Below are 71174 nucleotides of genomic sequence, written 5' to 3'. Positions count from 1 at the left end.
GAATGGCCATGGGGCGGTTATGGGGGTCAATTCTTCCGTCGGCTATCTAATGAAATTGCTGAACCTTTGACATTTGTCGCAAGCTTTTAAATAAACCTGAGCGTCATTTTGCATTGTCGGCCAGTAGTAGCTAGCTCAAATCAACTTTTGTACTAATGACCGCGACCCTGAGTGGTTGCCGCATATTCCCTCGTGTACTTCTCTCATAACGTAATTTGCTTCTTCAGGGCCTAAACATCTTAAGTACGGTCGAGAGAAGCCCCTCTTATACAGGATGTCCTTTATCAAAATGAACCGTGCTGACTGGACCTTCAGTTTCCTTGCGGCATCCTTCCTATCAGGTAGCGTACCATCTTTTAGGTATGAGATCAGGGGGGTGGTCCAATTGTTTTCGGAACCAATTTCCAGTATATTGAGAACGTCTATTAGCGGTGAAGGCTGTATAAAAGAGAGCACCTTGTCGATAGTTACCATAGACTCTGCAGACGCGGTTTGGCAAGACGGTCGGCCTACTTGTTTTCTCCCCTTGGGATTTGGACTATCTTGGCTTACAGCCCATCCATCCTTATCTTTGCTTGCTCCCAATACTTCTTCATTTTTTCGCCCTTGCACTCGTACTCGCCATTCACTTGGCTTGTAACGACCTGGGAGTCGCAATGAATAACTACGTTCGCGGCCTTTACAGCTTTGACAAGGTCTAAACCTGCTATCAGGGCTTCGTACTCAGCTTCATTATTAGTTGTAGGAAAATCGAGACGAATCATACATTCAATCTCGTCGCCTTCTGGAGATTTAAGCACGACCCTCGCTCCACTAGCCTTCTTGTTGGACGACCTGTCTGTAAAAACGTTCAATTGTGGATTTTCTGCCTCCTCGCCTTTCGCGCTGGTGAGTTCTGCAATGAAGTCGGCAACCGTTTGTCCCTTGATGGCGGTGCGGGGGCGATATTGTATGTCAAATTCGCTCAACTCTATTGACCACAATGCCATTCGTCCGGCGGCTCCAGGGCTGCCCATTGCTCGCTGTAAAGGTTTGTCAGTTAGGACGACTATCGTATGGGCTTGGAAGTATGGCTTGAGTTTTCGGGCCGCTGTGACCAGAGCGAAGAAGAGTTTTTCCATGGGGGGATATCTCTCTTCTGCACCATGCAGTGCCTTGCTCGCATAGTACACGGGCCTTTGGACCCTATCGTCTTCTCTAACTAAGGCTGCACTGACGGCAGTCCGGGAGACGGCCAAGTAAAGGAATAACTCTTCTCCTAGTTGCGATGGACTTAGTAACGGCGGCGAAGAGAGGTAGACCTTCAAGTCCTCGAACGCTTGTTGACATTCGGCCGTCCATTCAAAGGATTTTTTTAGTGTGCGGAAGAATGGTAGACATCCATCTGTTGCCCTTGACACGAATCTATTAAGTGCGGCGACCCTGCCATTAAGGCTTTGTACTTCCTTCATATTTTTAGGAGGTGTCATCCCCATTATGGCTCGAATCTTGTCCGGGTTGGCCTCGATGCCTCTTTGGGATACCATGTACCCTAAGAACTTTCCCGCCGTCACTCCAAAGGCACACTTGTGTAGATTGAGCTTCATGTTGTAGGAGCGAAAAGTGTCAAAGGTTTCTTTGAGATCCTTCAGATGATCTTCTTCTCTTCGACTTTTGACTAGCATGTCGTCAACATATACTTGGACGTTTCTTCCAATCTGTCGTGCAAATATCTTGTTCATGAGCCTCTGATAGGTTGCGCTAGCGTTTTTCAAGCCAAAAGGCATGACTTTGTAGCAAAAAAGGCCTTGGCTTGTTACGAACGAAGTCTTCTCTTGATCAGCTTTGTCCATTCGGATTTGGTTATATCCGAAAAATGCATCCATGAAGCTCAGTAGCTGATGTTGGGCCGTAGAGTCCACCAGGATGTCGACCTGTGGGAGGGGGTAGCTATCCTTAGGGCATGCTTTGTTTAGGTCCATGAAGTCGACACACATCCTCCATTTTCCGTTGTTCTTTTTGACCATTACGACGTTTGCCAACCAATTAGGGTAGTAAAATTCCCTGATAAATCTCGCCTCTTGTAGTTTGCGTACTTCTTCTGCTACTGCTTGATCTCTTTCTTGAGCGAAGATTCTTTTCTTTTGTCGGACGGGCGGGAAAGATGGCGACACGTTCAACCTGTGTACCATGACTGACGGGTCGATTCCTGGCATGTCTTCGTGGCTCCATGCGAACACGTCCTGGTTTTCTTTTAAGAAAGTCGCGAGCTCTTGACGTACCGTCGGGTCTGCCAGGGTGCCGATTTTGGTCGTCCGCTCCGGGTGAGATTCGTCAAGAGGTACGTCTTTAAGCCTCTCGACGGGCTCTGTCACCACCTGACGTTCCTCTATGTTCATGGCCTGAATGTGGTTGTCCATCTCTATCATGGCTACGTAACATTCGCGTGCGAATACTTGATCTCCTCTTAATTCTCCAATTCCATAATCAGTTGGGAATTTTATCATCAAATGGTATGTCGATGTTACGGCTTTCTATGAGTTGAGGGTTGGACGTCCTATGATGGCATTGTAGGTTGACGAGCAATCGACTACAAGGAATGTCATATTCTTGGTAATACGCTGTGGATAGTCTCCAACGGTTACTGCCAAAGTGACAACGCCAAGTGGAAATACCCTCGCTCCTCCAAAGCCAACGAGCGGGGCATTAGTCAGATGCAGTCGTTCCCTTTCAATTCTCATTTGTTGGAAAGCGGGGTAGTAGAGGATGTCTGCTGAACTACCGTTGTCGACGAGGACTCGGTGTATGTTATAGTCTCCTGCCTGTATGGTGACGACCAGCGCGTCGTTATGGGGATGGTGAAGATGCCGGGCTTCTTCTTCTGAGAATCCAATGGGGGGATTGTCAATCCGTGTCATTTTGGGCGCGGAACTTGTCATCTGGATGTTCTGAACCGTTTTGAGGTATGTCTTTCGGGCTTTCTTGGACGACCCGACGGTCATGGTGCCCCCTACAATCATCCTTATATCTCCTATGGGTTGCCTGGGGCGATCATTGTCTCGTCGAAGGGCTTGATTTTGTGGCGGGTCTGCCCTCTCCTTGCTGACGAACCTCTGTAGCCTTTCTCGTCTAATAAGAGCTTCTATTTGCTATTTCAAATCGTAGCAATCAGCGGTGTCATGGCCATGATCTTGATGAAACCAGTAGTATTTGTCCCTTGGTCTCCTGTTGGGATCTCCCTTCAGTTTGCCAGGAAAGGCCAAAGTTTCTTCATCTTTAATTTGCATTAGTACCTCGTCGTTAGAAGCGTTTAGGGGAGTGAAGTTCGTGAATCTTCCCATAGGCGATTTGGGTCGTCGATCTTCTCGTCGTTCTTTGGTTCTTGCCATTTTTCGCCCTTTGTCCGGTTGAGCATCTTCCTGTCTTTCCCTCTTTCTGGGCTTGTCCTCTCGTGCTAGCAAGGCATCCTCTGCGTTCATATACTTCGTCGCCCTATAAAACACATCAGACATAGTCTTTGGGTCATTCTTGCATAGAGAGAACAAGAACTTACCCTTTCGAAGCCCGTTTGTGAATGCTGCCACAAGTATCTTGTCATCTGCCTCGTTTATCGAGAGGGCTTCCTTGTTAAAGCGGGCTATGTATGATCTTAATGTCTCGTTTTCTCGTTGCTTAATATTCAATATACAAGCAGTAGACTTCTTATGCCGGTGACTCCCGATAAAGTGTGATACGAACTGTGCTCCTAATTCCTTAAAAGTGCTGATGGAATTAGGCGTCAGCCTACTGTACCAGTCCCTCGCAGGCCCTTTCAGAGTGGTGAGAAAAGCCCTGCACATGATTTCATCCGGTACGCCCTGAAGATGCATTAGGGTTCTGAAAGATTCCAAGTGATCCAATGGGTCCTTGGATCCATTGTAATTCTCCACGTGAGGCATGCGAAACTTTGGAGGAAGGGGGCATGAATTCATGAGCGCTGTGAAAGGCGAATCCGTTCTATGGACTAGGTCGTCTAGGTCGCTGGATACTCGTCCTCTAAGGGCGTTCATCATCGCATCCATACGTTCCCTCATCTCCTGCATCTCAGCTGCTATGTGAGTCGGCAGGGTGTCCGAGATGGATGGCCGGTTGGTCTCTTGCCGCTCCGGTCTAGTCGGAGCGTTGCTACCCTCAGACCCTTCCGCATTCCTTCCTTTCGGACTAGCACCCTCCTGGTCTTCCTCTAGTGCACTTGGGTGTGCATTCCTTTGTCGCAATTGTTCTTCTAAATCATGATTCTGCTTGGTGAGGCGCTCAACCGCCGCTGCAAGCGTTTGGACTTGCCTCTCTAGAGCTGTGGCGTGCGGTTCGTCGTCTTGATTGTTGTTCGTTGCCATCGATCGAGTGAGTACCATGCAACTTTTTGTCTCAGGAATAGAGCAATGGCTAAATAATCTCTTTCCCACAGACGGCGCCAACTGATGACGAACGAAAATCCACCAGTTGTCACGTGGTCCTCACCTTACTCGAAACAACACCTGCACAACAACAGACAAGACCAACAAAGGGCACTGGTGTGGTGTGGGCCAAAAACCCTCCGAAAGTCAAGTTAGAGTTTGTTTACAACCCTAGAATGCCAGAGTCGAGTTAATTATGCGTACCTTGCTTTATGAGGGTTTTGGGGTATATATAGTAGCGTAGGGCCGAAATTCACGCCTTGGTCAAGAAGTCCTTTCCTTCTAGGAGAGTAACTCGTGGAATTTCGTATCTCTTAGAGTTCTTTTCCTTATATGAATCTTCTTGACTAAGGCCAAATGTGTAGCGCAAGAACTTTCCTTATATGCACGTACATGGTGGACAAAACAAGCTATGGATGAAGGTTGGGTTATTCCCTTCAGCTTTTACTTATTAAGGTCGTCAGCCTATGTATGTATTTGGTGAGGTCGTCAACCTACGTAGGCCACCAGAAAGGTCGTCAGCCTATGTATGCCACCAGCAAGGTCGTCAGCATAGGACCGTTAGCTTTGACTCCATCTTTTCTTCCTTCAGCCCAACGCCGTCAGACATGAGGTGTAGTCATGGACGCCAAAAGGAGACGTTTTATTGACAAGGGCTGACGGGCTTGATACTCCCGTCAGCCTTCTTAAGGTATTAGTAACTTGTAAAATCACCCTCATCACTGCCAATGAACACTCTCTCCTCCATTTCCTTCCCAAAGGTGGTCTCCTGCAGCAGATTGTTAAGCAACTGCCTCCAGCATACAAACCCATTTCATTAGCCTAAATCGATAAGGATCCCAAAACCGAATTCACTAATTAATCTAAAACAATTGGTAACTTACACACATCCAATGAGTCTTGAACTCGTTGGCCAAATTCATCAATTCTTTGACAAAGTCTAGTTATAAAGTGTGAAAAGAAACGAGTACCAAATGCATAACTGAAAGTATCTACATGGAGCTGTAATAAATCCATCTTAGACCCATTGGTAAAGCGTACATGGCCATTTCCTCATAGATGAAATAAGTTATAGATTGAAAGCAAAAGAAGTACAAAAAGCAAAGCTCTCGCAAGTTATTTCTCAATGATAATGGACTAACTTACTTTCCAGGAAAGAGCAAAGATAAAAAGATTGAAGCATCAAGGACCTAACTTGACTTAAAATTGTTAGCCAAAGATATGTGAGAAAATTTTATTATGAATATAAATTATAAGGAAAACTAAAGAATCCTACCCTCTCTTAATATCAACAAGGATAATACGTAATTATATATTCAGCAGAGATATATACACTCCTAATTACTGATTACTGAACTACTGAAAGAAAAAAAAAATACACTTCTAATTCTGAGGAAAATATATATATATTGCAAGCCTTATCATTTGAAGTCCTTCAGTCTTTTCTTCAGCATGTCCATTGACTTCATTTGAGCACTTTGCTTCACATTTTTGCTTGAAAGGCTTTCAAAGATCCCATAAGGAGAATCCTTGAATTTCTTGCAGATAGTGGCCAGCCACCTTCTGATAATCCAGTATGTTGATAGTTTTTATCCCTTATCACTGGATTCCTGAAGTTCTCCGGCTGACTTCTTAATCAATTGCCATGCTTCTATTAAACAGCCTCTAAAACTACCTTCCTTGTATATTTCACTCAAGCCAGTGCTATGGAATCTCTCATCTGCAAAAGAGTCCAGCATCTTTAGATCATTGTTGATACCAATAACAGCATTAGCATTGAACCTATTGAGTCTTGACACTATCACTAATAAAAGCTGCCATTATTGAGTTAGATATATGATCAAGAGCTCCACTCCCAACCTTGTACAGAGCATCCAAGGGTTTAATTTGCTGTGATATGGATATAACTCATATAAGAGTGTCAATATAAATGATAATTGCATTACTACACTCATCCCATTCTAAGATATATCTCCTCTGAAGTCCAATTGATATTTTCTGTTAGCATCAGGAACTCATCTAACTTGGTGCTCATAAGATTCATCAGAGAAAGATAGGCTTCATCCCTGGAAGTTTTTAGAACCACCTTGGCAGTTAAACTAGCTTCAGGCCTTTCAACTGATCAGACTGGGATCCCACATAGTTGGGCTGCATGTTTGAGATAAAAATCACAAGCTCTTCCTAGTACAGATTTAAGGGTTTGTTTGAATACCGCTTATTTTACTGAAAATGAAAAATTATTGCTGAAAGTACTGTTGTAGGTAAAGGTAAAGATAAAATTTAGTTGAAATATCAAAAAGTGCAGTAAGGTCCATGAATAGTAGTAAAAATAATCTGAATAGTGAAATAATCTTAATTTTTAAAGCCCTATCTAAAAGCACGCGAAGGGTCTGTTTAGGATCCGCTTATATTGTTGAAACTGAAAACTTTTTGCTGAAAGGACTATAAATAAAGGTAAAAAGTTAGCTGAAATAGTACAGTGAGAGACATAAATAGTATCAAAAAGTTCAACGAGACCCATAAATAGTAGCAAAAATAAGCTGAATAGTAAAATAAATTGGCTTTTTAATTTTTTTGCATTGTATTAAGGGTGAGCTTGGTTGGGCTTTTTAAAAAAGTGCATAATGAAAAAGTTGAGTTTTGAAAAAGTGCATAATGAAAAAGTGATTTTTCAAAAAGCTGAGTGTTTGGTAAAAGCTGTTAAAAAATGCTTTTTGAAAAAGCTGAGTGTTTGGCTAAAACTATAAAAGTTGCAGTTTGAGGGACAAATTACCAAAAAGGACAATGTATATATAAGGGAGTTTATTTCATACTTATAATTCAACTACTTCATATACTTACTAAATAATAATAATAATAATAAATTTATATTATTGGTATTATTTTAATAATGTTTGGGCAATTATTCTTTTTTAGTGGCATAATTATTTGTTATTACCATTAATGACTTCTTATTAATATTAATTAAATCTAAACAATTTTCATCATCATGAAGCACAAAATGAAAATGTAAAAAGATGATAAAATATACACCAATAATCCAAGTTTAAATTGTGCTATATAAAAATGTAAAAAGATATAAAATACATACCAATAATCCAAATATAAATTGTACTACATGATATTATACCAAAAAAAAAAATACAACTACTAATTATTACCCCCCCCAAATAGAATTTGCAATGGAATCACGAAGAACCACCATTGCAGGATCTCGTTAAAGTTCCCGAGTTTTGCTCATAACTGCTACATGCTTCACTATTACGTTCTCTTCTAGAAATTGAATCTTCATTGGCATTTATGAACTCCTTATCATCCCTATCATTTAGTCTAACAAAATTATGAAGAGCCATAGTAGCGAGATACAATAAGTATTTGGATATGGAATGGAAAAGATGGCATGTTTCTAATAATTCTCCATTTATTCTTCCACACACCAAAAGTGCGCTCAATCACACATCGAAGAGATGAGTGAGCATGATTAAATTTTTCATGTCTAGTTCTAGGGCCTCCACCTCTCCTTCGAAAGTCCTGAAGATGGTATGATATCCCTTTGTATGGTGCCAAATAGCCTTGCATCATTGGGTATCCAGAATCAACTACATAATATTTCCCTAAACAAAGAAATTCAATTGTATTAAACACACACACAATATGTCATTATAATGAACAATTGATTAACCAATTACAAACCTGGTGGTGGGTGCGGAAAGTTGTTACTTTGTGTACGAATAGTATCAAGAAAAATGTGAGTGTCGTGTGCTGCACCTTCCCATCCAGGCAAAACAAATGTGAATAACATATCAAAGTCACATGCAGCCATCACATTTTGGGTTGGATATCCCTTTCTTCCAAAGTATGGAATGGACTTCTCAGTAGGTACAATCGCTATCACATGTGTGCCATCAATCGCACCGATGCAATCCTAATAAAAACATTAATAGTTTTCAGTTCCACATGCATTGTATTATCTTATAGACAATAACACTTATTCAAATATACAATAGTACACATACTTTGAAATGTGGCCAATAAATTGGATGGTCTTGTATTTTGGTTGGAACTTCACTAAAAGTTGGATCCGAAGGCTTTACATATGCTTCTGTAAAGCGAGCACCTAACAGAGTGATCATCTTCTCAAAATGTCTACTTATGGTTTCACCCGAATGCTGAAATAATTCTTGAACCATTCGGTTACATGTTCCATGACCAAGTATCAGTAAACAAATTGCCACTAACTCTTCTAACCTTATATTCCTTGAATGTTGAAGTCCAAAGTCACGTTGTAAAACTTGACACAAATTATGAAACACCTCCTTTCTCATTCTAAACATATTGTAACACAAAGTCTCATTACCTTCCATACAACGTCTCAGCCAATCCCACCCCGTTTGTTCAGAATCATGACAAGGAGTCTTACTAATGTACTTATTGAAATATGTCACAACTGCTTCACAGGTAACTGTCACAAGCTGGTAAAACTCCTCGTTAGAATTGTTATTACTATCATCACTGTCAGAATCACTATCACTGTCATCATCACTGTCACTACTTTCATCATCATCATCATCACCATCATTGTTATCACCATCATTGTTATCACCATCATTATTATTGTCAACATTGTTATAATCACTACCATCATGATCATCACAATAATTTCTATAATCCCCATCCATTAATAGTTCCATAAAATGGCCACTCTCATGGATACCATTATAATCATCCATATTGGTTTCAGCTACACAACAAAATAACAAATATTCAATCAAGACAATTCACAACATACCAAGACAATTCACAACATCAAGTACATAACACTGTAATGAAAATTTCAAATATGTTTGCATTACACATATATTAGTCCAAAGCTAATACTAAATATCACATAACCTAGTTTAAAGTTAATACAACATAGCAAATACAACATAGTTAATACCACATCAGGTTAGTCACTTCTGCTACCTATAAATTATTGCTTGTAGCCACTTCAGCTGTGACTCTGGGTCCTTAAAAGTTAGGAACATCTCCCTACGTGACTTTTTTAGAAAGAGAATGGAAGCTTCAACCACAAACGCAAAATCCACTCCAGGAAGTGCTTTCACAATCGCCATTACATTATCAATTGAACTTGGTGACTCTCGAGAAGTACCTTCAGACCTATTCTGACATACAGTTATTAACTCACTAATACGATTGTCCAACATTGCAGCTCCTCCTATCTTCTTCTTTTTCTTCTGTGAGGGTATTGATTCACTAGCTCGCTTTTGTCCTGAACTACGTGATTGACTAGTATTTCCTTGCTGCAAACTACCAATGTCTAAACTCATGTCACATTGGTTATCCTTAAATTCGGAGCTACCATCTGAATCACCAGCACCCTCTTTTGGCATTGTTGGAGGTAATGTACCTGAAGAAGGGGTCCATGCAGCTACCCCGATTCCGCAACATCCCTAAACATTATCTCAAGTTGTTCTAGATTCTGTGGACCTTTCTCTCGGAATTTTTTAGCTTTGGGTAATTCCTACAAAATGTAATTGTAATTTCACTCATATAAGAATAATATAATAAAAATAAAAATAAAAACTATCTCCAACTAACTACATATTAATAAAATACTCAACTCACCTTCAACTTCAGGTCCCACCAACAATCAGGAGCGGCAATCGTTCCCTTCACTGCATCCCAACCTAAACCTGTGTCAAGATTCCTCAATTTTTCCCACACTCTCCGATCACCTTTTAATACATCCCACCTACTTTTTAATTGGTCCTTATCATAGTTTTGACCAGTCTCCTCACAAAATTTGGTCACCAAATTGAACCAACCTTCGGGTCTAAAGGCAGCACATTTTGTTCTATTCCCGGCTTGAATTTGTTCCACACAAAGGTTACAAAAAGTAGTTGTCCACGATGGATTAATATCCCAATCTGCTCTAGCCTTTTTTACCTCGGGGTTGGAAGTGGTATTTTTTCCCATCTATAAAGTTAACCAACCATAAGAAATGCAAAAAATAGAAGATTGTAAAAAATGCAAAAAACACACAATCAATAACATAAAAAATAAGTTTACACATAAATGAGTGAAAATAATTAAATATGTGTCAATTTCCTCAAGTAACTAGTTCATATTTTTTATTATGCAGTGCATTCCTAGAGTATATATGAAGTATATTATGCATGACCCATCAGCAGCAGCTGATGAAAAGTTGATGTATGGTGTCTATAAACTTCAACTACATGCTCAACGGTAGTCCAGTGGTTAAACACAAAAAAGGTCCAGCAATATACGAATTAGACTAGTTCTGATCATGTCTTCCTTCTTTTTTTTTGGGTTTAATACACAGTCATGTCATGTAATTTCATATTCCAATAGTAAATCCATACTAGAGACAAACTCAATAATAAAAAATACATCATATCCATCTATAGGAAAATATTAATGCATAAATATTGGTCTTAGCTAAAGATAGTAACTTCATTTCCCTCAAGTTATTTGGTCTTTTTTTTCTTCTATTTGTTAAGGTGTGCAAACTATTGGACAAAATGCATTGTGTTTAGCATTTAACAGACACATGCAGAGTTTCATAAACATTAAAAAAAAAAAAATCAATAAATCATAATATGGTTTCAAACAAAGTTAGATCAAATACACCCAATCAACAAACAAATTTCAAAACCCAATCAACTAAAGAACCAAATGGGTCATCATTAAATCTCCAAACCCTCAAAAACTCAAAAAGGTACAAATAAAGTTAGATCAAATACACCCTGTTTCAGATCTTAAAAAAAAAAAAAAAAATTCGGATCACTGTTGGTACCTGGTGGATTTTGGTAGCAGATCAGTCTTGGTTGGTGCCTTTTTGATCAAATGCGTACCTTCAAGATTCCTGTCTCAGATCAGAAAAAAAAAAATTAAAACAAAAAAATTACACTTCAGAGAAAACGAAGAAAGCAGAAGAGGAAGAAGAAGAAGAGGACGAAGAAGAAGAGGAAGAAGAAAGCAGAAGAGGAGGAAGAAGAAGAAGTCACAGATGACTTACCACAGGGAGATCGGTAGCAGCACGGAGAATCAAGAGCAGAGAAGAGATGAGAGGAATTATTACACAGCAATTTCAGCGAAGCAGGAAATGAAATGAGAGGGTGATTCGGTAATTTTAGGTCTCAGCTCAACGGATAGCTGAAAACGTTGATGCGCGTTTTCGTTATGGACCTTCAGACCACCATTTCTGATTTCAGCGTTTTTGCCTTTGCCTTAAAACGCAACTTTTATCTAAAATTTGCGTTTAGGCTTCACCAAACGCCCAGCCACTGCCAGCTTTATGTAAAAGCTACGTTTTGGGTCCTAAAAGCCCAACTAAACGGACACTAAGTATTGCTTCATTTAAAACATCAAATAGAATTGCACTTTTGGGCCATACTTATTGGGCTGGCCCAAACGAGAATAGAGAAGAAAACTGGGTCATTGTGTGCAACTTGCAATGCCAAAAAATTAAAACCAACATCAACATCAACAGCAAGTCGTTTTTGGCCCTTGGGATAGAGCGGCAAGTCGTTCCTCAACGACGGGTCGTTGACCAACCGTCGACTTGGAATGCGTTTGGATAGGAGGGCTGCGTCCACGTTGGCCAATTTTTTTTTTTTTTTTTTTTCCACGCGCATGTGTCACTGTTCATTGGCCATGAACAGTGATTTTAGGCCAATGAACAGTACTTTTTGGGATGAACAGTAATTTTTACACATTAAAAAATTATTTTTGTACAGTATTTTCAGTTTTCAGTTTTCAGTAATAAGTTCTATCCAAACAGACTCTTGATCGTTTTTGAGTGGGCGTTTGGGGCTGTGAAAACAATATCCTAGTATTATCTAATCCACTCCACTGTAACAAAAAAACACAGCTCCTCATATATACATTGTATTAGTATACGCCACCCAGAAACCCAAAAACAAAAACAAAAAAAATGCTAACCCACAACGTTGTAGCTCCTTCCTCTCTGTAAGTTACCATCACCAACGCTCCAACAAATTTTAATTTTTTTTGGGGTCCATCTAAAAAGAAAAATGAAAAATCTTTTGCAAATTTTGTATACTTGGGTAGTGAGCTTCACTTGGCTTTTATTTAAAAACTAATGCTTTGTAGGCTTCTTGTTATGTATGGATTTAAGGTTTCTGTGAAAATAACGAACTTCCATTTTATAAATTATGTCTCAGATGCCCAATTGTTTCATTTGATTTTCAAGGGCAGCAAGTTTATGATAAGTTATTGTTTGCTCACAACCTTAACTATGGGCTTGACCGAGGAGGTACATATATCTACATGGGTGTTTTTGGTTTGTTCTTTTAGTAAAATATTTGACTGATTGTAAACTTACAAATACAATTTCTGCTTGTGTGTGTGTGTGTGGGTGTGTGTGTTTGCAGGGATCAGGAAGCATAAGAGTCTAAGACTCAGGGCTGGCTTTTGGGAGTCCATTAAATCTGGGTAATTTTAAAATATTTTTCTGTTATTTGATCGACAAATTCGTGCATGTTTGGATGATTTTATTTTCATGAGTTTATTTAGTTTATAACTGTAGCTTGGAAAATGTAGTACTTTAAAAAGCTTTTTATTCTCTTCTGAGGTGAAAATTATTTCGTGCATACGAAACACATCCACACGATTAGTATACAATTAAGAAACAGATATACCATTCTCTTCTGGGTAATTTTAAGCATACTGCTATCACTTTATTGCTGGATGGGTGTTTGTCATGTTGTATTATATACAAGCAGTATTTTAGGGAACTCACTTTGTGTTTCAGTGGTCAATTAGTTGGCTGAATTGCCTGGTTTTTGTATGCACAAATGTTTTTGTATGTTCTAAGAAGGGAAGATGTTTTGAATTGCTCATTAGAGGGTTTTCCATGAAAAAATTTGGTGTCTTGATTGTGGATTGTTGCTGAATTTTTCTGTTTATATTGGTTATTGTGCTTGTATGAACTGTGGTGGTGTTTGTATGAATTGACTATATTTTCCCAAGATGAACAGGCAGTAGAATTGTGCTCTTGTAGATGGTCTTAAGTCCTAGACTTGCTTAGAAAATGTCAGAAGGTGAATAAATCACAATTTCCCATACGTTGGTAGCCAATTACCATGTTGACTTCTTAGCTCGGAATAAAGGTTTCATTATTAAGAGCTGCAACTTTCGCCATCATATGATATGCATTTGCTACTATCAGTTGGGGTGTAAAAGAGTAAGATAATATCTCTTATGCACCGGTGTATATTACATGATTATAAGATTATTAACCTTTAAGCTTTATTGGTACAAAACCAATATTCTGTCATTATCTAATATAGACCTCATTCTTTAGTGTATATATTCACCCCTCTCCGGTAAACCATGAACCAATGGTGCAATTCTACCAAGAAGTTTCATCTGCTTCTTGCTTTAACTTTATTTAAAAGGTCCTTAACTTTCTTCTTATTGCAGGCTTCTAAAGGATGACACCACCCAAGTCATAGAAACATCCCCTGAATCCCAGGAAGAGGAACCTCTCCCTGAAGAGTTTGTTCTCATTGAGAAGACTCAACCAGATGGAGCAATTGAACAAATAATATTCTCTTCAGGTGGAGATGTTGATGTGTATGATCTTCAAGCCCTATGTGATAAGGTAATTATATTTTTTTGGTAACTTTTTTGCACATGCATTCAGTATTTCTTTGTTGGTATCTCTTTTGTACATGCATACAGAATTACTGAAGTTATATGCTGGTTGGATTTGAAGTTCATGTGTACTGCATTATTTGTACATGGATCATGTATGCGTTGATGGGGTACAAGTGATTTTGTTACACTTTTCATAGATCAAGTCCTTGTATCAAGAAGCATTTTGTAAATTGACTGAGACTTGGTTTTATTCATTTATTTTGTTTTGTTTTAAATGTATATTGGCTGATTGATCTTCTACTGAAGGTTAATCTGTTAGCTGTATTTTATAATATATGTTGGCTAGACACCAACCATGATTGCTTTGAATTATAAAACCTTTTTGACGCTGATTATGCCTATTGAGGTTCCTTTATCCCATAATTGATTTATATTGATCGAAAGAAATACACACATACACATGTGAAATGCAAAAGCACTCTCCTCTTTGAAGAATAGGTAGTCATTAGTTATGTAAAATCTTCGGGTGATGATCAAATCCATAAATCGCATAATATCATGCTGTTAATAGGTGGGATGGCCTCGGAGGCCACTGTCAAAACTAGCTGCTGCTTTGAAAAATAGCTACATGGTAGGCACCCTGCACTCTATTAGGAAATCACCTGAACCAGGTAACTATTAAGTTTGATGTTGTTGCACTATCCTCCAATTCCATATGATTGGTCACGATAAGCTCTATTCATGCTGATTACTACATCTAAAACTATTTGTTGAACATCTTAGTGTACTTGGAGAAGTTATTTGACAGAAGGGGGTGACCAAAAGAAGCTAATTGGGATGGCTCGTGCTACATCAGATCATGCTTTCAATGCTACAATATGGGATGTCCTTGTTGATCCTTCATATCAGGTACATTTTGTGTTACATGAGCATGGATGGGCAACCATATCATTACTGAGGATTTTAATCATTATTGCTCATCAAAAAGAGAAGACTAACAATACAAGTTTATTGAAGCGTGTGTATCAATCTGAAATTGCAGTCATGCTAAACAAATACAACAGCACAATTTTGAAGTTTTATACAGTCAGCTTCTGTTTCTGGATATCTAGTTGAATGCATTTACATTTATTTATGACATAGGATAATGGGCTGGCTGAATGGGGTCAAAAGTGGACCTAACAAATAACTATAGTATTAATTTTGTAAAAAATGTGTCTTCTTTTGATAAAGCTGCAACTTTGGGCTCAAGGAAATACTGCCATTCAACTTAAAAACAAGTGTTGGTGTTTGACTTCCCACCACACTATTGTTGCAGGTGTTTCAATTCGGGTCTGGTTTTAGATGTCAGATCTTTTGCTTTTGATTCACTGGTAAAAATTGGCCAAAATGGCCATATATCACTGTTTGAGAAAATATGTATGGATCTACCACTGTTTGCGAAATATTTAGCAATCTACCACTTTTTTTTAAACTCGATTTTGTGAAAATTGAGTTTTCCATGGTACTCAAGTTCCATGAACTCGAGTACCATGAAAAACTCGATTTTCACAAAATTGACAAAATATTTTCAAAAAAAGTGGTATTTGGCCATTTTGGCCGGTATAAATTAAAGGCATTCTTGAAATTGGCATCCCTGTGTTCATGGACCTAATTACATCTTTGTGTAACAACAAGACTTAATAGATGATTTTCATTATATGAAAATGCAGTATCTTACTTATGATGTTTTGATCATTCAGGGACAAGGCCTTGGTAAGACCCTTGTTGAAAATATTATAAGGGCTCTTCTGCAAAGGGACATTGGAAATATAACACTCTTCGCAGATAGTCAAGGTATTAATAGCGAATGATTGATTTTATGTTCATTATGGTAGAAAGCCCATTTATCAGCCCATTGTTTTAAGCCTTCTCTACTAGATAGTTCTTTTCTTTGTATGTGGGATTCAAAGCCTCACTTCTCTTCAATTGTCATTGCAGTTGTAGAGTTCTATCGGAATTTAGGTTTTGAACCTGACCCAGAAGGTATTAAAGGTATGTTTTGGTACCCAAAGTTCTAATTCTCACCGTAACATAGTCAAGCTTGTTTTTCCTTTGACATTGATTTATGTGGCGGGTTTGGATGGAAATTGGGACAAGTCTGATAATTTCCCCATCTGTAGCTTGTAGATATGACATTAATGCTTAATGGTTTTATGTGAGTTATCTCCCCTCTGGACTAAGGGAATAACAAACACTGAAATTTTCCATATATTTTAATGCTGGGAGGCTTACTCATATCTGTGAAGGATCTCTTCATGGTAAAAAACGAAGTTTTATGTTGGTTGGCAACTTACTGCAATCTCCTCTTTCATCCAAGTTTAGGACTCTTAAGCATTGATACGGGTGGAGTTAATGTAGTGAAAATAGGCAGGGGAGATCAAAAATCACAAGGGTAGACAATAATGGAGGATATATTGAATAGGAAGGTGGAAAGAATGATTTAAGATAGAATAGAAAGATGAAGAAGAATATGAGTTTGAGTCTGATTTGATGAGGTTCCATAACCAATCCCAATTTAATAGGTATGAAGGACATAATTGAATTAAGTTGAATTGAATTGCACTCAATCCTCCATATTATTGAAAAGATTTAAGACCCAATTTGTTTTATTGTGTTAGAAGACTTGATACGCGACTGCTTAAAAGAGGTTTCCTTCTACCAGGAAGATCACTCTGATCCTTTATCCTAAAGTTTTCCGAAGAATTGGTTTTTTTCTACCAAGCACATAAGGGATAGCACGGATATGTTTAGGCAGTGGATGCTCATCATCAATTAAATATATTAAGTTGAGAGGGGAAATTGCGTATTACAATCATGAAAGCAAAGCATGCTGACACGATACTCTTACTGTCTGGATTGCCCAGCAAAATCAGCATATAAAAAATGTACCATAAATAAGGGAAGACTAGCACTGCATTTTTAAAAAATGGTGATTGCCATATATACTCTTTAACAATAATTTGAAAGCTACCACCCTATATAATTACCCCATTGTGTCAGGATTGTGAGGGTAAAGTCACATAGATGATTCAATGAGCTCATTTGCACTTGATTATAACGTGTTTGAACGAACAAAGAAATGCAAATATGCAAACTTGATTTGCACTGAGCTATGTTTTTCTGGGAGTCCAAAGCAATTCTTATAAGGGAGGGACAATAAGCACCGCTTTCTAAGTTCTTTGTGCAATTGAAAATAATCAATGTTGGTGCTGAATTTGTAACAACTGTGTTTCAACTTTCAACAGCCATAAAAACTAAAAAGACACGAGTTACTGCCACTTTTTATTTTTTTGTTAGAGAAGGATCGTACTCGTACTCCCATAATAAGTACTCCCCCTTGAGTCTAGTAGAAAATACGAGTCAGGGCTCAGGATTTCAAGATCGAAGTGACCAAAGCAATGGTGATGACGTAATTGTAAACAACTAGAGATTACGTGTTAAATTTGATTAGAGAGAAATATATATAAATTATTTGGCATCATCCATATATTTTCTCTATATTCAAAATTTGGAGTTATTTTATTTTATTTAGAAACAAACACATACACTTAGAGGATCCGTTTGAATACAATTGAAAATACTATAGCAAAATAATTTTTAAATATGTAAATAGTACCGTGAGACTTATTTTTAATGAAAAAATTGAGGTTTGTGAGTTCCGTGAACAGTGCACGAGATCCATTGATGTGCTGAAAAGTGGCTGAAAAGTCAAATATTACAGCTACTATTTATGAACAGTGAAATTTGTCTCCTGAAATACGGGCCAAAAAAAGAAGAATAGGAAAACGCAAAACTCAAAACGCCAGACTCAAATAATTTCTATCCAAACGCTTACTTAAGGGAGAGAGAATGGGGTTTTTAATCAAATTTGGAGTTAAAACTAAGTTTGGATAGCATTATAGAAAAGGAAACCATCAAAATTTGTTAAAAAATCTATCACTGGATATTTTCTTCCATTCTCTTCATGCAAACCAAACATAGGGTAAGTGATACTCTCTAGGCTTTATATTTGGATTTTCTTATTTATTTATTGTTGGCAGAATATGCTTTAAACTTGGATTGGTTTTGAGTCCAAAAAAAAAAAAACTTGGATTGGTTTGACAAAGTGGTGAGAATCAATTCCACCTATGTATGTAGCTTTCGCTCTTAAGGATTTTGAGTTTACGAAGTGGTATCCAAAAAAAGAGGATTTTGAGTGTTTGATAGGATCAGGATGACCAAAATTTGCACCCAAACAGGGCAGGGCATCCGCATTATTATTCTGATACCAAAAACAGAATATTCAAAAAATTGTCGTGTATATAGAAATGATTGAATTTGAATACCATCTTTGGATAGCATTGGAAGTCGGAACACCATATAAATTATACACCATAAATTAAAATTAGCATAATTATAATTAAAAAAAATTAAAGGGTCATATTAAGGGAAATAAGTGTGATTTACCCAACCAAAACTGAACACCTCGATTTTTTAATAATAATCCGGTTCTACTACCTGATCGGGAAAAGAAAAAGAAAAAAGAAAAATCAGATAATTTCCTAATCAAAACCTGCAACGGTACGCACATAATAATATAAAGTGCCAGCTCTATGATTAGTAGTGTACTCCTGCATATTCTCTTTTCAAGTCTTTTTCTTTTTCTTTTAGAGTCCAGCCAACCTTTTTATTTAGGGGAGTTTCTCCGGTCAAACTTTTTTTTCTTTCGTCAATTTCTTTTTATTTTAAAAAAATATTTTTAAATCGTGAAATATTCACGTTTGAGGGCAATTATACTCTAACCCCTAAACTCTACCATCTTTTGCACTTACATCCCTAAAGTATACTCTATTTTACACTTACTCCCATAAACTATACCCTCTTAAACTATACAACTTTTACATTTATTTATTTAAATTATGAGAATACACACTTACTTCCCTAAACAATTACTCATAAGATTGGGTGCAAAGTGTTACACAAGTAATAGTTTAGGGGGGCAAGTGTTACACAGGTAATAGTTTAAGAGGATAAGTGTGCATTTGGTAGTCTAGGGAGGGTAAAATGTAATTTCCCCACATGTTTGATCATAGCGGAGTTATTCAATGTAAATACTAATTTTTATCTTGGCAATTTTCTCCCATCCATTTAAACTAATTGTACGTGCAAGATAGATTTAAACTTATATGGGAGAGTATAACTGTACATCTCGATGAGAAAGCTCATGAGTGACAATAATACAAGCTTTGACATCATAATGTTTTGAGAAAAAGAAAGTGATTGCAAGAATATAAAGTGGACAAAGGATGTACGTGCAGGGGCGGCCCAATGTTATTTGGGGTCTTAAGGCAAAAAATTTCCGCAGGGCTTTTAATATGTAAATATTAATTAAACTAATTTATTTAAAATTAATCAAATATAGGTTAATTTGATAAATTAAATACATAATTTGATGAATAGTACCAACTAAACTAATGTTAATTTCATATAGAGAATTGAATATTATAGCTGAACCATAGATATTAATAAAAAGAAATAAAAACATATTACGATTAAAAGAAATACTTTATTTTAGATATACAACAATACATAGTTAAGTAAAGTTAAAATATAATTTTTAATTTTTTATCTTATTTTTAAGAGAGGGAGATAAAAATGATTTGGTGTGTAGTTTTGTAGGACATCAATTTACAAAAATTAGAATCTCAAACTATTAGGGGAGATTAATATATAAGTGATGATTTAATACATTTGCAACAGTTTTTTGCAACATTTTAGAATTTCAATTGAGTTAGGGTTCTATTGGTCTCGTATATTGAAAGCCTTAATTGAAATGAAAAGGAAAAATGCACTTAAAGTGCTATAAAATGTTCACAATATGATGTGACATTGACTCTTATTGATGAAATTCATCAATCTAACTAATGAATGTTTAAATCACTTTTTTGTGATTAGTAACATGGCAATTTGTAAGTCAATAGTAAAATTTGTAGTATCTTTAACATCACTAATAAAAAAAAAGCACAACCTTTAAAAAATATATACTATAATTTTATAAAAATTTGGGCATTTAAACATTAGAAGTGGGGTCTTTTCCCCTAAGATAATTTTTTTTTGGGTGGGGCCTTAGGCCTAGGCCTAACTTGCCTAGGCCTTGGGTTGGCCCTGTGTATGTGGAAAACCCAAAAAAAGGGATGAAAAACCACGATTTGAGCAAGAGAGAATCACTCATGCTCTGTTCAACTTTATAGTGTATGGGAAAAGAGGTATCTCTTTTACAATAAGGATGTTCTTCCTCAAAAGATTTACTTGGGTTCTTACCCTAATAGTCCAATTGCATGTTCCTCATATAGTCTGAGGAATATGGCTGAGTACAAAAACATGCGTCAAGTCATCATGTTCTTATTTTGGACCTTACTACAGCTAAGGTACTGTTTCGTGACTAAAGGAGAGAAAGAACACTAACATCAGCATTGTGGCATGAGGGTAGGTGACTTTGCCACTATATGGGGAACAACTCTTGAGCAATGAGAGGGACATCAGGGGGTGCTGAAGATGACACACGTGTCCCTCAAGTGGTCCAACATGCACTTAGCCAATGAGGGGCGTTTCCATAGTTGCTGACCTTAGGAGGTCACTATCTCCCTTTTTGTGAGTGTATATCAGAAGCATATCTTACTTCATTCCCAAGATAATCACGTTCTTAGCACGAGCTAAGGATAATATCTTGTAGCCAACAATTCCTCTCCCTTGCTCACAGCCACTCCACGTGTAATGTCTAGATCTAGCCACATTGACACTCTCCTATATTTTGACTGGTGTACTGTACACCAATACAATAAGATTTCTTTTTATATGCATAAGAACAACAACCAAAAATCAAGAATTACAATTTTCCCTCATGAATGACTCTCCTCTTAAATTTCTAACTATTGCTCGGGTTTTCTCTCTACTCTATTCTTCGTGACCTCTTCTGAAGGAAAGGGGTTGGTATTTATAGTTGATATTTTTGCCTTCATCCTAAGGGAAAAGAGGAGCGATGATGATGGACATCCAGTCTTTCTTTTCCTTATTTGTAAATTAGGCTAAAAGATGATTGTGTATAGACTCTCATTAGCTTCCGTGTCGTGAACAATTGAGTTAATCTACATTTAATGCTCTCATTAATGCTTGTGAACATTTGAGTCACTTAACTCTTAATGCCAATCAATTTCAATTGTCAGTATGTGGCTATCATTAATGCTGATACAACAATTCTAATGAACGCCTCTCCATCTTGACTCGAGGATATTAGAATTATGCTTGTACCACAACTTGTCCACGTTGCAAGTTGTGAGTGGTAGAGGATGATGGTGGGTCCTTGTGGAAACACTCCTCTACCACTCATAACTCGCCACGTGGGCGAGTTGTGACACTTTATAGCTCAGGATATTATCATTTGTATTAGCTTTCCTTCTTCTCTCCTCCCTTCATTTCTAGGACACATGCTCATGTTTCTCGAGACATCTCTCCATAGTCCTAATATTTTTCCTTGGATTCCCATTTCTCCATTAAAACTAAGCTTCCTCGGTTGACATATTACCTCGGTTCAAGATATTTTACTTAGTTTGAATAGTTTCCATACAAGGAAGGGCAAGACTTGGGTATTGACAACATGAAAATCGTTACCTTTCTATGTTAAGGTTTACAACTTTTTTCGTAGCTACTTATAAGATTTATTGTAAATTTCTTTTATAAAAAGTTGGGAAATAAATTTTGTTGTAATTAGTGTATAATAAAATCGGTGTTAGAAATAGAAACAAGTGAAAACGATGCTACTTCAATCCTTAACAGATTATTTCACCGAGAGCATTTTAACTCAATTAACTCATTTTAAAATATCCAATAGTGTCATTCAAAGATTCAAACTTCAAATTCCCCTCCCTATTTTAGCTTTTGAATTATCAATTAAAAAATAATTGAAAAGAAAATTACTCTAATTCGGTGGGTGCCGCGTGAGCAAAGTAGACTTTATGAGTCACTGGTTTTGGACTTTTCAATTTTGGTAGTTTTTGTTCGGGGTCAAGGGTGAAAAGAAAACAGCGTGCGGGCGCAAGATAATAATCTATCTTTATTCAACAAATAAAAAAAGAGATAATAATCCATCTTTAAAAGACTCCAATAAACTAAAAATTCGTATGTTTCTCTTTCGCAATTACATTTACATTTACGTTAAACCATGTACAGTAAAGTTGGATGGAGTATTTTACTATACTTGTATATCTATCTTCTAAATTAAAACATTGTTAGCAGGATTGGTTTTGTTTAAAGGTTTATTCCTTAGGAACCTACCTTCACCGATTCTTTAAAATCGCCGGGTTTTTGACACACCCTGTGACTCACTAACTCGGCGGTTTTATTCTATTCCTTTCCTTTCTTTTGGAACCTAACGCGCTTTCCCTCTTTTTGTTTGTATGGGTAAGTTCCATTATTTTCTTTTTCTTTGATTATCTCTCAATTTTCATGATCGGATTCTCTCTGATTCTCTCATGTGTTGACTAGTATCTGCAATTTCGATTTTTTTTTTCTTTGAGGAAACGAAAAATGGTAGAATTATCTCTCTCTTTGGACTTGAATTTTGATTTCTTTGATGGGGGCATTGATCAAGATTATCAAGTTTAGCCTTTTCATTTCTATGTTCTAGTTGTTAATTTTGTTGGGTTTAAAGTGGAATGTTGGAGAGGCTGTTGATTGTGGAATTGGGTATTCTTTGATTTAGAAAAAAGTTATCATCTTTAGATGAGATTTTGTGATTAATTCCATTGAATTCCTTCAAAAATTTTCTCTTGTTTGTGCTTTAAGTTATTGGAAATTCTTATAATGTTTATGTTTTGGTAATATAATTAGTATCAAGCATTATACCCTTTTTCTGAAAATCTGATCTTGTATTGCAGCTAAAGCTGGTATCCAACAAGGACTGGTGCCTGCACCTAAATTGGCTTCTGGGTGCTTTCTGAATTAGGGGTTCTGGAAGCTGCTAATACGAGGAAACATTGTTTACTGTATGATTTGCAGCCGGGGAGAGTAGAGAGACCAGTGTTTCTGATTACTTCATTGGAAGGATATATTTTGAGTTGCTTGAGATTTTGGATGATTATTTTGTTGCATCTTTACTACTGAAAATGCAGTTGAGATTTAAGGGACCCCTGTTATTCCTGCTGCTCTCCTCTATATTGTTCTTTGTTTTTGCTACGGCAGAGGTTCAACATGACATTTCTGGAAAGCTGAGAACCGCTCCACATAAGGATGTAGGAAATAATGTTATAGATGGCACTGTTACAGAGAGTTCTTTCAGTTTTCAGCATACTGATAAGGTGTTGGGAGAGACTAAGAGTGGAAGCAGCAAAGTTTCATGGTCAACAGTTGCGTTTTTTACTCTGGCAATGGCTGCTGCTACTGGTTTAGGTGCAGTCCCATTCTTCTTTGTGGAGCTTGATCCACAGTGGGCTGGAATATGCAATGGAATGGCTGCTGGTGTGATGTTGGCTGCGAGTTTTGATCTCATAGAGGAAGGGCAGCAGGGGCATGATGGTGGAAATTGGGTTGTGATTGGGCTTTTAGCTGGTGGAATATTCATTTGGCTCTGTAAAAAGGTGATGACTTTGGTCTTCCATTTTTCACATCAGTTTCTGGTTTCCCCTTTCATTGGGAATTTAGAATTTTCTGCTTCTCATCATTCTATTTTTGATAATTCAATAGTTACAATGGGGGAGGGGGGATTTAAATCAACACCTGGAAGTGCTAGTTGATCTACGAGGCTCTTGGCCTCATCTTTCTTATTATGAATACTTGTAAACATGCTTGATTGCTTTTCTGAATATTGGCAAGGTAGCCAATGGACTCTAGCTCAAATGAAAATATTTCTCCCTTACTAATGGGATGAAAGGTAAGGTTGTGGATTCAAGACCCATGGGGTGACTCTGTAACTTACTAAAAAAAGGAGGAGGATAACGCAGTGTAAATAACTACAATATCAGTTTGGTAGGTGTCAATATGGCATGTGAAGAAACTTGAACAGAGATAGACCTAAGTTGTGCCAATATATGCGAAATACATATTACATAAGGTAAGGTGTATAAGATCTAACTATTTCTTACTCACCTTTTGGGTTTCAGCTTCTTGAACAATATGGGGAAGTAAGCATGTTGGACATAAAAGGTGCAGATGCAGCTAAAGTCATTCTTGTTATTGGCATAATGACACTTCATTCATTCGGGGAGGGCTCTGGTGTTGGTGTTTCATTTGCTGGCTCAAAGGGGTTCTCTCAAGGTCTTTTAGTGACTTTGGCTATTGCTGTGCACAATATCCCCGAGGGATTAGCTGTGAGTATGGTGCTTGCATCAAGGGGTGTTTCTCCACAGAAAGCCATGTTATGGAGTGTAATTACTTCATTACCTCAGGTAATATGTTATGCTTTCTAATCCGTTGTACTTTTGAGTATATTTATCTCTCACATTGTGAAAGGCAAAAAGGCATTCTAAGATCAATTTGGTCTCTCCACATTAAGAAAATAAATTAGAGTTAAATGGAAGGTCTGGGAAGATCAACTTTATCTCAGTTTGTAAATTTTCTCTTCCATTCTAGCTTTATACAGTGACTTTTGCCCTTTATGTTTTGTTAAATGATCTTAGTATGGTTTTTTTATTATTTATAAATAATTAAATTTTACTAATCCTGAAGGGAAAAAGAGATAACAACAGTACACAGGAGATGTACTAGCAGTGTATTGGAATTATAAAAATTACAGGAATCTAAAAAATTCTAACAATCCATACGCCCTTACTTGAACAGGATCTGTTCTATAGGATCGTACCACTGTATCCTTGATCACAAAGGAGACAGGACCCAAGCCTGGGGGATGAATCATGGCTGTGCGATCAGAGCGTGATTAATGGTCTTTGGTGCTTCTGATTGAGGCACCACTCTGTAGATGATTGTTCTCAACTTGGGCTTGAACAGTTGGGATGGTCGCATGGCTGTCTGATGGGCTTCTTTACAAAAATTTTTTACTTCTCAAAAAAAAAAAAAAAATTCTAACAATCTAGAGAAGGAATGACCACTTATAGTTGCCATTCACTCATATAAAGTGCGCAACCAACTTCACCACTAGCATAGGTTGTTCAGTGTCTTCAAAGGTCCGTCCATTTCCTTCCCTCCAAATGATCCAAATTACACAAAGAGGGATTGCATTCCAAATGTCACCATTAAGATGTCTAGCAAGCTGCCTCTTTTAACAAGCCAGTAAATCCACCACCCTCTTAGGCATAACCCAATGTACCCCAAATAAAGAAAGAGCTAGTGTCGAAAGTTCTCTGGACACTTGCTTTGAACCTCCATGTTTCTTGTGGAGGGATGCAAATGGAAACTCTGTGAGTCCAACCCAATCCCCATAGGTGATTTGTTGGCTTCTTTGTGTCAGGTCACTCGTCTTTTGTATCAAAAGATCTGTGTCTGCTTGGGTACTGGATTGATAGGTAGGACCCATATTGAACCTGAGGAGCAATTCACTTATAAATTTATAATATTATTGTGTGAGTGGAGACCTCACCGTGCATGAAGAGTCAGGGGAAACAGAACAGATTTGAAGATCTGCTAAGAAATTTGTGCAAACTGAATTATATCCTATGTTGGCCAGTTGTGCTGCCTTTTACTCTCAATTCCTTAATAAAAGGGAACAAGATTTGTTGCCCCTGTATGAAGCCATGAATCATTGTGATGAACTGTATGCCTAAGCCCATAAACCTTTTTTTTAAATTTTTTTTTTTTAAAAAAAGAACCTTTAAAATATACTATGTAGAATGATGACCTATTCTTGTATTAAACATAGAATTTCAAAATCCAAACAACCCATTCAAACATGGGTAGGGCTTTGCAAGAAAATATGTTCTTCAGATAAGTTAAAAAAAATTTAGGAACCTTTAATGGGTTTGTTTTACTTCCAGTTGATGCTATACTAAACGAAGCTAGTCCAAGTTGCACTTTCAAGTGCATATACTCATCCAGAGGTTAAAGCAAAAGGAAATTAAAGTTTTGCACGCTAATATGATCTTCATTTTAGTTTAAAAAAAAAAAGAAGGAACCCTTAATGGGTTTGTTTTACTTTCGGTTGATGCCATACTAAATGAACCTAGTCCAAGTTGCACTTTCAAGTGCATGTACTCATCCAGAGGTGAAAGCAAAAGGAAATTAAAGTTTATTTTAAGTGGTGAAAAAGAGTAGAATCTGAACATTCTAAATTTCTCTATATGAATTAGGATATCTTTAACTCAATGGCTTTTAGCATATTTTGTATTGCAGCCTCTCGTAGCAGTGCCTTCATTTATATGTGCTGATGCGTTTAACAAGTTTTTGCCTTTCTGTACGGGATTTGCTGCTGGATGTATGATCTGGATGGTAGTTGCAGAGGTACTCCCTGATGCATTTAAGGTATGTGCCTCCTTGAACTCATATGTATTTGGTTGGATCCATGGCTCATTTTCTGAAGTAGGCTTTCTGAATGTTTTGGTATAGTTTTTATGTTAGCCAATCCATTCTTGTAAGCTAAGCAAGAAAACATATTTTTAATTCTCCTGTGCTTGTGTATCACTTGAAGGTTGGTTACGAAACTTAGTTGAGTGTCTCAAGTCTTCATAGTTTACAGTTGATTTAGCTTAATCTTCCCCCCTTCCCCAACCCCCCCCCCCCCCCCCCCCCCAACCCCAACACACACACGCACCAAAAAAAAGAAAAAAAAAAGAAAAAGAAAAAGAAAAAGGAAAGAGAAACCTTAGGAAGAGAGAGAAGGTCAAAGAGTGTCTTAATTTTATTGGAACTATTTTCTTATTTATTTATTGCATTTTGTTGGCTTGAAGTTTCTCATTTCCAGAAAGATAATGCTAGTAGCTTGTTTTTTTTTTTTTGGTTACAGGAAGCCTCTTCCTCCCAGGTTGCATCAGCAGCTACACTTTCTGTGGCATTTATGGAAGCTCTTAGCACTTTTTTTCAGAGTTTCAGCCATGGCTACAAGTGAGTTCATTCTAGAATTTTTGGTTGTTGAAAAGAACTAAAGACCATAATTTACATAATTATAAGTTTATGGTTCATGGGAACTTACACCATCTCTAGACTCCAACCAGGTCACAGTTCATTTCTCTGTAAAAAAACTGATCGACAATTTATCATATACAACATCATAGTAAGCATAGAACTACTACAAGCTAGTACATGCACAAGAAAATAATTAATAAAAACAAGTCTCTCTCCTATATATTATTTCATTCAGTTGTTTAAAGATGATTTGCAATTTCTTTATCTGAGCCTAATTTTTGGGGCTTAGTCTTCCTTACTGTTTGTAAATTATTTCTTCTAGTTCAGTTTTTTGACCATGAGCCCTCACCAAAAGTTCAGTTGGCTGCATGTTAGTTTTGATTCACAGATAGATCACTTTGATATGACATTGTTCAAGCTTTGCAGTGAACATCTTTTAATTGCATTTTATCCCTCTAAAAGTGGATTCTTGTGGCTCAGGTGAAGTTGTACAATGTTTTAATATGACTGAAACTAATTCTTGGTTGACACAATGGAAATGTTCCATTGATAATGCCATATAAGAATGATTGGTACCTCCCACCCACATAAAGTGCTTGGGGTAGAGGGAGGGGAGGGTTCATGTACTAGCATTAGGATTTCTAACCCCAAAAAAAAAGAAGATAATGCCATATAAGAAGGAAAACATCCTTTAAACCAACTTTGGTTGCATTTCCTATTTTTTTCTTCTTGACTAATTTAAATTTCTCTGCATTTCAGCTCAGAGGATGCTTCTGGCTTCTTTGTATCCTTACTTTTTGGTCTTGGGCCATTGCTCGGTGGAGTTGTTCTTGTTGCATTTGCCCTTGCTTTCCATCTTCAGCATGCTTTTCTAATGGGCACAGCTTCTGGCATTGCCTTTGTCCTTGGTGCATGGCGACCATCACAGCTACTTTTCTCATCAAAAATGGGATTTATGCCTCTTGTATTACTGCTTGCAATGGGAGCTGCATTTGTCCATGTTACAAGTTCCAGTGTCTTGAAGCTTGCAAGTCGCAGAAGAACGTCGGTGAATAACTTGCCTACGGTATCCGGTTTCCCTTTGAGTGTTCACACCCTTCAGTCATTCGTGTCATGTGGAGCAGTTGCCTTTCATGCTTTAGCTGAGGGGCTTGCACTAGGAGTGGCTGCACCAAAAGCTCCTGGACTTGGTCGGCACATGGTCCTTCCTGTCTCTCTACATGGATTCCCTCGGGGTGCAGCTGTGGCTAGCTGCATATTTGGGGCTACTGACAGCTGGCATGGGTCCCTTGCAGCTGCTGCCCTAATTGGAATTACAGGTCCAATATCTGCAATTGCAGCTATTCTTGCAGGAATTGACTACACAGGTCTAGACCATGTGATGGTGTTTGCTTGTGGGGGATTACTCCCAAGCTTTGGAAGAATAATCAAGAGAGCAGTAAGGTTGGAGACACGGAAAGGAAGTTGCGGGCTTGTAGTGGGAGTGGTGTTTGCTGCTACGTGTTTAACATTCACTAAGCTGGTTTGCTTGCACACACCTTACTGCAATTCTGCGCCAGAGGCTGTCAGATGAACTGATAATGCTGCAGCTCATGCTGATGTGTAATTATTAGGTGCACTTGCATACATTGATGTGGTTAGCACAATCATCTTCCAACGTATATGTGGTTAGTCATCTTCCAACATGTGAGCTTGGCACCTGTGCTAGGCAAAGGATACCAATAAAAAATTGTAGAAGAGATTCTGTGCAAAGGGATGTTATAGAAGACATGTTCCTCAGAAGTATGCCAGGAGATGAGAGGTTTCCTATAGTGCTCATAGATAATGACATTGTTTTATTCCTCTTATAGAAAGAACAAATAAAGATTTGAATTTTTCCTTTGATGTCATTTTACTTGGGCATAGTTCTGGTTCAAACACATTTCACTTTTAGGGTGGGAAAAATGGAATTCGATGAAAAACGTTTTCCCCATATCAGCTGCCAATCTTATTGAGCAGGTTATGAGATGAAAATGATGTTGGTGGAAAATTAAGAACCCCATTGTTGTTACCAAATCGGAATGTAAGGCTATAAAAAATTAAAATTTGCTGATTTATTGGACTTTATTTTCTCATGACGACTTTCTATGATTGTCAAACAGCTTTCTAAGGCGGTGGCTGTCTAGTTGCATGCCAGCCCTTAGCAGAGTGGTTTGTTTCTATTTGTTTTCCGTATAATTCAGATGGAATTTAGACTATTACAAATCAGGTCTAGGCTTTCCCCTGGTACAGGGGAAAGAAAACACACCCAACAGCTACTATGAAACCAGGTCTAGCCTGATACAATCTTAAGTAAACACTATAGCATATGGGCTATACAACAAGTTGATACAACCCCATTGAAAAACACTACTACCAGAGACTCAACACCAATTCTGAAGAAAAGAAAATCCACCTAGCCTGTGACTTTCAAAACAATTCCAATCTGACCTCAAAATGCCTCAGTTGACACAGAAATTTGTTAAGGAGGGGTCCATCAATTTTCCTACTAACAATAATTTTGCCAATAAAATCTCTGCACGTCTTTGATTACCTGCTTCTCTCAGTCCTGTGCTAAAATATTAGGAATGACTCCTCAAAAAGTTTTGTAGTGATGTAAAATGGACTAGTTTCTGTTTTTTAAGATAAAAATGGACTAATTTTAACGGTTAGGGAGATGGATAAATTATAAAAGTGTCAAAGCATAAATAAAATAAATAATAATAACAAAACTGTTTTATAGGAGTGTCAAAGTCCTTTTGAAGGCTACATAGGGCAACCAAAATTTAAATAAAAAAATAAAGTTAAAAAAGAAGAAGAAGAAGAATTCTTTTAAGACATTTTGATTGAAAGCTCTCTCGTCTCTCAAGACCCTGTTTTTTTGACAGCAGCAGGTACGTGTTCTTGCTCTTTCTGTATCTGTCTCAACTTTTTTAAACTGGAGAACAAAACAGACCAAAAATTAAGAGAACAATATCCTCTGATGAAATAATTGCTGTGGGAGTGGTGTTTGATGCTATGCGTTTAGCATTTACAAAGTTGGTATGCTTGCACTCACCTCACTGCAATTCTACACCAGAGGCTGTCAGATGAGTTCATATTGCTGCAGCTCATGTTGATGGCAAATCATTAGGTGCACTTAGCATATATTGATGTGGTTGTGGCACAGTCATCTTCCAACGTCTGAGCTTGTCAGTTGTCACTTGTGCTAGGCCATTTTATAAGAGATTCGTAAAATAAGTATGCAAGGAGATGAGAGGTTTCGTATAGTCCTCGGAGATAAGATCATTAATGTTCTTCCTCTTAAAGACAGAACAAATATGATTTGAATTTTTCCTTTGGTTGCGATTTTACTCTGGCATACTTCTGATTCAAACACATTTCAAACGCAAGGGGGTAAAAAAGACCATTCTGTTGTTACTAATTGACGAATGTATGGCTATGAAAATTGTTGATTTTTCTCATAGTTATTAGAGACTGTCGATTTTCTATAATTGTCAAATTATTGTCTGAGGTGGTGGCTCTGTCTGGTGGCATGCCAACCCTTGAAAGATTCATGTTCGTATCAAAGTTGAAAGCGCCAACTCTTCAGATGTGTTTCTTGCTTGAAGTGCTATGATTGAGTGATAACAAGCAGGACCAAATAATTGAATCAGGATAGTTGCAGAACCTATCACATAGCTCGAGCAACAACAAAAGTGGCAAATAAAACAGTAGCGATATTGCTGGATCGGACACAATGATGAGAGGTTATTCCTCCCAGAACAAAATACTTGTTCTTCATGGAATTAGATGGTACTGTTGGATTCAAACTTGTTTGCAACTATCATCGATCACAACTTAAGAGAGCAATAATTATCTTATTATATATCCAATACATATGCATCATAAATTCGTAGTTTCCACAGCTATTATGTGATATAATGAATGTTTCTGTGCTATTTTTTGAACATCAGAAGACAAGAAATGTACGTTTGGGGGGGGGGGGGGGGAGGAGGAACCAACAAAGAAAAACAAAAAAAGAAGACAAGAAATGTACCTAACTATAATAAAACTGGCAGCCAAGATCTTATAGTTCAACTACCTCTTTATGTTTTCAATGGAAAACTCCAAGGTTCAAATTGCCCTACCCATTATAAGTATCAAAACTATTGAATTATCGAAAATAATTTTTTTTATAAAACTTGCCAATTTAAGATATTAAACTTACAATCCCAAATTAACAAGAAATTTTGAAAACATAAAACATTTCGATTCGATTAGAGCCAGGCAACACATTGAGTTGGGGCTACCAGGTACCATCTCTATGAAAAAACCTAGAACTAAGTAGGAGTTCGATCATTCTCAAAAAAAAAAAGAGTAGGAGTTTGATTTTTATTAGAGCTAAACTATGACCATGATCATAATGAACGGCCACAATTCAACCAAGTTATGGACATACGAAAACAGATGAGAAAATTGCAGAAACATCACTAACAAATAGGGCCAAAAACATGAAGGATGAACCTCCAAACCAAACTAACACTTCACTTGTAAGTCGACTGATTGCTCTGCAAATCCTCACCCCCATCAATCAACTTCTCCTTCTCTGCAACCGAACCAACCTCCACAGCTAATGGTTTAGCTTCCTCCACACTCTGAGACCCCGTCATCCTAGCCAATATCACAAACGACATCCCACCAAGAACATTGTTCAAGCATCTGAGAACCACCACCGAGGACTTAAACGCAAACGGAGGCAACCCCTTAGCCAACAAGAACTCAATCCCATTCAAAGTCTGGTACCTGAAATTACTACTAATCCCCATGTGAAGAGCCCAAGTGAGCGCATTCAACAGTGTTGGAGGAGCCTTATTGGGGGTCTCAAAATTGGGATCCATCTTCTTCCTCAAACTGATTAACCCATTTGAAAGTGCAGTCCCTACAAGCCCAGCAGCAAAACCAACAGCAGCAAAGACAGCTCCTTTGTACACAAAAGTCCCACATCGATTGAGAAGGGAATAAGCACCGGGTTCGAACATATGACTAGTGGGACAGCTAGCAAAGATTGCAGGCAGAGAAGCCGATGAAGCAGACAACGTTGGTGCCAATAGATACATAAGAGTGAAGTTAAGAATGGATCCAACAACAAGAGTTGAGAACACAAAGTCGAGCTCGTTGAGACCAAAATTGGGTCGAGAAGCCATGTCTCCAAGAACACAAGCAGTGACACCCACCAACTCTTCCATTAGAACCTTGAATGCAAATTGTGGATCTGCAGCAACCCTCGATCTCCATCCATTCAAAAACAAACCCAAAAGCCCAAATCCTTCTCCAGAAGACTTAGAAGAATCATTCCCATCTCCTCCTGCTCCTCCACTCCAGCCTCCATTACCGCCGCCGCGTCCGATCCCATCTCCGCCGTCGCTGCCTCCGCCGGCAAAAGGCATTAACTTATTGGGGGTTGATTTTAGAGAGCGCTTTTGATTGTTGTTGAGCGATGATGATGATGATGATGATGATGAAGATGAACATGGAAACGAAATTGAAGCAGGTGGGGCAGTATTGAATCGACTATCGCTAACGTTGTTGTTGCAGCGATATTGTCTAGGATCATTAGAGTAACGAAGCTGAAGCTGAGCCGCCATGCTTCCCATCTTCGAAATGCGGGTGTTAGAAAGAAAAGTACAGATCGTAAACCAGGTCTCGTTCGACTCCTGCTTCAGCCTCGACCTCGAGCAATCGATTTCTGGGAAAGCAGGCTTCAGCGAGATTTGGTGAAGAGGTGGTAGGTTAAAGGTATAGATATAGAAGCGGTGGCACACTTGATATTGAACTCAACAACCCAAGTCCAACTCAAATAAACGACAAATGCCTAAAACTAAAACCCTTTGGAAATACGGTACCAAATGTCATGTCTCACTGTACCAATGTACCGCACGCTTCTGTCGATATTAATATTAATCTTTTGTCTTTGTTGCACTTATCTCCACTAATCACAGCATAATTAATACGACCCAATTTTGATACTAACAAATAAAAAAAAAATGCTAACTTTCTCAAAAAAAAAAAAAAAAAATAGTGGGTTGATGAATTTGGACGGAAATATGGGTCTGGTGGATAAGTGGGCACACCACCAAAACCAAGCACCAAGTGTTCGGTTTGGGAACTTAATCAAGCCAAAATAAATAGTATCAATACCCAAATGCCCCAAACGCACACCTAATATCTATGAGTCGTGGGCCTCCAGGCCTCCCAAACAGCCCGACATTATTAGGGCCTGGGCAACAGTTTTAGGATCGGAACTTAAGAATATTGGGTTGGTTGTTTTGGAAAGGTGTGGAGTGTGTTTTTTTGATAAAGTGGGCTTTTCCTTTTTTTTTTTTTATTTAGTGAGAATACAGTGGGCTCATTAGGAAACAACATTACCACAAAAAGAGCCTGGAATTAAACATCTGAAGAGGAGGTTTAAAAAATAAAAAGGACCAAGGTTGGACCGGGCTCGAGTTAATAACTTTTCCAACTTCTCTGATCCAATTTGGCTCACCCCACACACACACATATAATCTTTATTTTAATTTGATTTATTTTTGTATTTTTAAAATGATTTTTTATGAATTTGTAAATTTTAGGCATATTATGACGGATTTTTTTTCTTAAATAGTTTATGAACACAATTCTTATAGACATAAAATATGTAAGCACAAATACATAACTCATTGATCCAACCCTAGGTTGGGTTGAGAATTTTCCAACCAAACCAAATTTAGGTTGGATTGAAAAATCCTTCAATTTGACGTTGCACACCCTTAGGTGGGTAGAATGAAAAATGGAATCATAGTCAAGATTTCCACAAGCACGAGGATTGGACTTGCACGAATTCACCAATTTGAAGTTTGCAAGAGACAGGAACTTGCTTACTTGACTAAAGACCAACTAGTGAGGTTGATCTCCCAAATGGTAATTAGTGAGTGGTGGCTTCCTTATGCCATTAGCAAGTGATATTGACAACACACCCTATACGTTCAGGATGTTGGGGGGGGGGGGGGGGTGAGGGGGGGGACCTTGTCGATGACTCACATGGTTGTAGGGAAAAAATCCCTTTCACATAGAATTAACCATTAATTATTGATGTATCAAAAAAAAAAAACTATTAATTATTGATGTGGTTTGGTTAGACTTAATGAATGTCTGGATGTAAAAGGAGATGGTACTTTACATGTGCTTCATAGTCTTGTGCGATTTCCCTCTCCATATTGTCATTTTTAGTGAAATTCGTAAATTGTAATGTGTGCAAATTAGATAAAAAATTAAGGAAAATAGCAAAATGCAAATAAGGGTACTTTTTAGGTGATATGAAGAGTGGGAAAGATGGTATTAGTGCCATGAGAGAGCAAAGGTTCCCTACAATTCCATAGATTTTGATCGACCTTGAAATTTTTAGAAACCGATACATCGTTTCACTTGGATTTGTTGTTCCCGTTGTATTTTTTTTAGTCCTATCACTGATCACATGACAATATATTTCATCCATGATTTAATATATGCATATGACTAACGCATGTAATACTTGTTGGTGCCCCCACGCACGATGAAATTCTTGTTTTAGTGCAGGAAGAAAACCCTCGTGATGTCTGATAAATTTTCTATCAATTTTCATGTCAGGCATTGCTAATAAGTAATTTCAGATTCTTTGCTTTTTGGTTGGTAAGGTTATTTTCATATTGGCAAAATGAATCCATCAAGAGCCGACCAAGGCACTGTGCTGTGCAGGTAGACACAACCTGAATTACAAAGAAGTAAGTAGCTAGCTAGGGGAGAGGATAGAACAGGAATTAAATTTGCTTCTTTCGGGAAGATATGGTAATTAGTGGTCAACAAAGATCTAGGACTCCATGAGAAAGATAGGAATATTTTGGGATTCTTAATTTCTATACCCACAAAAAAAGAAAGAAATAAAAAAATAAAAAAGTAGGAGTAATGTAGTATCGTACTTGTTGCTAATAATTGCATCTTTATTGAGTTCCGTGCCACTACCAGTTGTGTCGTGTCAGAGTCAGTTCAACTTCACGCCCCCACACCACCTTCTTCTCTGCCTTTACCTACAGTCTTCTCTTTTTCTCGTCAAGCCTACCCTTTGATTTCGTTACATTAACAACACTACCTGCCTTGCCTGCCCCTTTGTCTTTGTGGCTCCTCATCGAATTTTAGTACAACAAACAATACGAGAATACCGCAGATACTAGTATAGTTTATGGCTTTATGGCATAAATTTTTGTACTTTTATAATATCACAATGATTTTAAAATTATAATATTTATGTCTCAAGAACATTCTTTCGTGTTTTTAAGAAGATTTTACGAATTTAGATTTCCCAATTGCATTATAATTATTGAATGATCAGAAGAAAAAAATAATTATCATATCTATTTATGATAATGAATTATGTTGCTAATAACTTGCACCCCAAATTGGTCTAAATTGTTGAAAATCGAAAAACAACTAAACAAGTGAAAATATCTCCACTTTCATCTTTCATCTTGGATCATTCTTACAATACCATTCTTGTCTAGTTCTCTTTTTAAGAAATTTTGTCTCAAAGTTAGAATTTAAAATTTTTATTTAGAAATTATGGAAATGTATCTAAAACACCAGATATTGCCTTTGAATATAGCAAAATTCTCTACTTCTTTTATATTGAGATCATGGTTCTATAAGATGTTCTAGTTGGATGAGCCTGAACCTTGAACCATCACATCATCTAAAATTTCATTGCATTAAACTATAAGTAATAACTAATTTTAGACCTTTAGAATTATCAACTACCAAATTCTTACAAAAAGAGATGGACTTTCTCCGTTTCAAAGCAAATTTAGAAGATCATGTTCCAATTACTTCCAACAAAAGTCCACCCTTTAGTCTTTATGCTATTCAATTTTATTGATAATGAAGAAGTTATTTATACCATTCAATTTGATGGTGAATAAAATTCAATAAAAAAAAGTAGCCGTTAATATAAACGTTTCCAACTTTCATGGAAGCTGAACTTGAAACGGATGAACACTGAACACAATTTAAATTCGAGATGTTTAACGTAGTGCGCTTGCTTCCGTTCCGTAACGTCCACCTACTAAAAAAAACTCATTTTTCGACTCTGCACAAAAACTCATAATCGATTCCTATCAGAAAAACAGAGAAAAAGTAAAGCTTGTAGTGAAAACAAAAGAATATACTACTGCACAAAATACAATACAATACAATGCAATGAAAGACAAAGCAAAGCAAAGCAAAAGCAAAAGTTGGCTAGTCAGCTAGCTGTAAGGTGAGGAAAGGCATGAGTCAGAAAAAGAAAAAAGATTGGGTTTTGGTTTTGTAAATTACTAATGATGAGGAGGCTACTTAGGGGAATCCGCATTGTTTCACTCATGTTCCCTCCATCTTTCTTCCACGAGACTTGTTCACATCACATGGTGTAGCTTAGGCTATTTGCTTTGCTTTACTTCTGGGGCTCGTTAGTTAAGAAGTGAGCAAAGGGAACACTCTAAACTGAGACTAAAACATGGTCTCCGAGACCTCCTTCTCTTCCTATAATCGTTCTCCCACACCCAAGTTCTGCAACTCCTTCACTACTCGGTTGGTACTCTACTCATTTCTTCAATTGTTTGATTGTTTCCCTTAATTTTTAACTTATTATTTGGTCTGTTTGATCAAGTTTTGATTTTTATTTGTTGAAGGGCTTAAAGCATTCTTAGATCTTTCATGCTACTTTATTTAAATTCTTTGCCTTTCGCACGCCTTTCTATTTGTTGAAATTACAGTTTGTCATTTAACTCAGAATGTTCTTTATTCTAAGCCTTAAGATTCTTACCCAAAAAATAGTTATTTTATTTTATTTTATTTTTAAATTCTCTTTGTCTTGATTGTAGTTTTTATTTGCGTGATTCTTTATAAATTCATAGATATTATAATGATCCTGAGCATCACTGATTCAACAAATCAACTATTACTAAGTAAAAGAGTATGAAATGCCAGAAATTAAAGAATACATGTGACTGGACAAGACTAGTTTGTTGAGGATCCTAAACCGACCCCAATATTTTAGGAATAAGACTTGTTGTCTATAAATTTATATATTCTAATAATGTTAAGTTTGCTAAAGGTTCCATTAGATTGATCATCTCAAGCTCTGTGGTTTTTCGAAGTGACAACAAAGGGTAAGACTAAAGATCTCAAATATATCAGACAGTTGAACTTAAAATTGAGTTCGAGACACATGTTTGAGAGTACAAACTACTGTTCTTGAAAGGACTCTATGCATACTCAGCTAAACTATTCTCATGGTGTTTTTAACTTTTTGTACCGACGTCATTTTTCCATGTCATTGTCTGCCAATCAATTGGGAAAGACAGTGGCTATTTTTGAATCTAAAATGTCAATGTTTTTTAAAATAAAATTTGATTCCTTTGTAAAAGTGGAAATATCTCACAGCGGGATCTGTTTATATGAGATTTTGTATGGTCTTTACCCTTTAAAAACTATTCATTTAACTGAAATGTTAATTCATTTAAAAACTATTCTTAACTGAAAAGAATACATATAGCTGACTAGACTAGTCTATTGAGACCTGTAACCTCCATTGGTCCTGGCATAAAGTTTGGCTGGTCAGATTATACAGTGTTAAATGTTTTTCCAGACATGTCGAATAAATGTTAAGTAACTGTCCATAGAGCTGCTGCTAATCCATTATCAAACTTCACGAATTGTTTCCAGTTTGTTCTAGAGATTTGGGGTGTTTGGTAGAGTAGTTTGAGATGAGATTTTTGTAGTTTGAGATGAGGTTTTTGTGATTTTTTGAAATACGTGTGGGTGAAAAGTGTGTGAAAAAGTGTGTAATATTGTTTAAAATGTAAAAATGTGAGTTTGGGACGGGGTACCAAACAGACCCTTAAATCCCAAAGTTGATAATAAAAAGGAATTGGGATAGTCCCATTATTTTCTTCTGATATTGTCTTACTTTCCCTTAGTAAGTAGTAATGTTCTTGATTATTTTGTATGTGCTTATTGTTCATGTGAAAGTTGCTTACATTAGATGTTCTATTTGCATGCAGTATCTTTTCAGATGTTGCTGGGGACGTTACAATTGTGGTAGATGGAGAGTCATTTCTGCTGCACAAGGTAAATTTAAATCAGTCTGGTTATACTGCTTTGATATCTATTTGGACCATTTGTGAACTAAATCTAATCTATTCATTTCAATAAATACATCTGTGAGCTAAAATCTTTTGTATGTTCTCGAGTTTACAAGGGCTTGAGTTAGCCTCAATGAGTTAATGTGAGACCTAATGTTAAACCTATGCCATTTTACACATCCTATTGGGTAAATTTTGCACCTAAGGTTCTACAATTGCAGACTATGAACATGAGGTTTCACATTTTAAAGAAAAATAATTTGAACTCAAACACTTTTTTTTTTTTTTTTATTTATTTATTTTGTTTTAAGTTTCTTCAGAGCTAATCAAATTGTTCTTTTTGGTCTGTTTCACTGAAGTTTCCCCTGGTGTCACGGAGTGGAAAGATTCGGAAGATGGTTGCTGATGCTAAGGATTCAAATATTTCAAAATTGGAGCTCCTCAACTTACCAGGTGGCCCCCAGACATTTGAACTAGCTATGAAATTCTGTTATGGCATGAACTTTGAAATCACATGTGCAAATGTTGCACGTCTACGCTGTGCTGCAGAATACCTGGAGATGACTGAAAACTACAGGGAAGAAAATCTCATTGAACGAACGGAGATTTACCTGAATGAGGTTGTGGTTCAAAGTCTTGAAAAATCAGTGGAAGTCTTATCCACCTGTGAGATTCTACCTCCAATAGCAGAGGAGGTTGGAATTCCAAGTAGATGTGTGGAGGCTATTGCTATGAATGCTTGCAAGGAACAATTAGTATCAGGTTTGTCTAGGTTGGAATGCGACAGTGAATCTACGGAGCTTAAGAGTGGTTGTCTTGAGTGGTGGGTTGAAGATCTCTCAATGCTCAGGATTGATTTCTATCAGAGAGTTATTTGTGCCATGGGGAGAATGGGTGTTCGACCTGATAGCATTGTCGGATCTTTAGTTCATTATGCTCAAGCATCATTAAAAGGCATTGGAAAGTGTCAAATATGGAATCCAGCAAGAACCAGACCAACTTCTGGCTTGGTAGACAATGACCAGAAGGCAATTGTGGAAACTCTTGTTAGTCTAATGCCAACAGAGAAAAGTTCTTCCATTCCCATGAATTTTCTTTTTGGGATGTTGAGGATGGCTATCATGGTGGATGCTACCATTGCATGCAAGCTTGAGCTTGAAAGGAGGATAGCTCTTAGGTTGGAAGTGGTTTTACTTGATGATCTGCTTATACCATCTGTCCAAACTGGGGATTCATTATTTGATGTTGATACTGTCCATCGGATATTGGTGAATTTCCTGCAGCGAATTGAAGAGGAGGAAAATGAAGATTGTGGCTATGAATCAGAATGCCTTGGTTCTCCAAGCCATGGTTCTATGTTGAAAGTAGGGCAGCTTATTGATGCATATCTTGCAGAAATTGCCCCTGATCCTTATCTGAGTTTACAAAAATTCATTGCTATGATTGAGATACTGCCTGATTATGCTCGTGTCATTGATGATGGGCTTTATAGAGCAATTGATATTTATTTGAAGGTAAATATTGCAATATCAATGGTTTGAAATTATAAGTAACCTTTGGCAGACCATTTCCATTATTGTTGCAACCAAAGATAGATCTTGCAGTTCACAGCCACCCACGCCATACACTATTTAGTTGCTACTATTATCAAACTTACTTTTGTGTCTTCTATTATGCTTGATTTCATTTTTCATTCATTGGAAGTGACGATTGTTTATGTTTCAAACGATGACCTTCTTGCATCTAATATCAGTAGTTTCTAACCATCAACTTATTAGCTAATTTGCTTATGTACAACTTTTTAAAGTCAATCTTTTTAAGGTACAATTGTTCCTTTGCTAAATTTCAACAAATAAGCATACATACTGAACTTTAATTCTCATTATGGACTTGTAAAATGCTATGAAACTGTGTAGAATCAGTTTTCCCCCACTAACAACATTTTATAATTTGTTTTCTCTTTAAGGCTCATTCAACGCTAACTGATAACGAATGCAAGAAGCTCTGCAAGTTCATAGACTGCCAAAAGCTCTCTCAGGAAGCATGCAATCATGCTGCACAGAATGATAGACTCCCAGTACAGATGGCAGTGCGAGTCCTCTATTTTGAGCAGCTTCGTCTGAAGGATGCTTTATCAGGAAGTTCTGGAGACGGATTTCTGTCGCAGAGAATTAGCAGTGGTGTCCCCAGTGCTGCAATGTCCCCTCGAGATAATTACGCTTCTCTTAGGAGAGAAAACCGAGAACTAAAGCTTGAGGTATCCAGAATGCGAGTGAGGCTTAGCGAGTTAGAGAAGGAGCAGATGATTATGAAACAAGGGATGATTGATAAAGCAGGGAATGGAAAAACTTTCTTGACCTCACTCTCTAAAGGGATTGGAAGGATTGGAATCTTTAGCGGTCCAGCAGGAGGAAAGAGGCACAAAAATGGTCGGAAGTCTCGTGGAGCAGAAGGGAAAACTGGTAGGAGTAGGAGGCATTCTGTTTCCTAGCTTTAGTGTTTATATTTGATTTTGTTTTCTAAAGAGAACCAAAGGCTTTGAGTGTATACAAGTTCATATTTCTTTATGATATGGCATTCAGTTTAATAGGATCATGCAGCACTGATAGAGGAACAATGGGACTGTCCTAGTTGGCCACGCTCAAAAGACCAAAGGTGCTTGTGTCCAACAACCTGATATCAGCTGCCAACTCCTCAGAATTTATTTAGAATGCCAACCAAAATTTCCTTAATTGCAATAGTAAACTAACCCATCTCAAGGCTCTATAACAAAAAATTGAACTCAAAATAGGTTTTTGTCTCTCATGACTCATGAGCATGGTTGACTATGGATCCTCAACATACTAATCAGAGTTAGCCACATATTCTTTTTCATCGTTCTATTATATTCAAAATCACACTCTATGTTACCTTCTCAAGGCTTACATGCACACATTACACTTATATGCATCAAATTCCCATATGTATAGTGATATATTATTAGCATTTCTTCAACACTGTAAATTTGCTTGTAAATATTACTACAAGAATTGTTGGGAAACGTATTCTCACATTTGATTTAGAGAGATATCCCTTCACAGTAATGCTATTTTATTGGAAGAGTTTCCATAATGTTAAGCATTTGCAGAATGCTTAAGGGTTTAAAAAGAATTGTTGGGAAAAGTATTTTCACATTTGATTTCGAGAGATATCCCTTCACAGTAATGCTATTTTATTGGAAGAGTTTCCATAATGTTAAGCATTTGCAGAATGCTTAAGGGGTTTAAACTCTTGGTTGTTTTTGTACGCCAACAGGATTATTTTAATTCCTAGAACATCATTCTTGTTATATGCCAACAGCATGTACATGTAAAAGAAAGTAAGAATTTTAAATGAAGATGAAAACTATTACTCTTTTCAATTTAATAGAGAACAAACCACAGTAAAACATTACTTATTTCCAGAGGTTAACAATTGACTCTGCAGGAGACTAGGCACCCACTTGGAAACATGCGTGCCCGTCCTTAGCAAAAACTGGTGCAACGGGAAGGATAAGTATCTGATTCTTATCCTAGAAGGCGCTTTCGGATCTGCAAGTATGAAAAATAAATTAGTTTTTTAGTGTTACTTTTATAAGTTCTATCAATTGAACAAAAAAAGGTTATCAAAACTTTTGTTAGTACCATGATTTCATCATCTCAGTTACAATTCCTTGTCCAAGCTCATACAGTTAGGCATAAACCATATTTGTTATTGAAATTCAAATGCAATTACTCAAGTTATTGCAAATAAACATACACGTTGGAGATTTTAAGTAACACAACATCAAAATTCAGGAAAGATAAAGAGAAGAAATTAAATAAATGCTTTATATATCTTTTTGATACATACTAATGCTCAGAAATTTATCTGATCCAAGTCAGTGACAGCCATTGTATAAGATTCTTAATATTTTAACTAAAAATGTTTTCTCACCATAAATATAGGATATTCTTTTCTTTACTTTATTTTTAATATAAAAAAAATTGATACATACAAAATGGATTTTGAAGAATGAGCTAAAAGTGTTTGGGTTGATATCATGAGATAAGTCATTGGCTGCTAGACTACAATGGCATAAAAAATTACAATAAGTCTAGTGATACAGAAATTTCAACAAATTTTTAAGCTAGCATAATAAAGTCATGTCAATATTGGGTCTATATGAAATGCTCTAATCACAAGTTGCCATCTTAGCAAATTATGAAAAAAAATTGTGAAAATTTTTTGTTTCTAGCATTACTCAAAAAATTAGGCTACTTAGTGGTTAGGACTAAGGACAAAGATTATTCAAGTTGATCTCTAAATAAATACCTCAGGCAGTTTCTGTTTGAAAATAATATCCAATCGTGCATCAAGGGTGTTCTCACAGACTATCTTCCCATCTTGTGAAGCCAAGACCACTCCACCCGAGCTATTCAGCAATTAACCAAAATAAGGGTCAGCAGTTGTATCAGTAATAGCATGGTCTCTAGCAATAAGATTGTCTTTTTGAACAAATAGCAATAAAATTGTCTGCTTGGATATGTTCTGCAGTTAAAGACTAAAACATTACCAAGAGGTTTCATGGGAATCAGCTGTACTTGGAGGTGGTGGGAGGAACACTTTGTCAACAGTAACTTTAGGGGTATTTACTTTGGCTTTGTCAGCATACTCTCGTTTTGCTTCATCCAAAATAGACTCAACAAGCTTACGGTCAACCTCTCTGCATCGCAGCAATACTGTTGGCTCCTGCAGCCTCAGTAAGCTCTAGAAATCACAAGAAGAAGTTCCAGTCAATGCACTGTATATAGGCAAAAAACCATTATTAAGAAATCAATTATTTTCAAAGACGACAGCTAGCTTGTAAACAAGTGAATGTGATATATTACATATAAGAAGAAGAATGATGTTTATCATGTTAATTCCAAATTGAATCTGTAGTTGAAATTCAAACTTAAAAACAAGAGATATGATGCAAATCATGCTCTTGAAATCTAAGTTTATCTTATTACAATAACTAAGTCTAAGATGATACATCTGAGAAAGCCAATTCTGATTTATACATTAGACCAAGAAAACTTAATCATATGAAAGTTAGACCATGCAAGTTAATCATCACCTATGTTTTGCACAAGGCATAAGCTAACAGCTGGAATGCACATAGCTCCAAATTTGAGGCAAACAAGGAGATTTGAAAAGAAACAGATTCAAGGGTCTTTCTGATATATAGGTCATCAGGAATTGAACAAATGCCAGAATTATGTTTCACCAATGCAATTGTGGCCTAAATGAGCAAATTGGAAAGAGATTCAGATAACTCAATGTATAGTGATTACCTGAACAATCAAGTCTTTAAGAAGCTTCTTGTATGTGCTCTTGTCCTGGGAAACACTCAGAATTTCCTTGGTAGCAGATTCTTTCATGGAATTCACCACATCATCTTGTGCTTGAAGAAATTTTATTCGGGATGCATTCAGCTGCATTGAGTATTCACTGCACAGAAATTATTTTTTGTATGAATTTCAAAGGGAAAATACAGAGAAACATAGGAAAGAAAACCATTAAGAATTATAATATATATGGTTTTTATCTGTTAAACTTGGTGTACAATATCTGTTCTTTTCAAAAACTAAAGGATCATTAATCAGAAGATATAACATACACAAGCAAGAGAAGAAGAGTATCATCTGTGTTCAAATGTGCAGTTGCATAATAAGATTATGAGCAGAAGTTTTGTCCAATGCCAAGCACTAAGTATTAAAGCAGTTAATATGCTAAGGCACGAACCTTTCAGATAACAAAAACTAAAATAGAATTGAAAGCCACATCCACAAAACAACAAAACCGATGCTGCATTTTTGATACAGCTTGGGAAGAGATGTATGAAATGAAAACTCACATTTTCTTACGTATCTCAACCTGCTTCGACTTCCGCTCATACTCTTGTCTAATCTTTTTCTTTTCAGCTTCAACCAGTTGTAATTTCTCAATGTTAAATTCCTGAACAGAAGAAGAACATATATCAATAACTGTATTATAAATAGCTTAGAAATACACATTTAAATGAACCCAATATCAATTGTGTATTTCTGCCTCATAACATACCATACCAAAACCAAAGCCAAAGCCGTATATCTGTAGAGTAAATTGAGGTTGTTTGGAGTATAGACAACGCTTAAATAATAAATATTTACAAGTCCATTGTGTCTAACATAGTTACATTAACAGAATGACAGGGCAGGTTTTTACTCCTTATGCATGTGTATTGGAACTGTCGGAAACATAAGGTAAGGGCTCCCTCTAATCTAAAACTATTATAAGGGACACACATACTCTTAGACTGCCATTAAACGATCTGTTGTTTATTAGAAAGAAGCGAATATTCATTCAAATGAATTAGAATCCTCTCAATTTCTTCATTTCATCTCATGATTCAGATTAAATATGAAAAATTTAAAGGTGCGTGTAATGTTAAATGACAGAACACTAATAGATGCAACAGCAAAAATAACAAAAGTCCTTAGTCCCAAATTTTTTGGGTCGGTTGTGAATCCTCAGCAAATTAGTACAAAGTCAGTCATATGTGTAATTTTTTCTTTCAACAAGCAAAACTAATGTATTTGCTAAAAGATATAAGTCACAATGTTTCTAAACGATCATTGTTTAGAACAGACCTCCTCTGCAGAGACAGAGATCTCGTTAGCTTTCTCTTCGGCCTCTTGACGGATGAACCTCACCATCTGCTGAATCTGCTTTGACACATCTGCGTCCTCCATTCTTACTACCTACGAACACTAACTCTATTCCAAGGCTTTTCAGATGACCCCTTTATCAGAGACCTTAAAAAATAGTACAGAAAAAAAATTGAAACAAAACGTGCTCTAACGCATATGACAAGTTCCACGTAAAAATGATAAAAGAACACCACATATACATACATACGGTCCTTTCGGGTGCGAAGTTTCTTCCGAACTTTCCAACTTTGGACGTTTCAAGTTTGAACAAATCCTAATTATAAAAAATAAATAACAAATCCTTATAATTACAAATAATTCCCGTATTTCACGAATCCTAGGACTCGTGTATTAGTAATTTCTCCTCAATTATTCACACCACTAAATTTTTAGCAATAGATAATCATCCTCTAAATATTACATTTATATATTCATATATTTTATGTTTAGAAAAATTTTCACTTAAATTCAATTGTACCGAAGTGGACTAAAGTGTTACGTTAATGTGGTTCAACAACAAAAACATAACAACAATAATGTTGTGCTTACTATTTTAAATTTTACGAGTTTGAGATTTATATATATTTTTAATAAATTTAATTTTTGATTAGGTGCTTTCAACCCAAATGTGTCTTTCACATTCACTGCACAAAAATACAAAACTAGATTGAAGTGGACCAAAATGGATGGAAGTGGTCCAAATGGACCAAGTTGGACTAAATGGACAAAGTGAACCAAATAAAAAGAATAGGAACAAATAGAAACAAGGTGGCCCGAATAGGATTGATAGGGACTGAATAAGAACAAATGGACTGAATGGGACCAAAGTGGAGTGAATTGAACAGAATGGACCGAACAGAACCAAAGTAAACAAAATGGTTTGAATGAGACCAAGGTGGACATAATGGACCGAATAGGACCAATGTGGACCAAAAAGGACCCAATAAAACCAAAGTGGACAGAATGGACCGAATGGAACCAATGTGGACTGAATAAGACTGAAGTAGACTGAATAAGATCGAATGGATCGAATAGAGCTTTAATGGACATAATAGACTAAATAGGACTGAATAGACTCCATAGGACCAAATTGGACTGAAGAGGACATAGTGGACTAGATGGAACCAATGTGGATCGAATAAGACTTTTGAATATTTATCATTTTTATTGCATTTGTAGGGCTCATATTTATAATTTCTAATGTTTATTTTCTTTGTATTTTCTAACTCAAAACTAAAGAGTTTAACCCAAAAATAATAAACTTTCATACTTTTCAGCCCAAATTTTTTTTTTAAAATTTGAGCTAAACATAAAAAGGCGACCTATAAAAAAGAATCAATTTAAGGCTTAATTAGTCTAAAATGGACTAAAGGGGATTGAAATTGATCAAGTGGACCAAATTGGATCGAAGTGGACTTACGCTATGTTTGGAAGTTTGGAGAGAGAGGAGAGTAGAAGGAAGTAGAGGAGATGAGAGTAAAGTAGAGGAGAATGGATGTTTTTAAAATTAAGTAAGGGAGAGGGGAATAATTAGCATTTTCGTACTTTGTAAATTTTGTTAATATGATAAAGGTAAATTTGGTAATTCATTTGGTCAAGCATTTCTATGCTTTACTCTCCCTCCAAATCTCTCCAATTCGGAGAAATTAAAAATGAGAGGTTAGAAATAGTTAGAACGCCTCTAAACCCCTCCAAATCTCTCCCCCTCATCTTTTAAAAAATATTCAAATAACGTAATTTAACTTACTCTCGCTTCCTCTACTCTACTTCCCCTCCATCCAAACAAACTATTAATTAAACATACGAAATTGTTAATATGTATAGTGTTGTGGGCTTTAGGCCCAACTAGATTACTTGTATAGCACACATTCTTGTACTATACTTTTACTTGTCCTGCACTCATATGCCTCCTATATAAAGGCACTCATGAATATTCTTTCACAAAGAAATACAATACAATTATTCAGTATTTCTAACATGGTATCGAAGCCATTACTCTGACCTTTTCTTAGTAGTCTTGTCTTTATTGGTGTTACTCCATTCTCAACATCGCTTTCGCTATCACAGTAGCAGCTGTAGCTTTTCACCCTAGAACCTCCGACGTCTTCTAGTCATTGTCCTTGGGTTCCACCTACAGCTGCCATCGTTGAGGAGTCCCGCACCACACAGACCACTGCATTTACCGCCTTCGCCGTGCATCTTGCTCCGATAAGTGTTTTGCAGGTACCACAGTGATCATCTTGCCATAATCTACTCAATCGTGCAAGTCTCATAGTCATCGGAGCTTGCACGCGCTCTTACACGTCGCCAAAAGAAGATGCGCCTCTGTTCTTGTTGATGTCATCACTGCCACGTCAGCCTTAGTTGACATCATCATCCATTCACTTGCTGACGTCACCTGCCATGTCAGCTGACGTCATCGTTGATGGACCGTTGACCCATGTTGACCAGACTATTGACTTTGACTGAAGGTTGACTTTGATCGTTAACTTTTCTTTAGGGTTGACTTTTTGCAGTTCAGGTGCTCCTTACCTAGTTTTTCGTGTAGATTTCTTTTTTGCATATTTTGCTTCTAAATGAAGAATAAGGACAGGTCTTCTTCTTGTTGCAATAATCGTTGCCGACAATCCAGAAAACGCTTTTGCAATTTTTGCAAGCGTTTTGGCCACAATATTGAGACTTGCTATCATCGCAACAAATCAACTGTTTCAATTTCTATTGCTACTGTTGCCAACATTGAGAGTGTCCAACCAATGACTCCTGTCTCTACACAGTCTAAGTCTTCAAGTCGCACTTTCACCATGTCCATAAATGACCTTAAAAACATCATCGCTAATGTCATTCGTATGGTTGATAATGCATCTTATTTCTCTTATCTCTCAGCTTTATCTGGTATGTCTCCTTCCTCTTGGCTTATGGATTCTACTTGTTACAATCACATGACACCTCACTCGTCCTTATTTTCTAAACTTAAACTTACACCACACCCTCTTAATATTCGCACAGCAAATGGTTCCACAATGTCTAGTCATAGTATAGGTTCCGTTTTGACCTCCAACCTCTTGGTTCCTGGGGTCTTTAATGTTCTTGACCTTTATTACAATTTATTTTCTGTGGGACAATTAGTTGAGTTGGGATATCGCATTATTGTTGATTATTCTAGGTGTATTATGCAGGATCCGAGGATGGGACAAGAGCTTAGGACCGGTCCTAGAGTTGGGCTTATGTTTCCCATGGACAACCTTCGTCTTCCACTTGTTGCTCTTGTTTCTATTGTTGCAGCTGCTGCTGTTTCTTCTATTCCTTCCCTTGCACTTTGGCATGCCCGACTTGGTCACACATCTTCCTCTCGGGTTCAAGAATTGGCTTCTAGAGGTTTGTTAGGTTCAGCGTCTATAGAAAATTTTGATTGTGTTTCATGTCAGTTAGGAAAACAACCAGCCTTGCCTTTCAATACTAGTGAATCAATATCCACTGATACCTTTGACCTTATTCATTCTGATGTTTGGGGACCTTCCTCTGTCTCTAGTATTGGTGGATCTTGATATTTTGTTGTTTTTGTTGATGATTACTCTCACTATAGCTTAATTTTTCATATGAAACATTGTTATGAATTATTACAAGTATATTGTAATTTTGCAAAAATGGTTGAAACTCAGTTTTCCAAACGCATCAAAAAATTTTGATCTGATAATGCTCTTGAATACACTCAATATGCTTTCCAAGCTATTTTGCATTCCTATGGCACTGTTCATCAACTAACTTGTCCAGGTACCTTTCAGCAAAATGGTAGAGTAGAACGAAAATTTTTGCCATATTCTTGACACTGTTCATACTCTTCTTCTCTCTGCCAAAGTTTCTGCTCTTCTTTGGGGCGAAGCTGCACTTTATGTTGTTCATGCTATTAATCGCATTCCCAGTCTTGTTATCCAAAATCAAACTCCATATGAGCGCCTTTTTGGGTCATCTCCAGATTATCATCACCTTCGCTCCTTCGGTTCTGCCTGTTTCATTTTTCTTCAGCTACATGAGCATAACAAACTTGAGCCTCAGTCAAGGCTTTGTTGTTTTCTTGGCTATGGCGAAACTCAAAAGGGGTATCAGTGTTATGATCATGTTTCTCATCGTCTTCGTATCTCCTGCAATGTTGTCTTTTGGGAACATTGTCTCTTTGTCGAGCTCTCTCGCTTCTGTGCCTTCCTATGTTCCTCCTCTGTCTTAGATCTTTTTCTAGAGAAGGCACATATTCCTTCTATAGCTGCTCCTGATTCTCCTGTAGTTACTCCTGATTCTCCTATAGACTTCTCTGTCCAACCACCATATATTATTGATTCATTTCTTAGTTCACCCTTTAATGAATACGTGGAAGATGAATAGGTCGAAGATGAGCTACCTAACCCCAACCCTGAGGTTGGGTCCCTTGCTCTTGCTCCACCTAAAGATCTTGCACAAGACATTCCACCTCGTCACTCAACTTGGGTAAGATCCATTCCTGCACATTTACTTGACTATCATTATTACATTGCCCTTGCTACATTGCACAAGCCTCACACCTATCGTGAGGTTTCCATTGACCTTTTATGGCAGATTGCAATGAAAGAGAAACTTGATGCTTTATTTAAAAAACCATACTTGGGATTTGGTGACACTTTCCCTTGGGAAATCTCTGGTTGGTTGTAAGAGGATCTACAAGATTAAGATTAGCTCGAATGGGTCTATTGAGCGCTATAAAGCTCATCTTGTTACAAAAGGTTTTACACAGGAGTATAGGATTGATTATGAAGAGACCTTTACTCCGGTTGCTCATATCTCATCTGTTCGTGCCCTCTTAGTTATTGCTGCTGCTAGCAAATGTGACCTTTTTCATATGGATGTCAAAAATGCATTCCTTAATGGGGATTTAAGTGAAGAAATTTATATGCAACCTCCTCTTAGTCTCTCTGTTGAATAAAACAAGGTTTGTCACCTTCGACGTGCACTTTATGGCCTTAAACAAGCTCCACGAGCTTGGTTTGCCAAATTCAGCTCTACCATCTCTCGCTTGGGTTACATGGCCAGTCATTATGATTCAGCACTTATTTCTTCATCCCACTGACAAAGGCACTATTTTACTTTTCCTGTATATGGATGATATGATCATAATTGGTGATAACCTCAGTGGCATTCAAGAACTTAAGGATTTTCTTAGTCAGCAGTTTGAGATGAAAGATCTTGGACATCTCAGCTACTTCTTGGGTCTTGAAATCACTCATTTTACAGATGAACTTTATATTACTTAAGCTAAGTATGCCTCTGAACTCTTGTCTCAAGCTGGACTCACTAATAGCAAGACTGTTGACACTCCAGTTGAGCTTAATGTGCATCTGACTCCCTCAGGAGGGAAATCATCGTCCAATCCCTCTCTTTACAGACGCTTAGTTGGCAGCCTAGTTTATCTCACTGTTACTCGTCCAGACATTTCCTATGCTGTTCACCAGGTTAGCCAGTATCTGTCTGCTCCACGATCGACTTACTATGCTGCTGTTCTGCACATTCTTCGATACCTAAAGGACACTCTTTTCCATGGTCTTTTCTACTCTGCTCAATCTCCTCTTATTCTCCCTGCATTTTCTGATGTTGATTGAGCAGGAGATCCCACTGATCGCAGTTCCACCACTGGTTATTGCTTTCTTCTTGGTTCTTCTCTAATTTCTTGGCGAAGCAAGAAACAAACTCATGTTGCCCGCTCTAGTATTGAAGCAGAATATTGTGCCTTTGCTGATACCACATTTGAGCTCCTTTGGCTACGATGGCTTCTCAAAAACTTAGGTGTGTCTACATCCTCTGCTACTCCTCTTTATTGTGATAACCAGAGTACCATTCATATTGCTCACAATGATGTCTTCTAAGAACGGACTAAACACATCGAGATCGATTGCTATTTTATTCGTTATCATCTTGTCCATGGTGCTCTCAAGCTGATCTCAGTCTGCTCTAAAAATCAACTTATAGATATCTTCACCAAGTCACATTTTAAGGAACGCCTTCGTACTTTGGTTGATAGCCTTAAGTTGGTCTCACATCCACCTTGAGTTTGAGGGGGGCTGTTAACGTGTATAGTGTTGTGGGCTTTAGGTCCAACTAGATTACTTATATAACACACATTCTTGTACTACACTTTTACTTAGGTGTGTCTACATCCTCTACTACTCCTCTTTATTGTGATAACCAGAGTACCATTCATATTGCTCACAATGATGTCTTCTAAGAACGGACTAAACACATCGAGATCGATTGCTATTTTATTCGTTATCATCTTGTCCATGGTGCTCTCAAGCTGATCTCAGTCTGCTCTAAAAATCAACTTATAGATATCTTCACCAAGTCACATTCTAAGGAACGCCTTCGTACTTTGGTTGATAACCTTAAGTTGGTCTCACATCCACCTTGAGTTTGAGGGGGGCTGTTAACGTGTATAGTGTTGTGGGCTTTAGGTCCAACTAGATTACTTATATAACACACATTCTTGTACTACACTTTTATTTATACTGTACTCATATGCCTCCTATATAAAGGTACTCATGTATATTCTTTCACTGAGAAATATAATACAATTATTCAGTATTTCTAACAGAAATAATTATTTAGTCTCACGCATCGTCTGAGTTTGTGACTAGTTATTGATAAGAATACCAGTGATTGTAATTGGATATACAATATTCCAAATACAAAGGTTTTACAATTTCAAGGAACAAAATACATAGGATTAGGAAGCTTAAAGGTCCGATTGCCCGTAAATTCTCCTTGAAGATCGCTCCACTGATCTCCAACATTTCCCCATATTCTGTAACCTTCTTCTACAAGCTGCTTCCGAATTTCAGACTTGAAAGTCACTGCCTTTTGCCCTTTATAAGCCGTGGTCCTGTGTGGTAAAGAATCACAAGGATAAAAATGCTTCTTTTTTTTTCTTTAATTCATAACAACAATGAGACGGGTAAGATTTAAACTTGATTCTTCAAATAAAGAAAAGAAAAATAAACCAATAATTGGTCCTATTTTGTAAAAAAAACTGTATTTAATTATTTTATCTATACTACTATTTAAGGGGCTTTCCCTGTTTTGATTCCATATTTTTTAGTTCAAAAATGCCCTTACACTCTTATGTTTAAGTAGAAACAAAACTAAAGGACAATCTAGTAAAAATGCAACTCTAACTCCTACCAAAACATTGCCTAAAAAATATGATCACTCTCCTGTTAATTTTCAAATTACTTTATCCACTTATAAATTAGATTCTCAAAATAAAAATTATATATATAAAAATCTATACTATTATTTAAGGAATTTTCCCTGTTTGAATTCCTCATTTTTTTAGTTCAAAAATGCCTTTATAATACTATGTTTAAGTAGAGGCAAAACTAAAGGACAATTCGGTAAAAATGCAACTCTAACTCCCACTAAAATATTACCTAAACAATAAGACCACTTCCCTATTAATTTTCAAATTTCTTTATCCACTTATAAATTAGATTCTCATATAAAAATTATATTTATATATATATATAAAATAAAAATACAGAGTTTTTTCTTTTGGCTAAAAAAAGTCTCATCTCACGCGCGAAGCGCGTGTGATGAGGCTAGTATATATATATATATATATATATATATATATATATATATATATATATATATATATATATATATATATATATCATTTTTATTTTAAAAATCTAATTTATAAGTGAATAAATTAATTTAAAAATTAATAGGAGAGTGGTCCTATTTTTTAGGCAATGTTTTAGTGGGAATTAGAGTTGCATTTTTTCCGGATTGTCCTTTAATTTTGTCTCTACTTAAATATAAGACTGTAGTGGCATTTTTGAATTAAAAAATGCGGAATCCAAACAGGGAAAACCCCTTAAATAATAGTATAGATTAACATTGATTTCTTTACCCACCCATCAAAGCTTAAACTTCAAATTAGCAAAAGGCTCAATGCGCCCATTCTACAACCCATTAGTTTTAATCTTGATTAAGTTTTAGCAAGTACCCTAAAGACACTACCAAGGACTTTGTAGCTAAATTGACATATTCTTATGCACAAAATGCTTGGGGTCTAAAAAGAGAAAAAACTATATTTTAAAAAAAGTGTCCTAAAGACACTAATTACTAGGTATTTACTATAATAATAATAATAATAATAATTTTCTTATATATTTTCGAAAAAATTAAATTAAATTGTACACAAATATTTAGCACAAAAAAAAAACCTGATGAATTATTGATAAATACAGTATATATTTTTAAAAGTATATACATATAATTACAAATTATAATTATATACTTGTATACTAATTAAGGGGACCCTACGTATACCGTTAGTATCAAATATCAAACAAATCAAAAGCTTGTAGAAAACGTTAGCAAGAATATTATTGGATTTGTGTGCAATAAAATTCTTTCTTATCAATAAATAAATATAAATAAGAGGAAAAAAAAAAAAAAAAAAAAGAAGAAGAAGAAGAAGAAGAAGAAGAAGAAAGAATATTATTGGATATGGGCGGCTCTTGGTTGGTCAAAGGAACAGGGATTTTTTACATTTATATTGCATGGATGTTGACTAGGACAAAGTCCAAATATGAAATTGACTTTTGATGATGTGGCAATTTGGCATACACACACTCGGCTGCCCTTTATTTTTTTTCATAACATATATATGTAACACTGGGCATTCCTAGCCAAGCAACTGTAGAATATATTATTTTTAGTTTTTACCAGTACCCCACAAGATTTTTCAGTATTATTACTTTGTTGTTCAGTAATCATTTCAATGATGGTGATTATTATAATCTAATATCTTTAACGAGTGAAAAAAACATAGGAGTTGTTATCATCTTACCTGAGAATGAGACGTTCATACCCAATAAATCCCTGGCGACGCAAGTTATCAGTTGTGGCTTGGCCGAGGGTCTCTTCATCTCTTCCCGTGAGCAGGATCACCTTGAATCCACTTTGAACCAATCTTTCAAACAACCCAAGCATGAAAGGAATGGCTGAACACTCTCCTTTCATTGCCCACGCCTTAAACCCTACTGGGTCATATGGGTCGCACCTGCGCATTTTACAAAATGGAAACCAAATATATTTCAAGACAAATGGTACAATTGGTCCTCAACATTTAACCTTCGTTTCAAAATCGTAGTTATATTTTAAGTGTTTCAATAATGTTACTGCTATCAGATGGATGAAAAATACTAACGAACTAAATGGAATTCATGAAATTAATGAGGTCATTTTGATGACAAGGAGCTTATAATACAACATAAATTTCATTTATCATTTCAAAACTTTTCATCCATTATATGATAATACGAACTTTTTAAAATTAATTTTTAAAGTTTAAAGATTAATGAGAAACATTTTAAAGTATTTTCATGATTGTGACAAAGTGAATGAAATTTAACAATCTATTATTTAGGGTAGTACATTAATTTTGGAAGTTCAAAAATGATTTTTGATAAGTTTTTCCATTGATAAGGAGATACAAATCTATACTAACTAAAGTAAATTATTCACATAATATAACGTACCCGTATCTCTTTCCTTGGTAATAAATGATGTTGGATATGCATGTATCATCAACGTCCAAAATCCAGGCGTCCATGCCATCATTAGAAAGAGCAATCTCATCTGCATAACTTGAAATTTGGTTGGTAATGAAGTCGAGGTCATGGTAATATTGTCCATGAGTCATATAATTTTCAATGTACTCCTTGCACTCAGATGGGACGGTACGCCATGCACGCACATTGTTGGACTCCACAGCCAACCTCCAGCTTAAGCAATAGGAATGATCATTATCAGGACTCAAGCTGCCTCCTGGTCTCCAATGAGGCTTTACAGTACCAGTTGCCTTGTAGAATACCGCTAAAAACAAATAAATGAAAACCTCTTGTACCCGATGTACCATGGCCCTGATCATGTGTGCCTGATGAGCCGAGCTAGCTTAATAATAAGAGAAAGCTAATGCAAGCAGGCACAAATGGCTAGTATCAAAATTTGAAACACGAGCGGTAGCACATAATAAGAGCATGAAAAAGCCATAAGCAGTGAGAGCTTGCTCACTGCTGATGCCAAAGGATAACTTGGGGCGGGATTAGTTTTACTTTATTCTGTGTCAATATTGCGAATGAGACTTATAAAAGTTAAAATCATAAGTGTAACTGAGCTTACTTTTGCTTCCTTTGGTCAAGTCTTCACGTTTACACTAGAAAATGCACTTGCAAATGAGATTTTCAGTTTCCACCAAGGCGTGCTCCTGATATGTCTGTTTGAATGTAGTTTTTTTGTTGATTGCTTATTTGCTGAAAGTTGGTTAAAAAAATGATTATGCTTAGAAAGAAAAAAAAAAGTTTTGAAAAGTTATACATAAACAAACAAACTAAAAAAAAAAAATCTAAAAGAAAATGCCGATGACAAATAGAGTAAGGTTGCACGGTTAGAAAATTTTTTCCTATTTTTCGTGTCTGTATTTTGGCAAATTAAACTATGTTACCAGGATAAATTAACTCCCGAAAAAGTTTTTATTTTTATTTTTTATTGGTAGATAATCTCAATAGGTTTGGAATTCCCTACCATCAAATCGATCAAGTTCTCCCCAAAAAAAAAGGGTATTATTTTCAGATGGTGAGTAATAAATCAAAATTTAAATAATGCAACCAAATTTCTATAACCAAGTTTTGATTATCTTTGTGTATTTGAAGATAAGAATATATAGATGCCAAAGTCACCGAAAAAGCTAGCGTGTTCGACAAAAGTTATTCTTTGAATTTTCTTTAAAAAAATATCAAGAAAATCTAATTTTCTTGGGATGAAGGAAAGCCACAAGAAGCATCTTGAGATGCACCTATTGAGCTTTAAAGATGACTTTTGGATGATCTATAGCGTTCTAAAAGAAAGTGGAAGAACAGAGAATATGTATCAGCCCACAAATGAATGTCGTGCCATTTAAAAGAAAGATATTCTCGCTCCATATAAAGTAATATTCCTTGACAAAAATTTACCAATTGAAAAGCAGAGAAAAGATTAAAAAAACAGGGAGTGGGGGGTTGGGGGGTTAATGTCTAACTCAGATACCCAAAATCTATTGCATGATTCAGATTGGAGAAACTTACAATTGATACTTTCAAATTATTAATTAAGGTAATCTATTGCCACTTTGCTGATCCAAATTCTTTTCGGCCACCATCCATCACTCAAAATTTTAAAATATGATCAACATGGAAGATCCTCTTTTGACTTTAAATGATATAAGCTCGTGTTTTGTTTTTCCAAATGTACAAGTCAATAGACAGCGCTATGATCATTTATTTATAGGAAACTCTAAACCTTTTAAATGTATGTTTTGCATTATAAACTATGACTTTTGAATATAATTTGTACCCGACGTTAAGTTTGCTATTAATTTTGATGGAAAAACATGGTATCATGTGAAAAGATTCAATTGCCCTACTTTTCTTTCCCTTAAAAACAATGAGTTTTGTTATACTTTACACTCTAATACTAAATTTGCTGTTAATTTGAATGGAAAAGTATTGCATCATGTGAAAACACTCAATTGCCCTTCTTCTCAATCCCTTAAAAGCAATTGAGAAATTGCATTTTATCACTTTAAACCATACTCCCAATTACACTTTACACTTTAAACTTTGGATTTCCATTCTAGTTAACAAAAAACTTGATGTCGGTGTACAAAATATAACAAGTGTCATATATAGTTTATGGTGTAAAACGTGTGTTTGAAAAATTAAGAGCTATAAGTGTAATTTGAAGTATAGGTTATGGTGGTAAAGTATAATTTTGCCATATATAAGTGATTTTCAAAAAGTAGTTCAACCCTAGTACTAGCGGTGGCAATTCATGTTTGCGTGTCAGGTTCGTATCATGTTCACTCATAAGTATTCGACTATATGAGTCAATCCTAACTCGACATGTTTAATAAACGAGCCAGGATTCTTCAACCCTAACACAAACTATTTATTAAACGGGTCAATTATGTTGGCCTGTTTATTAGATTTTATCAAAACGAAAACGGAAAAAAAAAAAAAAATTTAGTATTAACCAAATTGATATGAATTATGAAAAAACCAAACAAATAAATATTTTTAATATAAAATTTAAAACTAATGAGTAACTGCATCATAAATATTCATTCAAAACTAAAGCATATCGCAATATCACAAATAATCAATCATAATATGTCAAAGAAAATAAGTCACAACAACTAATAAGTTTTATACATAGGATTTGAAGGGTATATTAGTAAAATGACATTTAATTAAACGGGTCAAACAAGTCAAACGAGTTCCATGTGTTGGACACTAATCCAACTCGTTTATTAAACGAGTCAGTTGTGTTAACTCAAATATAACACGAACCCACTAAACCTCAACCCATAACCTACTAATTTCGTGTCGTGTTATGCTGAATTCGCAGATCATGTCCAATTTTGCCACCCCTACATAGTACTACACGGTTTTAATCCAACTCGTTTATTAAACGGGTCAGTTGTGTTAACTCAAATATAACACGAACCCACTAAACCTCAACTCATAACCTACTAATTTCGTGTCGTGTTATACTGAATTCACGGATCATGTCCAATTTTGCCACCCCTACATAGTACTACACGGTTTGAGATTGCGAAAAGACGTGATACAAATTGAGGACTCCATGAGATACAACAAAGAATGGGACATCATGTTTCCTTTTTTCTTTTTCTTTTTGGAGGGGGGGGGGGGGGTGTTAGAGAATAAAACAAGAAAAGGTGAAGAATACGTGCTATGCTAAATCACCTAACAACAGTATGCATGAGAATACTAGGAAATTAATCTAAATAAGAGATAGAAAGAGCTGATCCAGAGAAGAATACTTACCAAAGAAAGAGTTACCTATAAAAGTGGCAAACGAGATGCCTACAACATTTACCCAAAACCCAAAAAAAAAAAATGTTGCACAATAAGTTGCAATATTTGATCCAAATTTGCTGATCAAAGTAATCTGTGATTCTGTATCTTGTGCAGCTTAGGAGCAACTACCAAGTAGGTATTTAAAGAGAGAAAAAGCATTCCACAAAATTAAAATATTCATGAAGAAATAACTACTAGTTTGTCAAAGTCTCAAATTTTTTTTTTTTGGGTGGGATTGGCGTCAGAGAGCAAAATGAGTATGATCTATTATGGTGGATAGCCAGATGTCAGAGGAGAGCTACGTGGTCCACCGTCCACCACGGAGGATATATGGATTCAGAAAATATATAACAGATCACCGCCGTGGTCTATGGGGAGGTTTAGACATTGAGCATTTCATTATATTTTTTATAACACTCCTTAGTCCTTACAACATATAAAATAATATATTTTAAGTAGTGTTGTAAATGAAATAAGTTGTTTCTGAACAATTCGAGCTCAAAGATGACTTGTTTATGTTCATTTGTTTAGCAAGCTAGTTAAACTCAAGTTCAAGTTTAGGCTTGACTATTAAACAAGCTAAGCTTATACGTAATAATGTGTTCATGAATAAATTCGTAAACATAAGGTTCGATTTAATAATATATAATATTATATTTTTATACTTATACTTTTCTAAAAATATATTTATATAGACTTGAAATTGTGTAATTTTGTAATAGGTCCATATAATACCATATTATTAATTGTAGCTTATTGATAATATAGACAATCAATTTGTTGTCAGAAAATCATAGATTTGTGAATGGTTAAGAAAATTTAGTCATGATTTCACTATATAATGGAAAAGAATAAGTTAATCGATCAAGTAGCTTGTAGACAAGCTCGACCTTTTTTTGACAAGAAAATAAACCAAACTCAAATATGTAATTTTATTTGATAATAAGTTTGAGCTCCGCTCATATTTGAAATAAAAATAAATAAATAAATCTGAACTTTTAATACTCAGCTCAATTCGATTCTTTAAACACCTTAATTTTTAAGTACAATAACATCTTTTTTTATGTGAATTTATTATTGACATTATTTTCATTTATAAACCATTACAATCAATCATATCCATAATGTGAAAAGCATATATTTCATACCAACTGGTAAACGTTTATTATTCCAAAAGTGGGAATAGAGTCAGAGCCCACATCTTAATAAAATCAATAGTGGTGGGAACAGCCGTCATACCATTTACATTCGTGACATTGTTGGAATTCATAAGTTGGAAATCTTTGCAGAGAAATTGGATCAGAGAGTCATTTTGGAAAATCGAGTATGCCACGTCCAGTTATATGCAGGCCAATTTTGGTCGGTGTAGAAATTAAGAAAAAGAAAGAAGGTGATTGGTGGGCATTGACCATTGAGGTCAATGAGTTAGAAACCTCTTTGTTTTTTTACCACTGACCATTTCGGAATCTGAACGCAATTAGATTCTCAAATTTCTTTATAGGGTCTCTTAACAGTACACTCAAGACAATTGATAATAAATTATTTTAGGAAAGTTTTGATATTACTTTTAAAAGAAATATAAACACTTGTCTAAAAAATTAATTGCATTTTTCTTTTCTTATAAAAATTTCTAAAATATATCCTAAACGAATATCTTTAAGGCATCCATTAACTTTTCCCTTGTTCATATACTAGGACAGGATTAATAAACTAATTGATCTATATTCTTCTTCTCCATGACATATGCCAATGCCATTGTTTTGGATTGGATTACAGTAAGAAAAGACGTTTTTTTTTTAAGAAACCAGTAAGAAAAGACCTAATGATTTATGTTGATCATGATGTGGAACACACGTTATTATAAGGAAATCATTCGTTGTTGTAAATTGCAATAGCACATAGAAACGTACGTGGTCAAAAAAGTTATACTCCCTCCGTCCCATTTAGTTTGTCCTGTTTGAAAAGTCAAACTTTTTAAGAGAATATCATTTATTGTTTTGTCTAATTTTTAAAAATGTATTAGTTTTCAAAACTACCCTTAAATTTGTTGATTTTCTTTTTAAATGGAGTAGTTTTGAAAATTAAACAAGGGTATAATAAAAATATTAGTAAATTAATGACTTTTATTATTAAAAACAGGATAATATTTTGGGACATCCTAAAATGGAATAAATGACAAACTAAGTAGGACAGAGGGAGTAACATGATATATCCACAAACATGAGTGGGAGAAGAGAAATTGTCTGTCTAATCATTCTTAGAGCCACATTATCTATAACACTAAGGGGGCCGCCCCCAGCCCCCCCCCCTTCCTCCTGATTTTTTTTTATTAAAAAAATATTACATATTAGTATAGATGATTGGAAAATGTTAAAGTTAAAATAAAATGAAAAATATTGTAAATGCGAAAAAATGAGTGAGAATAGAAATAGATATAAAACATTAGAGGATTCGTAATTCGGTTTGATAAGATAAAACTTTTGAGGGCTCATCTTTGATATTGTGTGTAAAGAGGGGATTTATTTACTAAGATAATATGCTAGAACATTTTTTTCCCTGTCCTTGTGTTTAATTTTTTTTTTTTACATGATAACATTAAATATTTTTTTAGTTAGAAAATTATTGGACACATATTGAATGAAAAAATATGACTAATAAACCTTTGTGGTGAACAATAATATGTCCTTAATGACTTGAATATTCACCTAATTATAAGATACAGTTTTTTTTGTCTACTAAGCTTTCTTTTTAATAACCTATTTAGAATTCTTATCTTCTCAAAATATATTGAGAATTCTTAGGCATATTATGCATTCACTGTTGATTGATGAGAATTGGTAGAAAATTAAGAAATGGAAAAATTAAGTTTTGTTTTTCCAAATCACATAAGGAATGATTCTACGTCTATTCATATAATTGTCTAGAGATCATGTTAGAACTTGATGCCATATTTCTTGTTTTATATACAAAAGTGTTTATCTAAACTTTTTGAGAAGATGGGTGTCATATAGTTGTATAAAGATCATGTTGGAACTTGATGCCATACTTGTTTAATACACTAAAGTGTTTATCTAAACTTTTAGAGAAGATGGATGAGAGGCTTTACTTAACATTGTGAATCATTTTATGAGCCACACGCCAGAAATATCCTAAAATTTTTTTTTTTAAAGAGAGTTTTAATTTATAACGTCTGCTCTTGATGATGCTCATTTTTTATTAGATCAAGATATCAATCAATTATATATCTCAAATTTAGATGCACGTTATGTTGAGAAACGAGGTTGAGCTTGCATCAATTATATTACTAGTCTACAATTAAGCATCATTATATATTAAGTAGATATTGTTTGGTGCTACAATATGTTCTCAATTAAAAGAATTTAATCTTAGATTTAGTAGGCATGCAATGAAATTGTCTATTCTTAGTCAACTCTAGATCTTCAAGAGACACATGAACTTTTGATAATTGATAATATTTGTTTGTTCGTAAAAAAGTTTATCCGCAAGACTTTGCAGATCATGAAAAACTACTATCAACAATGGAATTTTGCCGTTATGAGTATATTAATTTTCAAATGAATTCTTCGATCTTGTACATTTAAAAGAAAATTTGAAACATGGTGAATGCTTTCAAATGCTGTCATTTGTGGCTGAGGCCATACATGAGTTATTGCATAGATGGGCCGGAGGAGAAAAGTAGTGAACAGTTAGGTCCTAGTAATTTAAATCACTGGTTCTATGATGTCTCTAAGGCCATAGGAGCAATATATTTTGCCCAGGCCCATTAGTGAATATCTTTTATGCTCCACCGTACATTAATAAACTTTTTTCTTTTTTCTATTTTTGAGGGAAAATACCGAACAATAAACTTGGATGGGAATTACGATTGATAAGAAGAATAATGTCTTACCATAATTAAAAAATAAGTAAGACACCATGTGATCATCTAACTCGATCATAATGCCAGTGATATAACTTTTTTCACAACAATTTTCACATTTGTTAAAATGATAACTAACGCTCATATACTTAAAATTTTTCTGATTTTCTATACCATTCATAGATGATTACTTTAACAATTGTCAAATATGTGGTGGAAAAAAAGTTGTGTCAATAGTATTATTGTTAACCCAATAAAATTATTAGGCCAAAATCTGGGTAGCATTATCATAAATCCACTTTTCAGACTTTTAAGTATCAAAATTATTATTATTATTATTATTATTATTTTTTTGCTAGGTAATTATAGGGGCTTGAACCCCCGAGCTCAAGGTTACAATTTTAACCGGGTACCACCAGGCTACAAGGCCCGGTGGTAAGTATCAAAATTATTAGGTCAATGCTACGCTGAACTTTTTCATTTTTAGCAAGTTTTCGATTGATAAGTCTTTTAAGTTTTAAATTTTATATAATCAACTATTTCATCAATAATCAAACGCATTAGAAGCCGAGGCGGTATTTGGTGTCTCCCATATCATGTGAGTAGTTAGAGCATTAGCATTGGTTGTAAAAAACCTCTAATTGCTATTTTACCAGGATGTAAACTTAAAAATTAATATTTTATTCTCTCTCTCTCTCCTTATTTCTCTCTCTCTCTTCAACCATGCACGCAACACTCTTTCTCCCTCTCTCTTTCCCAACTGCAGAAATGCAACTGTACTTCTCTCTATTCTCTTTTGCTACCGATCTCTCTCGATGGTGGCAGCGCGGCAGTGGCGTGGTTGTAGTAGTGGTGGCGTGAGGGTTGTGGGCTGTGGGCTGTGGGTTTTGTGGCATGTTTTTCTGCTGGGTTGTGGGTTGGTCCAATGGTTGTGGCGCGGGGGTGGCATGGTCGTGGGTCTTGGTGTTTGGGTGGTCAGACTCTGAATCTCAGGAGTTCCTCCCACTCTCTCATCCTCTCAGCTCTTGGGTTCCACAAGTGACAAACCCACAAGGTCAAATCTGTCATGGGATGTCTGGATCTGTCATTGTGTTGGCCGTGTTTGGGTGGCCGGATTAATGGTGGTTTGGTGTTTGGGTGGCTGTGGGTTGGTGTTTTGGTGGTTGGATTGGTGTTTGGGTAGGTTTTTTTTGTTGTTGTTGTTGGTGGTTGTTGGGGTGCGTGTGGTGGTGGGGTGGTTGCTGTTGGTTGGCTAGAGACACAGATACAGACCGGAGAGATAGAGACTTAGGAAGAGAAGAAAGAGAAAGATGAGAGAGGAAAGTGAAATAAGTTTTTTATTATTATTTTAAAAGATTGTTTATCTATACTACCGTACTATTTAAAAGCTTTATTGTTTAGACCGAATTTTTTTACAGGAACCGGATTTTTTTGTCAAAAATATCCTTATTTGCCTAAGTATCCGTTTGGGAGTTCATAAAGAAAAGGAATGGAAATGAAGAGAATGATCACAAGGGAATGAAAATAAATAAAATGTAATAGAATGTATTTAAGTAAGAGAAAGGAATGGAATGGAATTGAATTAAGTAACCTTGATCGGATGTTTTAAAATAAAGGAATGAAAATGAATGGAATGTAAGTAATCTTGTTTGGGAGTAACATGGAGGGAATGGAATGAAATCATTTTATGAAAATATTAATATTAGACCCCTATTTTAAAATAAAAGATTGAATATATAAGGGTATTTTGAGAGTTTTAGTAAAAAATTCATTAAATCTAATTCAATTCTCTTCCATTCCTTCCGATTTTAGGGGAATAAAAATTTGAAGTTTTAAGGGAATAGAGAGGAATGAGTGTTCCCTCCTACCCATTCCATTCTCTCCCACTTAAACTCCCAAACAAAGGAATGGACTTTCCATTCCCTCCATTAAAACTCCCCAACAAGGGAAGGGAAGAATATTATAAAATTATTTTTTTCTTTTCATTCCATTCCATTTCCTATTCCCAAACAAGGCCTAAGTTTAAGTAAAGACAGAACTAAAGAACAATAAAATAAAAATACATCTTTAACTACTACTAAAACATTGCCTACAAAATTGAATTACTCTCCCACTAACCCACTTAATTAGAAACAAAATTCACGTTTAAACTTTTATCTTTCTTTATATTTTTAATTGGCTGAAAATATCCCTTTTTTTAACCCACGTTAAAGTTTTTTTTTTTTTTTTTTTTATAGAAACCCACATTAAAAATTTAATATTTTTTGGTAAAATTTAATAATTTGCATCAATTATAATTTGAGATTACTACATTTTCTAATCACAAAAAAACTTAGAAGTGCGATTAGTGTTATGCGTTTGTAACAAATATTAAAATTATAATTGATGCAAATTATTAAATTTTACCTAAAAAATAGAAGATCTCTGAGTATGCGCGTGATCGCATGCTTAGAGGCTAGTATTATTTTATCGAGTTGTATTTAAGAATACTGGGATGTAGATTGGATTGTAAAATAGGTTGGTATAGTAAATAAAGTAACTTTCTAAATGGTAAAATAGAGACTATGATAGAAATAGGGGCAGTGCCATGTTTAGGCCAAGGTGGCTCCAGGACCACCCTGACCTAGAAAAAAAATTTATATATCATAATTTAAAATTATTTTTATTTGTCTATCCTTCAAAAAAAAATTAGGAACACCCTCAATTTTTTTTTATGCCAATAAAATAAATTTTTGTGGATTATTTGTTTTACTTTCAAGCAAAAAGAAAAAGCCCAAAAAAAAAAATTTTGAACTAAAATCTGGAAAAAAAAAAATTGTAACAAAGCAAGCCCACCCAGGGAAAAAAAATCTCAACATCAATCCTAAACAACAGATGGTAAAGCAAACTCGACCTAAAGAAATAAAACAACAGATGGTAAAGCAAACCCACAGATTCTCAAAAAAAAAAAAAAAAAAAAAAAAAACCCAATATGCGTCCGCCAATTTATCAAATCGTAAAGCAAAAACTGAAATTAGAAACCTAGCCTAAAGAAATAAAAAAAATCATCGACGACAATGACCAACGGACCAAGCACATCAGCATGACGGCGCCTCCGCCTCAAACTTGAGTATCGAGCATAGGAGATCAGATTGGTCCGATCGGATCAGAGATTGCTTCACTTACGACGCTTGGCCTCAAGTCCTTCCTCGCCTCGACATGCTGCCACAACGCCGCCCCTCAGGCCTCCCTCAAGGTATTTCAGTTCTTTACACTTTACTTCTCTCTCTTTTTCTCTCTTACATCTTTGGGTTTGCTGTGGTCTGAGACTCTCTCTCTCTCTTTATCTGAAATGAGACGCTCTCTCTCTCTTTATATGATTCTCTCTCTTTCTCTTTAAATTGTAATTGGCTTTACAACTTTACTTTATAACTTTATTTGCCCTTGTTTTGACTTTATCCGTTGGTGAGTTTGTCTTTTAGTGCATTGTGAATTTATCTGATTGGCTCTTATGACTCTTGTCTATTGAGTGAGGGGTGGATGGGGGCCATGGGGCTAGGGTGGAATATTTGAATTGCGGAAGTAAAGGCATGCAGATGTAGTTAGCCTAATTAACCAAAACATTATAAAAGACAAAATTAAATTATGTTAAGCAGTAGGTTGAACCGTGAATAATGCACTTGGGGTGTGTGCTACTACACAGTGAGGTCTGTGCTAATACACAGTGGGATGTGTGCTAGTAGTTAGTAAAGAAAAATAATGAAACAACTAAATAACAATAATTAATAATTTAATTAACCAATACATTATAAAAGACAAACAAATTAAATTATGTTAAGCTAAACAACACTTAATAATTTTATAATTAATGAAATAACAATATAACAAATGAACAAATTATAATTTATAAAAGACAAACAAATTAATTAAACAATTAAACAATAATAATTAATAATTTTATTAATATTTCAAATGAACTTATAGGTTATTGTTTATTCTTTTGCTAGAATTATGGACAAATATTTGATAAGAAAACTACGTACCCAAGATTCATCTCCTGTGCAAGATTTATCTTCATCTTTTAAGCGAATTCGTATTGACTTTAACTTAGAAAATTTTCCTTCAGATCTTGGACTACAAGAAAAGATATCATCTTATCACCCTAATAATTATGAGGAAATAAGAATATATTATTTGCAAAAAGGTCCTTGTCAACCTGTTCTCCAAAACCATGATTACCCTCTAACAGATTTTTCTGGAAAGCCCTGTCGATTTAGATCTGAACGGTATGTAAATAGAAAATGGTTGGAATATAGTATAGACAAGGATGCAGTATTTTGTTTACATTACTACCTATTTGGGCAAAATGTTGGTAAGCAAGGAGGATGTGAGACTTTTGTAAAGAAGGGATTCAAACTTTGGAATTAGAAAGAGAAGTTAAATTTCCATGTTGGAGGAGTTAATAGTACTCATAACCAAGCTGTCAAGAAAAGTGAAGATCTAATGAAGGAAAAGCAACATATTCAAAGTGTTTTGGTTAAGCAATCAAATCAAGATAAAATTGAATATCGGGTTCAATTAAATGCAATAGTTGATTGCATAAGATTCCTTTTATGCTGGGGATTAGCTTTCGTGGTCACGATGAATCTCAAGGTTCAAGTGATAAAGGAAATTTCCTTAAGCTTCTACAATTTTTGGGGGATCACAATGAATCTATCAATAAAGTGTTGCAAAAATCTTTGAAAAATTGCAAACTTACCCACCATGAGATTCAAAAAGACATTGTGAATGCAATTGCACATGAAACATCCAAAGCCATCATCAACGATCTTGACAATGGGTTCTTTTCAATATTAGTTGATGAGTCACGTAATATCTCAATAAAAGAGCAAATGACCCTTGTTCTTCGTTATGTGAACAAAAAAAAAATTATTATAGAGCGATGTTCCTTGGTGTTGTACATGTAGTAAGTACCACCGCTTTATCACTCAAATATGCTATTGAATGTTTACTTTGTGAACATAATTTGAGTTTATCGAAATTACGTGGGCAAGGTTATGACGGGGCTAGTAATATGCAAGGCGATATCAATGGTCTCAAAATTTTAATTTTGAAAGAGAAAAGTCAACATTTTATGCCCATTGTTTTGCTCATCAACTTCAATTGGCATTTGTTGCCGTTACTAAAAATCACATTAACATTGCTGAATTTTTTTATGTGGTTAGTAAAGTAATTGTTGTTGGAGGCTCTTGTAAGAGAAAATATGCTCTTCGAGATGCACAATTTGCCAAAATTAAAGAAGAATTAGAGAATGGTGTACGTAGAAATGGGCAAGGTTTGAATCAAGAGACAAATCTTAAATGTCCCAGTGATACACATTGAGATCATATTATGAGACTATTCTTAACTTGATTTTGATGTTCTCTACTGTTATTGATGTACTTGAGATTATTAAAGAAGATGGCCTCTCCGACCAAAAAGTTGAAGCTTGATCTATTGTGAAGTCAATTTTATATTTTGAATTTGTCTTTGCTCTACACTTGATGAAAAACAGTTTAGGGATCTTGAGTTGTCAATAGCATTGCAAAAAAAAAAAAAAAAAATCAAGATATAGTAAATGCTATGGATCTTGTCAAAGTGTCTAAACAACGATTTCAAGTGATGAGAGATGATGAATGGATATCTTTATTGACTGAAGTGTCTTCATTTTGTACCACACATGATATTACTATCTTGAACATGGATGAAATATTTGTAGTTAGTGGGAGGCCGCGACACAACACCCAACAAAATACAAATTTACATCATTATCGTGTTGCGCTATTCTACATAGTTATAGATTTGCAACTTCAAAAGCTTAACAACCGTTTTTTAGAGGCGAATACCAATTTGCTACTTTGTATGGCTTGCTTGAATTCAAGTAATTCATTTATGGCTTTTGATAAGGAAAAATTGATACGTCTAGCAAAGTTCTATCCATCTGATTTTCTTGGGACAGATATTTTGACACTTGGATCTCAACTTCAGATTACATTTCTGATATGCGCAGCAATGACTTGTTTTAAAAACTTCAAAGAGTTTGTGAACTTGCTGAAAAGTTAGTGAACACAAGGAAGCGTGAGACTTATCCATTAGTCTATTTGCTTATGAAGTTAGTTTTGACCATTTTTGTCGCTACTGCAATAGTAGAAAGAATGAACTGCGCAATCGAATGGGAAATCAGTGAATGAATGATTGCTTGGTTGTGTATATTGAAAGAGATGTAGCTTGTAGCATTGATAATAAGACTATCATGCAACGATTTTAAAATATGAAAACTTGTAGAAGGCAATTATAAACTTTATGTATTGGAGTGTTTTTTGGTTGTTGTTGTTGTCGATATATGAATTTCTCTTTTTTATTAGATTGTGTAATTTATACTTCTTAAGTAACACTCTAAGAAAAATTCCTACAGCTGCCACTGAATAAAAATTCAGTTGCTATTGCTCTTATATATGTATCAGATACATGGTATATTACTATTATTTTTTCCCCCAACCCTCATACGAAAAGTCATTTTGGTGAGCTTCTTACTAAACGTCAAGACTTTGGTGAGTTGGTGTGTCAAATAGTTGTCAGTTATGAAGTGGAATTAGAATATTGCCATTGCAACTTGGCTATCAGTGTTCGGTTGGGCCCTGGACATATTGATTAATATTCAAAATTTATTTTTGCTTGATTTAAGCTTAAGATGTAGATCTACATCCTGAAAGAGATACTTGCTTGGGGTTCAATGTACAACAATTATTTTTGTTAGATTAAATTAATTCATAAGATTTTTTTTTTGAGAAATAATTCATAAGATTAAGAGTGGTAATAATTAGACGCAATATCATGTCAACATGATTTCTATTAAAATCATGAAATTGTATTTTTCAAAACATGATTTCACAAGGTGTATGTTCAAGAGTGTTCAATAAAAGAAGAGAAAACCCACAAAAAATAATTATTCACCACCTTTATGTAGTGGATCTGCATCCGTAATCTCTGTGATGAGTCAGAGAAAGCATGTGGAGGCAGGTGTCATTTTAAGAAAGATGCGATTCGATGGGTCTTTTTCCCAATACCACAGTTTATATCGGCTTCCTTTTGGCACCCACTGAGTAGTGAGTCATCAGTCATCACAAGTAGTCACTCCTCATTTCTAGCTTCCACAAATCATGTACAAGCAGCTTTTAATTTGGAAAGATATAGAGCTTTTAAACTTTGCTTCCAAGGAATATATAATATATTGTGGTTCACTGGCTCGCATCAGCTTGTGAGAGAACCCCATCCTTTGTACGGACTCGTAGTAAAATCTAATATTGTTTTATGATTTGGAAATCTACATAATAAATTAAGGAGGACATGGTTGTGGGACAGGCCATACTTAAAAAAAGAAAAAAAGAAAAAGAAAGAAAGGGGATAGTTACACTTTAGCAACATGTGGTTTGCCTCTAATTTGATGTGCTTACCCGTTGTTTAAATTTTGACACTTTGTCCAACTATAATTACTACAATTAGTCTCCTGTTATCCACCTCTGTTAAAAAGAATGGTAAATGTGTATTTTTGCACTACTTTTATGTCTCTCTCCTCCCAAAACATAAAAAACATAAAAATTCAAGAGAAAACAAGATCAAAATGTACTATTGGTAAAAAAAATTAAGCAATTTCTTAGAACTTCAACTTGTATTTGAACCTATCATCTCAACCACAAACAAAAAACTAATTATAAATCTGAAAGCATGATAAAGCCGTATGAGAAAAGAAAAATAACAACTTAATATAAATCTAAATTTAGATCCAATTTTTACAGAACAATGAACTATTCAGATACAATTGCTCTAGCGAAAAAAAAAAAAGAAGAAGAAAAAAGTCAATGATAGTTATGGACTCCCCAAGAGTGTATCAATTCCAGGAGAGACCCACGAAAAAAGATTCAATGATAGACTCTTCTTTGTTCCTTTCTAGTACACTCTTGGAATTTTAATTTTTATCCAATTGATACACTCCTGGATAAAAATTAAAATTCCTAATCTAACTCAACAACATTCAAATAAATCAAATCAAATCAAATCTCCTACTCCTCGTGTCCCTGCCAACCAAAATTAAAAACCCAAAAAAGTTCAAAAATTAAAAACTCAAAAAGTTCAAAAAATCCCAGAAAAATTAACAAACCCCAGTTTTGCCATAAAAAAAATAAAAATAAAAACCTAATCTTATTTTGGAGTCCATTGCAATCAAAAAACCCAAATAAAACCAACACAATTTTCAAACCCACTCTTCACTCTCTTCCACCTCAAACGAAAACCCAGAAAAGAAAAAATCAACAACAATCACAATGCCATTCTTCTTCATATTCCTTTGTCACACCATCGCCTATACCCACCACCATCTAACTGCAACTTAGCCAACCCAAAAATGGAATCGACCACAATCAACATTTACCAAACCAAATCATATCAAAATCCAATCAAAACTCCCAAATCTGAAATAAATCTCAAAACGCCAAAGAAAAAATATACAAAAATTGCTTGCCTTTGATCCAAGTCATTGTTGCTCCTGGAGAAAAGCCTCACCATCAAGACAAATTAGCTGTTCTTGTGGGTCCCTCTCTTGCGCCGACATGCATGTTCTTTTAGATTGAAAATATGGGCTGGTTTCAAACTCGAACTCTCAAGACCCACAAAACTATACCTCAGGTTATCAGCAATTTTCAATCTAATGGCTTTTCGATCTAAGAAAGGGTGGCTTGTTGCTTAGGTGTTGCAACAAGCATAGAGAGAGAGAGAGAGAGAGAGAGAGAGAGAGAGAGAGAGAGAGAGAGAGAGAGAGAGAGAGAGAGAGAGAGAGAGAGAGAAATTTGTTTGAGTAGAGCTGTAAATATAAACCACTTTTAATCTTATGTTAGTGTTCCCATTGAAGCTCTTAATGCCTTCAAATATTTTTACAAAAATCACTTTTTGATCTTGTTTTTTCTAATTTTGTTATATTTTTGTGTTTGTAACGGTTTAAGTGATGAGGTAGGTAACGACAGACTAGCGGTGATAATCACAGATGGGCAAAGTGTCAAAATCTAAACCACGGGTAGGCATATCAAATTAGAGACAAACCACAGGTGGGTAAAGTGTAATTATCCCTAAAAAAACTCTCACATACTTAAATTAGTGAGAAAATAGAAAGGATGGAAAATATAATTTATATAAATTGACAATAATACCCTTGTTACATAATATGTAAGAAATAGATTTATTTATACTCATTACATAATATAAAATCT

General features: G+C 35.7%; 6 protein-coding genes, 1 non-coding gene and 1 pseudogene across 10 annotated transcripts; 4 read left to right on the top strand and 4 right to left on the bottom strand.

Annotated features, from left to right (window-relative positions):
• Window positions 1–9361: 9361 nt before the first annotated feature.
• On the bottom strand, window positions 9362–10394 carry LOC142611309 (uncharacterized; annotated as a pseudogene).
• Window positions 10395–12268: 1874 nt separating this feature from the next.
• LOC142609858 (histone acetyltransferase TAP1) lies at window positions 12269–16344 on the top strand. 2 transcript variants are annotated; one of them, XM_075781578.1, is made up of 8 exons: window positions 12270–12410; window positions 12626–12717; window positions 12836–12896; window positions 13887–14067; window positions 14635–14734; window positions 14872–14972; window positions 15806–15899; window positions 16044–16344. In XM_075781578.1, the coding sequence occupies exons 1-8, from the start codon at window positions 12376–12378 to the stop codon at window positions 16121–16123; spliced, it is 744 nt and encodes a 247-aa protein (XP_075637693.1). In that variant the 5' UTR covers window positions 12270–12375; the 3' UTR covers window positions 16124–16344. The 2 variants fall into 2 exon arrangements, with proteins under 2 accessions (XP_075637694.1, XP_075637693.1); XM_075781579.1 differs by lacking the exon at window positions 14635–14734 and having other exon boundaries at window positions 12269–12410; window positions 14847–14972.
• A 5917-nt stretch (window positions 16345–22261) lies between these two features.
• Window positions 22262–29038, top strand: LOC142610261 (putative zinc transporter At3g08650). Of its 2 annotated transcripts, none has more exons than XM_075782029.1 (6): window positions 22262–22541; window positions 23018–23716; window positions 24239–24523; window positions 26421–26549; window positions 27031–27128; window positions 27909–29038. In XM_075782029.1, exons 2-6 carry the CDS (start codon window positions 23246–23248, stop codon window positions 28720–28722), a joined length of 1797 nt encoding a protein of 598 aa, XP_075638144.1. In that variant the 5' UTR covers window positions 22262–22541; window positions 23018–23245; the 3' UTR covers window positions 28723–29038. The 2 variants fall into 2 exon arrangements, with proteins under 2 accessions (XP_075638144.1, XP_075638145.1); XM_075782030.1 differs by lacking the exon at window positions 22262–22541 and adding an exon at window positions 22554–22670.
• Window positions 24897–25113, top strand: LOC142611484 (small nucleolar RNA U3). The gene has a single exon (XR_012840066.1). It is a non-coding gene; the product is annotated as a small nucleolar RNA U3 (small nucleolar RNA).
• Window positions 29039–31508: 2470 nt separating the features above from the next.
• Window positions 31509–33024, bottom strand: LOC142610368 (protein RETICULATA-RELATED 3, chloroplastic). The gene has a single exon (XM_075782172.1). The coding sequence runs from the start codon at window positions 32801–32803 to the stop codon at window positions 31694–31696; it is 1110 nt and encodes a 369-aa protein (XP_075638287.1). The 5' UTR covers window positions 32804–33024; the 3' UTR covers window positions 31509–31693.
• A 3567-nt stretch (window positions 33025–36591) lies between these two features.
• LOC142611344 (BTB/POZ domain-containing protein At3g08570) lies at window positions 36592–40922 on the top strand. Its single transcript, XM_075783454.1, has 4 exons — window positions 36592–36779; window positions 38255–38321; window positions 38695–39849; window positions 40302–40922. Exons 1-4 carry the CDS (start codon window positions 36706–36708, stop codon window positions 40824–40826), a joined length of 1821 nt encoding a protein of 606 aa, XP_075639569.1. The 5' UTR covers window positions 36592–36705; the 3' UTR covers window positions 40827–40922.
• Window positions 40923–41612: 690 nt separating this feature from the next.
• Window positions 41613–45237, bottom strand: LOC142611343 (V-type proton ATPase subunit E2). Its single transcript, XM_075783453.1, has 6 exons — window positions 45010–45237; window positions 44235–44335; window positions 43672–43828; window positions 42909–43102; window positions 42668–42767; window positions 41613–41904 (listed from the first exon to the last, which is right to left on the bottom strand). The coding sequence occupies exons 1-6, from the start codon at window positions 45109–45111 to the stop codon at window positions 41881–41883; spliced, it is 678 nt and encodes a 225-aa protein (XP_075639568.1). The 5' UTR covers window positions 45112–45237; the 3' UTR covers window positions 41613–41880.
• A 6374-nt stretch (window positions 45238–51611) lies between these two features.
• Window positions 51612–58121, bottom strand: LOC142610888 (acid phosphatase 1). Of its 2 annotated transcripts, none has more exons than XM_075782862.1 (5): window positions 57984–58121; window positions 55282–55412; window positions 54639–55071; window positions 53948–54160; window positions 51612–51970 (listed from the first exon to the last, which is right to left on the bottom strand). In XM_075782862.1, the coding sequence occupies exons 3-5, from the start codon at window positions 55028–55030 to the stop codon at window positions 51793–51795; spliced, it is 783 nt and encodes a 260-aa protein (XP_075638977.1). In that variant the 5' UTR covers window positions 55031–55071; window positions 55282–55412; window positions 57984–58121; the 3' UTR covers window positions 51612–51792. The 2 variants fall into 2 exon arrangements, with proteins under 2 accessions (XP_075638977.1, XP_075638978.1); XM_075782863.1 differs by having other exon boundaries at window positions 54639–55036.
• Between the last annotated feature and the right edge of the window lie 13053 nt (window positions 58122–71174).

Source organism: Castanea sativa, chromosome 9, assembly GCF_040712315.1.
Source record: "Castanea sativa cultivar Marrone di Chiusa Pesio chromosome 9, ASM4071231v1".
Classification (NCBI taxonomy): Eukaryota; Viridiplantae; Streptophyta; class Magnoliopsida; order Fagales; family Fagaceae; genus Castanea; species Castanea sativa.
This window is presented reverse-complemented; position numbering and strand designations above follow the sequence as displayed.

Bases quoted from the DNA above. Each gene is read 5' to 3' on its own strand.
- LOC142610888 (XM_075782862.1), bottom strand. From the start codon at position 55,030: ATGATCAGGGCCATGGTACATCGGGTACAAGAGGTTTTCATTTATTTG. The intron at 54,161-54,638 runs GTACGTTATATT...TAAAATGCGCAG, and splicing joins TACCAAGGAAAGAGATACGG to GTGCGACCCATATGACCCAG. The intron at 51,971-53,947 runs GTAAGATGATAA...TTTACCACACAG, and splicing joins TATGAACGTCTCATTCTCAG to GACCACGGCTTATAAAGGGC.
- LOC142610368 (XM_075782172.1), bottom strand. From the start codon at position 32,803: ATGGGAAGCATGGCGGCTCAGCTTCAGCTTCGTTACTCTAATGATCCT.
- LOC142609858 (XM_075781578.1), top strand. From the start codon at position 12,376: ATGCTAACCCACAACGTTGTAGCTCCTTCCTCTCT. The intron at 14,068-14,634 runs GTAATTATATTT...TGCTGTTAATAG, and splicing joins TTCAAGCCCTATGTGATAAG to GTGGGATGGCCTCGGAGGCC. The intron at 14,735-14,871 runs GTAACTATTAAG...GTTATTTGACAG, and splicing joins TAGGAAATCACCTGAACCAG to AAGGGGGTGACCAAAAGAAG.
- LOC142611344 (XM_075783454.1), top strand. From the start codon at position 36,706: ATGGTCTCCGAGACCTCCTTCTCTTCCTATAATCGTTCTCCCACACCC. The intron at 38,322-38,694 runs GTAAATTTAAAT...GTTTCACTGAAG, and splicing joins AGTCATTTCTGCTGCACAAG to TTTCCCCTGGTGTCACGGAG. The intron at 39,850-40,301 runs GTAAATATTGCA...TTTCTCTTTAAG, and splicing joins CAATTGATATTTATTTGAAG to GCTCATTCAACGCTAACTGA.
- LOC142611343 (XM_075783453.1), bottom strand. From the start codon at position 45,111: ATGGAGGACGCAGATGTGTCAAAGCAGATTCAGCAGATGGTGAGGTTC. The intron at 42,768-42,908 runs GTAATGTTTTAG...ATTGCTGAATAG, and splicing joins GATTCCCATGAAACCTCTTG to CTCGGGTGGAGTGGTCTTGG. The intron at 41,905-42,667 runs GTATTTATTTAG...TCATACTTGCAG, and splicing joins TCAAACAGAAACTGCCTGAG to ATCCGAAAGCGCCTTCTAGG.
- LOC142610261 (XM_075782029.1), top strand. From the start codon at position 23,246: ATGCAGTTGAGATTTAAGGGACCCCTGTTATTCCTGCTGCTCTCCTCT. The intron at 23,717-24,238 runs GTGATGACTTTG...TTTGGGTTTCAG, and splicing joins TCATTTGGCTCTGTAAAAAG to CTTCTTGAACAATATGGGGA. The intron at 26,550-27,030 runs GTATGTGCCTCC...TTTTGGTTACAG, and splicing joins TACTCCCTGATGCATTTAAG to GAAGCCTCTTCCTCCCAGGT.